We start from the raw sequence: 72,089 nt of genomic DNA, 5'->3' as shown, positions 1-72,089 counted from the left end.
GTGTTAGTAAATAAATAAATAATTAGAAGGAGGTGAGAGAGTAGAATTTTCGAAAATAAAATAAAATAAAATAGAAATATTTTTGTTTTTAAATTAAAATTAAGGTTAGAATTCGAAAATTTTAAAAAGAAAAATGAAATTAAATTAAAATTTAAATCAATTAGTTAATTAAAAAGGAATTTTGAAAAAGAGGAAGGTGATTTTCGAAAATTAGAGAGAGAATTAGTTAGGTAATTTTGAAAAAGATATGGTTGAAATAGTAAACTTTTAAAATCAAACAAAAAGTCAAGCAGTTAATTGAAAAAGATTTGAAAATTAATTTTTGAAAAGATAAGAAGTTAGAAAAGATTTTAAAATTAAGTTTTGAAAAAGATATGATTGAAAGATATGATTGAAAGATATGATTGAAAATTTAATTTGAAACAGATTTAAAAAAGGAAATTAAAAAGATTTGATTTTTGAAATTAAAGTTGATTACTTGACTAACAAGAAACTTAAAAGATATGATTTTAAAATTTAAAGATTGAACCTTTCTTAATAGGCAAGTAACAAACTTAAAATTTTTGAATCAATCACATTAATTATTAGCAAAGATTTTGAAATAATAAAATAAAATAAGAAAAAGATTTTTGAAAATCAATTTTAAAAATTTCGAAATTATGAAAGAAAAATTGAAAAAGATTTAATTTTTGAAAAAGATTTGAAAAAGATAGAATTTTTAAATTGAAAATTTGACTTGACTTATAAGAAACAATTAAAATTTAAAAACTTTTTGACTAAATCAAACCAAATTTTCGAAAATTTATGAGAGAAAAAGGGAAAGATATTTTTTTATTTTTGAATTTCTAATGAAGAAAGAGAAAAACAACAAAAAGATTCAAAACATGAAAATTATGAATCAAAATACACAATGCATGCAAGAACACTTTGAATGTCAAGACGAACACCAAGAACACTTTGAATGTTAAGATGAACACTAAGAACTTATTTTTGAAAATTTTTAAGAAAAGAAAAACATGCAAGACACCAAACTTAAAAATTTTTAATGTTGAGACACTAACAAATTGAAAATGCATATGAAAAACAAGAAAAGACATAAAACAAGAAAATGCAAAGATCAAACAAGGAAATTCATCAAGAACAACTTGAAGATCATGAAGAACATATGATGAATTTTCGAAAATTTAAAGAAAAGTTAAAGAGATGCAATTGACACCAAACTTACAATTTGACACTAGACTCAAACAAGAAACATAAAATATTTTTGGTTTTATGATTTTATTAAATTTTTTTGAATTTTTCGAAAATTAATTTGAAAAAGAAAAATAAGGATTTCAAAATTTCTAATGAGAATTTCAGGAATCATGTAATGTTAGTCTAAAACTCCAGTTCAGGAATTAGACATGGCTTGCTAGCCAGCGAAGCTTTCAGTGAAAGCTCCGGTCCAAAACACTAGACATGGCCTATGGCCAGCCAAGTTTCAGCAGAACATTACATACAACAGCTAATTTGCTGAGAAAGACAAAGAAGCTCTTCTCAAGATAGTTGAAACCTCGGTCCAAAAAAAAAATTAGACATGGTTTAACAGCCAGCCATGATTCAACATATCTCATGAAACTCTAGAATTCATTCTTAAAAATTCTGAAGAACATAGAATGACTTTTTTTTTTTGAAAATTTTTCGAAAATAAAAAGCTTTAAAAATAAAAACTTAAAATTAAAATAAAATTACCTAATCTGAGCAACAAGATGAACCGTCAATTGTCCAAACTCGAAAAATCCCCGGCAACGGTGCCAAAAACTTGGTGCACAAAATTGTGATAATCAACAATGGCGCCAAAGACTTGGTGCTCTCAAACGTGAATCACACTTTGTCACAACTTCGCACAACTAACCAGCAAGTGCACTAGGTCGTCCAAGTAATAAACCTTACGTGAGTAAGGGTCGATCCCACGGAGATTGTCGGCCTGAAGCAAGCTATGGTCACCTTGTAAATCTCAGTCAGGCGAATTCAAATGGTTTTAGAGATTTGATAATTAAAAGATAAATAAAACGTAAAATAAAGATAGAGATACTTATGTAATTCATTGGTGAGAATTTCAGATAAGCGTATAGAGATGCTTTTGTTCCTCCTGAACCTCTACTTTCCTACTGTCTTCATCCAATCCTTCATACTCCTTTCCATGGCAAGCTATATGTTGGGTATCACCGTTGTCAATGGCTACATCCCGTCCTCTCAGTGAAAATGGTCCAATGCGCTGTCACTACATGGCTAATCATCTGTCGGTTCTCAATCATACTGGAATAGAATTCAGTGATCCTTTTACGTCTGTCACTATGCCCAGCACTCGTGAGTTTGAAGCTCGTCACAGCCATCCCTTCCCAGATCCTACTCGGAATACCACAGACAAGGTTTAAACTTTCCGGATCTCAGGAATGGCCGTCCATGGATTCTAACTTATACCACGAAGATTCTAATATCTCAGACTCGGTCCCCTGTATTAGATACCTAAGAGATACTCATTCTATCTCATCTTCATGTAGAACGGAAGTGGTTGTCAGGCACGTGTTCATAGGTGAGAATGGTGATGAGCGTCACATAATCATCACATTCATCATGTTCTTGGGTGTGAATGAATATCTTAGAATAGGAATAAGCTTGAATTGAATAGAAAAACAATAGTACTTTGCATTAATTCATGAGGAACAGCAGAGCTCCACACCTTAATCTATGGTGTGTAGAAACTCTACCGTTGAAAATACATAAGTGATAATGGTCCAGGCATGGCCGAATGGCCAGCCCCCATAAAGGTCTAAGATAGCATAAAACTGATCAAAGATGTAAATACAATAGTAAAAAGTCCTATTTATAATAAACTAGTTACTAGGGTTTACAGAAATGAGTAAATGATGCAGAAATCTACTTCCGGAGCCCACTTGGTGTGTGCTTGGGCTGAGCATTGAAGCTTTCACGGGTAGAGGTCTTCCTTGGAGTTGAACGCCAGTTTGTAACCTGTTTCTGGCGTTTAACTCAGCTTTGCAACCTGTTTCTGGTGTTTAACTTCAGAATAGGGCAGAGAGTTGGCGTTGAATGCCAGTTTGCGTCGTCTAAACTCGGGCAAAGTATGGACTATTATATATTTTTGGAAATCTTTGGATGTCTACTTTCCAATGCAATTGAGAGGGCGCCATTTGGACTTCTGTAGCTCCAGAAAATCCACTTTGAGTGCAGGGAGGTCAGAATCCAACAGCATTTGCAGTCCTTCTTCAACCTCTGAATCTGATTTTTGCTCAAGTCCCTCAATTTCAGCCAAAAAATACCTGAAATTATAGAAAAACACACAAACTCATAGTAAATTCCAGAAATGTGATTTTAATTTAAAAACTTATAAAATTATACTAAAAACTAACTAAATCATACTAAAAACTATGTAAAAATAATGCCAAAAAGCATATAAATTATCTGCTCATCAGCGCCATTCCTATCCCATTTCCATACCTTACAAGGAAGTCCAGAAAGCAGATGGAACTTGATCCCAAAATGGTAGAAATCTTCAAAAAGGTTAAGGTAATTATTCCCCTTTTTGATGTTATTCAACAAGTACCTAAATATGCAAAGTTTCTAAAGGATTTATGCATACATAAAGATAAAATTAATGAATTAGAAACTATTCCTTTAGGTAGTTCTATATCTGCTTTAATGGGGGATATACCTGAAAAATATAGTGATCCAGGTCCATGCATGGTTAACAGTACCATTGGGGGTGTAATATTTTCTGACTGCATGTGTGATTTAGGAGCGTGTGTTAGTATAATGCCATTGTGTATATATGATGCTTTGAGGCTCCCTCCCTTGAAGAGGTCGACAACTCGTTTTGTGTTAGCAGATAAAAGCATTATTACAGTAGTTGGAATTACTGAAGACGTGCTAGTGAGCATTAAGGGGCTCACATTTTCCATTGACTTCTATATCTTGGAAATGCCCCCTAATGACTTAGAAAGACCATCATCAATCCTTCTTGGAAGACCATTCCTGAAGACTTCAAAGTTCAAGCTGGATGCATTCTCAGGAACTTACTCGTTTGAGATATATGGCAGAGCAGTGAGTTTCAGTTTAAATGAAGCTTTGAAGAACCCTCCGAAAGATCATTCTATCTTCCTGTGCGATATCATTGATGAAACTGTAGCTGAAGTTCACCAAGAAGAAGTAGAAGAGAAGTACATGGAGTAAGGTCCAAGTGTGGGGACACCCTCTGAACACAATGAGGACACTTTGCCATTGTCACTAGCTCCAGATGATCCAGAGCCTAGCCATGAGCAGAAATTGGACTTGAAGCCCCTTCCTCCCCACCTCAAGTATGCTTACCTTGAGGATAATCAGCATCTCCCAGTTATCATTGCAAGGGAACTCACTTCCCAACAGAAGGAGCAGCTACTTAACGTGCTAAGAAAACATAAGAAAGCAATTGGGTAGAGCTTGGCAGATATAGCAGGCATCAGCCCTCAAGTTTGTGAGCATAGAATATTCTTAGAAGAGGGAGCAATGCCTGTTCGTCAACCCCAAAGAAGATTGAATCCCACCATCTTAGAAGTTGTCAAGAAAGAAGTCACCAGGCTACTTGAAGCAGATATCATCTACCCCATTTCAGATAGCGAATGGGTCAGTCCAGTACAAGTGGTGCCCAAGAAGTCTGGAGTCACAATAGTAAAGAATGTGCATAGAGAGCTCCTGACAACTAGAGTGCAGAATTCATGGAGAGTTTGCATTGATTACAGGCGTCTCAACCAAGCCACTCGCAAGGATCACTACCCCTTGCCATTTATTGATCAGATGCTTGATCGCCTGTCAGGTAAATTCCATTACTACTTTTTAGATGGTTATACAGGCTATTTTCAAATTCATATAGCTCCTGAAGATCAGGAAAAGACTACTTTCACATGTCCCTTTGGAACATATGCATATAAGAGGATGCCTTTTGGCTTATGTAATGCACCGGCTACTTTCCAAAGATGCATGATGAGTATCTTTTCAGATCTTATTGAGAACTGTATGGAAGTTTTTATGGATGATTTTAGCGTATATGGTGATTCCTTTAACCTTTGCTTGGATAGTTTGGCTAGAATATTAGACAGGTGTGTTAGTTCAAACCTTGTATTGAATTTTGAAAAATGTCATTTTATGGTAAAACAAGGGATTGTTCTAGGACATGTTGTCTCTAATACTGGTATTTTTGTAGATCCAGCAAAGGTAGATGTCATTTCTAGTTTACCTTACCCTTCTTCTGAGAGAAAAGTCCGTTCGTTCCTTGGCCATGCAGGTTTCTACAGGAGATTTATCAAGGACTTCAGTAAGGTAGCATTGCCTTTATCCAGACTGCTGCAGAAAGATGTTGAGTTTGAGCTGAGTGTGGATTGCATGCAAGCATTTTATAAGCTGAAGATCGCCCTGACTCAAGCTCCAATCTTGAGAGGACCAGACTGGAACCAGCCTTTTGAGATTATGTGTGATGCCTCCAACCATGCAGTAGGAGCGGTGCTGGCTCAGCGCAAAGGTAAATATCCTTTCGTAATTGCTTATGCGTCTAAGACCTTAGACACTGCTCAGTCTAATTACACCACCACTGAAAAAGAGCTTTTGGCTATTGTTTTTGCTCTGGATAAATTTCGAGCCTACTTACTTGGTACTACGGTGGTAGTGTACTCAGACCATGCAGCTCTAAAGTATTTATTAGCTAAAAAAGAGTCCAAACCAAGGCTAATACGTTGGATACTATTGCTGCAAGAATTTGGTTTAGAAATTAAGGATATGAGTGGTAACCAGAATTTAGTGGCAGACCACTTGAGTCGTCTTGAGCACATTAAGGATGATTCCACTCCTATCAATGATGCTTTTCCATTTGATAGCTTGCATGCCGTATCTGAAGTAGTTTCTTGGTATGCACCTGTAGCTAATTATCTAGTTAGCCATACTTTTCCTCCCAATTTCACTAAGCATCAAAGAGACAAGCTGAAAAGCGAGTTCAAATATTATATATGGGATGACCCATATTTATGGAGGTGTGGTGCTGACCAAGTAATTAAAAGGTGTGTGCCCCAATCAGAATTCCATTCCATTTTAGAGGCCTGCCACTCTTCTGAGAGTGGAGGACATTTTAGCCCTCAAAGAACAGCTAGGAAAATTTTAGACTGTGGATTCTGGTGGCCTACTCTTTTTAAAGATGTTGCTGCCTTTTGTACATCTTGTTCCCCATGCCAAAGGTTTGGTAATATATCCAAGAGGGATGATATGCCCCAACAGATTATGCTATTCTGTGAAATTTTTTATGTTTGGGGCATTGACTTCATGGGTCCATTTACAAACTCTAATGGTCACCTTTATATACTGTTAGCCGTAGATTATGTTTCTAAATGGGTGGAAGCAATTCCTACCCGTATTGATGATGCTAACACCGTTGTTTCCTGTGTTAGAAACCATATTATATGTCGCTTTGGGTCACCACAAGCAATCGTGAGTGATCAAGGCACTCACTTTTGTAACAGGAGACTAGCAGGAATACTAAAGAATCATGGGATAGTTCACAAAGTAGCAACAGCTTATCATCCTCAGACCAATGGACAAGCAGAAGTGTCTAACAGAGAAATAAAGCGTATTCTGGAGAAGATAGTAAAGCCTCATAGAAAGGACTGGAGCACCAGACTTGTTAATGCGCTCTGGGCATATCGGACAGCGTACAAGACACCCATTGGGATGAGCCCCTTCCGCTTAGTGTACGAAAAGGCTTGCCACCTTCCAGTAGAGGTGGAACACAAGGCTTTATGGGCTGTGAGGGAGTGCAACATGGGATTTGAGAAAGCTGGTGCTGAAAGGAAGCTGCAACTGGCAGAATTGGAGACCCTTCGACTCGAAGCTTATGACAACGCCAAATTATACAAAGAGAGGGTGAAGGCTGTGCATGACAAGCATATTAAGAGAAGAGAGTTCAGACCTGGAGATCTGGTTCTCCTTTACAACTCCAGGCTGAGACTCATGCCAGGAAAGCTGAGATCCAGATGGGAAGGACCCTACAAAGTAGAGAAGGCAGCGCCATATGGAGTCTTCCACCTGAGTCATCCTTCAAGTCCCAAATTCATCAAGGTCAATGGACATCGCCTAAAGCTTTATCATGGTGAGAAGATGAAGGAACACAAAGAGCTAGAGGTCTTCCTCTTGGAAGACCCACCAACAGAAGCAGAATTGCCTGAAGACCGTCCAACTTAAGGACGTAAAAGCAAAGTGCTAGGTAGGAGACAACCCACTAAGGTATGATCGTTCCGTTTGAGTCTTAGTTTTATTTTATTTTATTCTACTTTATCTTTCTTAGTGACTCTTCCCATAATCTCTGTATATAGTCTGCATTTGCATTTGCATTTTGCATAAAAAAAAAGCACACAACGTCCAAGCGTCGCTGACGCGTACGCGTCATATGTGCATTCGAAACAAAGAAGAAAAAAATAGAGAGTTACGCGGGAGCATGGCTGGAGGCATGCTTTAGGCACAAACACGCCCACGCGTGCGCGTCCCTGACACGTACACGTCGCTTGCGAAATCAGCCCTCCACACGTGCGCGTCACCCACGCGCACGCGTGACCCTGCAAAATCGACGTAAAGGGGTGTATGGCCAGAGAGTTATGATGGTGCCGGGCAGGAATTGTGCTGGAAGCACAAGCCTATCACGCGTACGCGTCCGCGTCACTTTTCCAAATAAAGCCATTCACGCGTGCGCGACCTTCACGCACACGCGTCACCCTAAAAATTGGCAATGTGCGTATTGAAACAGAGAGTTGTGCGTGCTTAAGGCTGATCTCGTGCCAATAGCACAATTCAGGTCACGCGTATGCGTCCCCCACGCATACGCGTCACTTGAAAATAGCGCAAACCGCGCGTCCGCGTACTCCACGCGCACGCATCGCATATGACGCACAGTTTTACTAGTTATACGCCAGAATTCTTATCTTTTCTCCCCCAATCCTAATTCTTTCTTCTCCTTCTTAATTCTTTCTTCCTCCTTCTTTCTTCTTTATTCCTTCTTACTTTTTACTTTCTTCTTCCCCTTTTTCCTCTTCTTCGTCAAGGTTCTTTTCTTCTTCCCTTTTTACTTTTCCATTATTACTTTTATTAATGTTTTCCCCTTCTTTTTCTTTTTACCTTCATTATCTATGTTTTATTTTTCTTTCTTTTTATTTTTGCATTATTTTAATTGGTGTTTGAAGATTATTTGATTGATTGTTTTCTTCCATAATTACTTGTGGATTATTAAAGGAATTGTTTGACAACTAATATTAAGGGTTGCTTGCATGTTCCAATTTAATACTTTCAATAACATGTTTACTATGCATGCTAAGTGTTTGTGAAAAAGCCCGTATGGCGTTGTGCATTCTTTTTAAATTATTCTATCTTACTACTCTAACGCTTGTTTTTCACAAAATCCCTTTCAATATTTTATTGATTGAATATAATTGTCAATACAATCAGATTGTTAGTTTGAAACATTTGGTAATCAAATTGGACAATTAATGCTTGATCTATGCTACTCATGCCTTTGCCAGCATGCCAATAAACATCTTGCATCTAACTGCCATAACATGCACTTGCTATATTTCCAGTGATGAACTGATCACATGTAGTCGCGACCATGTGTTAACGTCATCCTACTTTACGTTGGCATTGATTATCACTTGTACCATCCTCTTCCTTGCTCAAACCCTCAGCTTTACATGTTACTTTCTTCTTCCCTTTTTACGATGGCCACTAAGAAGGGTAAAGAGAAAGCTACTCCTAAACCACCGGCAAGGAAAGGAACAAAAAGAGCACTAGCTGTGGAACCTTCCACAACAGCAATAAAGCCCTCAACAAAGAGAGTCAAGAGGATTATTAAGGTCAATGAAACAGAGAAAGCCTTTCCAGCAAGGGACACTGCACGGTTCGGTAACCGCTACTGTGAGCATATGTTTCCCATCCTGGCTGAGCGGAACTATAACAATGAGCATCTTCTCATCCTTCCGACACACATTGTTGATTTTGTAAAGCCCCGAATTGAACACAGACAATGGAGATTCTTACGGAGACAGCTACGGCAGGTCAATCTCTCATGGATAGTTGAATTCTACTCCAATTTTCACATGCCAACCCTGCAGTCTGTCTATGTCCGTCAGAAGCAAGTCCCCATAACTGAAGAGGCTATTCAGCAAGCTTTAGATCTTCCCCCTGCTCCAGAAGGATTGGACGCATTCCAAGAAGCCTCATTCAAGCGCCAGACATACCAATTTGACTGGGACACCATCCTCAGAGTTATAACACAACCTGACAGCAGATGGATCTATGGATACCATCAATCCCGACCTAAGGGCATATTGGCTTCAGCACTTACTTTGGAGGCTCGAGTATGGACACAGATTATGTCCCATTACGTCTTTCCGAGCACTCACGAGTCCTCCTTCACTGCAGATATGGTTGTTCTCCTCTGGTGTATCCTTACAGACCAGCCCCTCAATTTACCAAGACACCTTCGGCATGCCATGGGACATGTACAGATCGCGGGCAACCAACCCTTTCCCGCCTTGGTTTCAGATCTAGTCTCAGCAGTCGTAGTCTCCTACAGAGCTGGGGACACCAAGGCCATGATTCCACAGGATGATTAGTACGTCCCTAACGGGAAGTACATCAAACCCCCATCAGCCACTACTAGCCAGCCTATAGAACCGGCCGGAGATATTCCTTCTCCTTTCACATCACAAGCACCTTCAACAAATCAACTGCTCCATCAGATACTTGAGAGGTTAGACCGGCTTGACCGGCAAGGAAAGCCAAGAGAGCGCCGTAACAAGTGCCGATTTACATACCTCAAGGAGCTACTTGTTGGTAACCACCCAACTGAAGAAGACCCAGACACCCCGGACTCCACTTCATTTACCAGCACAGGGAGCCATGACGGTCCCGATTGTGGAGATACTGCTACCAGCCCCCCTTTGTTCCTAACTGATGGCACCAAGGACGGTGTCAAGCTTTAAGTATGGGGAGGTCGGTCAGTATCTGACTTCCGGAGGTAATTTCTCTTTCTTAACACCAATAAGTTAATTTTCTTTTATTAGAATAGGATAAATTGCATAGTAATAGGTATTTGCATGCATGTTCTAATTGGTTGAAAATAATAAGTTTCTTTTTAAGACCCTAATTTTGAAAATTTCACTAATTTGAATTAAAATTTTTGTTAAACTTGTTGGAAGTTGTATTTGGAACATTGGTTATAGCTAAGAACACACAACCCAGTAAGATTTTTGAGCCAAATTATATGGTTACACTATTTAACCATAATATTTTATTCTTGTGTGTTTTCTTCTCTATGATTGTAATCTATATTTTGTTTCATCCTATATGTCCAATGTTTAATGTGTTTATATGCATGCATATAATTGAGGCCATTGTTTGATTATCAGCTCACTTATCCCAAATAGCCTACCCTTTCAATTACATTTGTTAGCTACTTTGAGCCCTTTTATCCCCATTTGTTCTATATTTTACTACATCACTAGCCTTAAGCGAAAAAACAAATTAATTACCCCAAATTGGATCTTTGGTTAGCTTAAGTTAGAGATTGTGTATCAATTAAGTGTGGAAAAACTGTAGGAACTTGGGTTAATAAAAAGTGTACAGTGCTTAAATGATAAAATATTGGGAATTTGGGTACCTACTCATGTAAGACCAAAAAAATTAAAAAAATCCATGTGCATTGATAAGTTATGTTTATTTTTCTATTATTTAAAAAAAACAAAAATATTCAATAAATGAATAAATAAATAAGGGGACAAAATTACCCTAATGTTAAGTAAATGAAAAGATCAATGCATATGTGATACAAATTAAAATGAATGTTGATGCATGAGTATGTGAAATATGCAAAAGTGGGAATTTTGGGTAGCTAGGCATAATTTTAAAAGTATATAGAGTGTGTGTATAGGTGAGAGCTTAGGTTAGTCAAGGATTCAATTTATAGCTCACTTAGCCATATATATACCCTCACCGTTACCTTAGCCCCATTACAACCTTGAAAATACCTCATGATGTTTGCATTGGTGCATTAAATATGTGTTGATTGGTTAGGTGAAGAACAAGGTTTAGAAAGCATGACTAGAGAAGAGTAGAGTGATTACCCTATACACTTGAGTGATTAGAGTGCACATATACTATTAGTGAGGGTTCAATGCTTAATTCTATGTTCCCTACTTTCATGAGCTGTCTTCTTACAAGTTTACTTGTCTTTACTTTATGATTTTAATTAGTGATATCTGATTTATTTTTGTCTTGAAGAACTTATTTACTTTTAACCAAGTAGGCAGAATCATCTTAGCATATAGTTGCATTCATACATAGGTTGCATTGCATTGCATGAGTCTTACTTTTCCCTACTCATTTATTTTATCTTCTTAAGCTAAGCATGAGGACATGCTAATGTTTAAGTGTAAGGAGGTTGATAAACCACTATTTTATGGTTTATCCTGTGTTCAATTGAGTGGTTTTTGTCAAGTCTTTACCCACTTATTCATATGATTTGCATGATTTTACAAATTCCTTCCTAGTTTTGTTCTATGGTTGAAAACTTGCTTCCTAGAAAGCTTTAAATTGTGTATTTTAATTCTCCTTTATACCATTCGTTGCCGTGATCCATGTGTTAAGTGTTTCAGGCTTATAGGGCAGGAATGGCTTAGAGAATGGAGAGGAAGCTTGCAAAAATGGAAGGAACACAAGAAACTAAGGAGATAACCAGCGAGTATCGACGCGCACGCATGGCTCACGCGTGCGCACGATATGGAGAAATTTGCAGCGACGCGTGCGCATGCCTGACGCGTACGCGTGGGTTGGAGTTTGCACAAAGACGCGTGCGCGTGGATGACGCGTACGCGTGACATGCGCGATCTGCAGAAATAACAGAAAATGCTGGGGCAATTTCGGGCCGAGTTTTGATCCAGTTTCCAGCCCAGAAACACAGACTAGAGTCAAGGAACGTGCAGAGACTCAAGACACATTCTCATTAGCATAGTTTTTAGTTTTTTAGATTTGAATCTAGAGAGAAATTACTCTTCCTCTAGGTTTTTTTTAAATTCATAGTTTATTAGTTTTATGCTTTCGCTTCTGGATATTGAAGAGTCATCACCTCCGTTGAAGTTACTATTCTAGTTTGTTTTCTGACTCCCTATTTATTATTCCATATTCTTAATTCTTGTTTAGAGTTACAATTGGATTGTTTTTAGATTTATTAATACAAAGAATTACTTTTACCTTTAATTAATTTTCAATCCTTATTTTATTTAGATTATCATGTCTCTTTTCTATTCCAAACTCCCAACAACAAAGATGGTATCCATGTTGATGGAGTAGACTCCCAACTTGACATGGAGGTTGATTAAGAGGAGACACCTGAGTTGGAATGCTCAAGTGAATAGTTAAATTGGAAGTTGTTGGCTAATTCTGTATTTACTAATGCTAGACCTTTCCAAGGGAGAGGACTAGGATTTTTGAATAAAAGTTAGCTCAATCACTTGACTTTCCTTTATTTAGTAAAGGTTAACTAAGTGAAAATAACAACCTCTTTATACTATACTTGAGAAAATTTCAACAGGGATAGAACTTCCAATTAATCATTCCCCCAGTCAAGGCTTTTTATTTCTGAATCTATAAATCCCATTTAATTTTTATTTCTTTAATTTACAATTATTTATTTTTCTGTCATTCAACTCTCAAAATTTCTTGGAAACTTCTGATTAATAAATTAGCACCCTTTTTAGCAACTCGTTGGGAGACGACCTGGGACTCATACTCCCAGTATTTTTATTCTAATTTTGTGACAACCTTTCTAAATTCATGAGCGGATTTTAGCTGGTTAAGAACTATATTCACAACGCTGTTCCTATATTATAATTTCTTAATTGGCCGACTTTCGCGCAACATCATATAGACAATGGTGGGAATCAAAAGTGGAATAATAACCACCAACAAAACCAGTATCATGCTCACCATCCATGGACTTCTTCTTTCGCGCCACCATAACATCCTCAACATTTGCGTTGCTGTTACTCTGCGCCGCCTTCCTCTTTGGCGCTCATCCCCGTCACCGCCTTCCTCCTTGTCATCACCGTTACTTTGCGCCGCTGCGTCATCCCCAGCATCGTTCGTCCTCGTCACTGTTCCTCTGTGCCACCGTCATCTCCATCACTCATCCTCCGCGCCGCCTTCCTTCTCGGCGCTCATTCCTCAGCTTCGCTTCGTCCTAATACTACTCGTCATCGTCGTTCGTTCGCATCAGCGTCGCCAATCCTTCCGCACCGAAAACGTACCTCAGGTATTTGAATGTGTCTATATTCATATAGTTTTTCTTTATGCATTCCTTGGCACCAATACTTTTCCTATTATTTTGTACAATATTCTATTTTTTATTAAAAATGGAATAAAATTGCCTGAAAAGGTTTCCATATATATTGTAATGTTAATTTATTTTTGCATGTGCAAATTCTATGTTTTAAATGTGTTTATGTTGTTAATTGAATTTTGGATGTGTTTATGAAATAATAATAGCATTCTAGTTTGTGTACCTAATCTATTTAGGTAATCATTGAGATACTGATGCTTGTTTATTATTGTTCTAATATAAGAGTTTCAAACCTATGGCTTAAAAAAATGTGGAAATTTACTATGACAAAAAATCAGCATGTCTATTTAGTTTGTAATAGTAATATAATTTGGATGTGCTAAACTCTAATGTTGTATGTGTTTGTATTGTCTAATTAATTGTAGATGTGTTTGTGTATTTGTATAAATTTGAAAGTAATATACTTGTTATTTGTTATTTTAGATGTGTCTTGAGCCCATTTACGACTTGACATTAAATATCTAATTTGTTTATGTATCTTTCAGTGGTTTTGATGCTCTTTTATTTAGTTTCTTGAGTGTAAAAAACTAGACTGAAGTAATGTCACTAAACAAAATGAATTCAGCAACAACATAATGCTATTCTTGCCCTTTTTTTTAAATGAAATGATGCATGACACAATTTTACACAAAATTGAGTATTTATATGAATTCACTATTGTTTGTAGGGGAATATTATGTGACTTTTAGTACTGCCTGGTTGTTCTATTGTCATATTTGTGTTGAGGATTTGTTCGTTTTCTTTGTTGATTTTTGCTGACTATCAGTTTATTTGGTGTGCAAAATTTGTGATTTGGGTTATGTAAACGTATAATTTTGGATGTGTAATTTTATAAATTTGGATTTGTAATCTTATCATAGGTATATGCATTTCGGATGTATTGATGAAATAATTAGCATGGATTATTATCATTTGGGATGTGTTTATGTTGTTCCCTCAATTTTAGAAGTATTTCTGGACAAAACTTTATGTTTAACCTTATGATGTGAACACTGAACTTTGTCTTTTTTACATGACTTTTGGATGTGTTGATGAAATACTTAGAAATTCTTTTTAATAATTTTGGATGTGTATTTGAGTATAGTTTTTGTCTTGTATCGAATGTGCAGTCTAGAATCACAATGCCAATTAAAAAACATACTTCAGCTGGTCCAAAGAAAGAAAAATCAACAGCTAGTAAGGCTTCTGTTGACAAACTTGATGAATTTAATGATAACAATAACAAAAAGAAAGTTGGAAGGCCGAAAAAATCAGAAGGTACTAAAAAGGTAATTTTTTTCACACTTTAAGAATTTTCAGAGTTAGCAAGTGACATACACAATTTAACATAAACTAATTAGTGTGTCAATTTTTTAGAAAATACTTAATACCCGCTGCCCTCTAACTGCCATCGCGAATATGATGGAGCATCTAAAAAACAAATATCTGATCAAATACCAAGAGGTTGAGAAAATAGGTTTTGGATGTCTGAGACACATCCCAAGGTGGTCGATGAACCAAAATTTGATAGTTGCCCTAACGCGGTCATATAACAAGGATCGAATGCATATGGAGGTTAAGACTGGACACATACCAATTAATGCACTTTTGATAAGTCAAGCATTGGGACTCCCTGTAAAAGGTAATACGTAAAATATATAATTAATATAAAATGCATATATGTTTTCTTCTACTGTGTCTAGTAAATCTATTGCTAGTTAGTGTTTTTTAGATGTATTGATACTTTTCTCAACCCTGTGCTTTCATTTAACAGGTGATAGATTCTTTAAATTAGATCCGAAAAAGCATCATTAACTCATAGACACCTTTGATGGTAGAACCCAAAAAGAAGTTAAGAACCATGTAACATGCTCCGTTACAACCGAGCTAGAAAAGGAGGAGTTCCGGTGTTACTTTATAATGTTTGTCATGGAAGCCTTTCTATTTGCTATTATTGATATAGAATTATATTAATAGTAATAATATTTTTTAATATAGTTATAATTTATTGATATAGAATTATATATTATGTTCCTATTATTTGAGCCAACTCATGAGCTCGAAGCTAGTTCATGAACTTTCGTTGAGTCGAGTTTGAGCATACGAAATAGGCTCAATTGTTAATGAGTCGAGTTTTGAGTCAAGCTTAATTTTTGTGAGCCAAGCTTGAACTTAGTCTAATTCGACTCACTTCCAACCCTAATCGCCGGCGACGTTGGCGGCGTGTAGATCGGCGACAACTCCTCCCTCCAATAGCGGTGATAGGACACGAACGGCTTCCTTCTCGACGGCACAATGGCGGCGACACTGGCAAGGCAGACTGGACGGCGGCAGCAGCATGGCTCCTCACACACGGGAGTTTGATGGCAGATCTATGGGACGGCGACGATGGCTGGGCAGCGGCAACAGTGCAGTACCTTCCCTTTTCTTCTTCCTCCTTCCCTTCTACTCTCCTCGTTCTCTCTTCTCCCTATCTTTTTTTTTTTTTCGTTTTCATGTGTATGGGTGCAAGAGAAGAGTGACGACTGTAAGGGTTTGTGAAGGTGGAAAGTATGTATTAGCATTAGTGTTAGGTTAGGATAAAATTAGGGTTAGGGTAGTTTAATAATTTTAATAAAATTAGGAGTAATAGAGTAATTAAAAACCAAATTTAATCAACCAATAACTATATATAAAAATATCATTTATTCATCAACTTGTAATTTATTTTCAAATAGTATTCTAATTCAATAACTAGAGATAATCAAATTAATTTCCTTTAACTTATAAAATAACATTAAAAATCTAATTATTCAAATTAAAGCATATAAAATTCTCATTATTTTAAATCACTAAAGTTTTAAATCAATAATAAAAAAGTACTCAGTTAATATAAAAATATCTGAAAATATATTCTCGAATAAATAAAATAAATCATAAAAAATTTATTATTTAATTTCTAGAAATTTGGGATCTTACAAGAGTCGTTCTTTGTCAGTGGCCTCCACTCCTCCGCGTTGGCGACTTCCTCTGCCTCTGCTTCTGTCACCAGCCCTGCTGAATTCCAGAAAGTTGTCAACTTGAGGGAGGGGGTATAGAAGCTAACACAAGAGTTTTACTAACAAGCGGAGCAGTCTGAGAAGAGGTATCAAGACCTTGTACGCGTTGCCGTCAACTCGGACCTGACAGAAAAGCTGGAGCAACTTGATCGGTTGCGACAGCAAATGGAGGAGTACAGCCAATAGATGGGCATTGGAGGCAATGACGCAGCTGGTTCCAGCGGCGGTGCAGCTGGTTCCAGCGACAACGCTGTTGGTGGGGCACTGACGGCAACACATACTCCGCCGCCTCAGCATGGGACCACCACGCCGCCGCCGACGACGACGAAGATTAACGGGACCTGTAGGGGTTAGGATTTTATGCATTTTTATTTGTCTACTTCATTATATTCTACATATGTGATATTTTATTGTATTGAAACTATTTATTTTTTAATAAAATAATTTGTTGATTTCTGCTAACTTTAAATTTCTGCCAATAATTTTGTTAACAAGAGTTTACTAATTATGGTTTAACTGTGCCAAAAAAATAGAAAATATTATCGTCAGATAAATCTAATGGTAACTTGGCGCCTAAACACATGAAATGGCGCCAAAGTAACCGTCCGATATATCCGACGATAACTATCAACACAATCTCATCAAATTCATTAAAAAAAAAACCGATAAAAAATTCGCCGGTAATTAGCATCGAACGAAAAAAATTCACTGCAAATAGTTTCCAGCGACATTTATAACATCAACTCAAGGACGACGATAAATCTGATAGTAACTTTTCTACCAGTAGATTTATTTAATGAATCTAACGATACTTAATCTTATAATGTGAACAAAATAAATTTTCAAAAAGTTTCAAATATTAACTCACTTAATTGTTTTGTATGTATATTAATTGTGGGTAAAAAGATATATATTTATATTTTGCATGACCCAAATAAAAGCATCAAGTCACGTTCCATATATAACGGTGAGATTTGAATTTCTAAATTTTAAATTTTATTTTAGAGGATAAAGTGTGATCTTTTATTATTTATTTTATAAATAAAAAAATATGAAAGAGAAACCATTCAAGAGTAAAATATGATTTTTTACTATTTATTTTATATATTATTTAAAATTTTATATTACTCTCTAAAATAAAAATTTAAAATTTAAAATTTAAAGGATCTAAATTTAAAATGGCGTGACTTTTCTCAATGTTTCAAGTTTCAACAGGTACAAACAAACGGTGAATTTTATGATGTAGAAAGAAAGATTCTTCTACATGTGTATGTTTGTGTTGTCAAAAGGGTAGTGTGACAAGTGTTTAAAAAGAAAGTAATTGAAGAGACAAGATTTAACATGTTGCAAGTAAAATGTAGTGTATTTTGTCTTAAGTAACACGTAAATAATGTATTGATTAAATAGACTAATTATATTTATGTTAATTAATTATCTACTTAATATACTAAAACTGGGTTTTCCCCTGACTACTAAAGGTGACGTGTCGATCTCTCATGCCTCCGTTTTCCCTCCAAAACGAATAAATTTTTTTTTCTATTCTAAATTATTTTATTGTAATTATATTATAATTAATACTAAATGAATAATATATAATTATACTAATTTAGCAACATATCTTCATTATAATTAATACTAAATGCACTATTAAACTACTTATCAATTATCAATTAAAAATACTTTTAATAATTTTAATGATAATAATAATATCAATAATAGTAATAATAATAATAAATCTTTGTTACCCGATTCACGTATATCAAATAATTTTTTTAAATTATTTTATAAAAAATATCTTTAATATAATTATATTGTAATTAATATTTAATGAATAATATATAATTATACTAATTTAGAAACATATCTTCATTATAATTGTATCAAATCAAAATTTAATGCATTATTAAAAATTTACCTTAATAATAGGTAATTTACATATTTATTTTTGTTTTACTAAAGTCTATATATAGTGTTTTCCTGTGATACATGAATCTAAATTTGAGAACATATATTTTATTAGTGGCAAGTTGTTAACCCATTTATATTGATAATAATAATAACTTTATTAGAATAAATATCAAATTTTATTCCTAATATAAAAATATAAAATTTAATTCCTTCCATCTTCATTTTACCACTATAAAAAACCATGTATACTAGAAGAAAATATCATTCGTTACCAATAAATCTTTCATTTGATAGCTTTTACAACAATTCTTTTTTTTTTTCGAGACGTCGTTGCAAGAAGGCAACTATCATGGACACAAACTACCACACTCTCCAACTTTCGTGCTCATCATTCGGAGCTATATAAGATATGTTATCTATGAAGTATTTATAGACCATGGTGTTATCATGTATGCATAAATAAAAAATATTTTGTATTTAAATTTAAGTCATTTACCTGTTTGTAGTATATTGTAGTGTGAAATTACTTTCAATATGTGTTGTGTAACGATATTATTATGTTCTAATTTAAACTTTTACTTTAGAATTGTATTATGATTTTATCTCATCATTTTTTCTTAGATATCAAGTTGACGTATTTTTATTTATTATTATTATCGAAACGGATGTGATATGAAATGTACCAAAAAAAAACTCTCACATTCAATTTATTTTATTGTAGTCTTCTATTTATTCTATTTATTTTTATTTTCTTCTTATTCATTTTATTTTCTTTTTAAATATTATATAATTTATTATAATTTATACCAATCTATCTACTTAATATACTAAAACTGAATTTTTTTCCAACTTATGATGGTGAGGTGTCATTTTCTCGTGAATCCATTTTTCCTCCAAAATGATTGCACTATTTTTCTCTTTCAAATTTATTTTTAAAAATTATCTTTAATTGATATAATTGTATTATAATTAATATTTAATCAATGATACATAATTATACTAATTTAAGATAATCTCTTTATTATAATTATACTAATCTCTTTTAAATTTATTTCAGAAAATTATCTTAATTATAATTATATAACAATATTATACTTAGTATTTAATGAATAATTCATAATTATACTAATTTAGAAAAATATCTCTACTATAATTATATAAAATTAATAATTAATGCATTATTAACCTAATTATCAATCAGAAATATTTTTAACTATTTTAATTATATTGATATAATTCTATTTTTTATTCATTATCCTAAAATTTTATTAGTGACAAGTTATTATCTTAATGGTGACCTATATAATAATAATAATAATAATAATAATAATAATAATAATAATAATAATAATAAAAAAGATAGAAAATAATATTTTAGAAAAATATAAATTGGTTATTAATAATGATAATTATATGATTAATTTTTAGTAATCATTAAATATATTTAATATAAATAACTAAGTTTAATTAGTTAACAAATAAAAAGAAATATTATTGCACGATTGTAGAAGTAACAATATATATATATATATAACCAATTTAATATTAATAACGATAATTATCGTTATTATTCAATAATAATAATAATCTTTTCTTTAATTAAAACACTCATCTAATTGAATTAATATAAATATTTAATGAAAATAAAGGATAAATTTTTTAGTTTGAAGGATAATACAATCGAATATTCTTGAAGATTTTAAAGTTGTGAGTATATATTCTTTCTATATTAATATACGCATGCATATTACCTCCTTTTTTCCATAAATGGAAAATAACATTTACCCGTTAAATTTGTTAGTTACTCAATCGATTCATCTTATTTATTGTGATTGAGATTGATATATAAACAAAGATTTTTTTTCTTCCATTAATTTTAGTAAAGAAATCCATGACGTAAAATAAAATAAAATAAAGTCAGTATCTACTTTTTTTCTCAATATTTTTTATATTTACGGTAAATATTAAATATAGAAAAGAAAAAAAATAATATTAATTATTATTACTTTTATTTATTTACATTCATAATTAAATTTAATATAATTATAGTAAGTCTCTATGATTATAACAATTTATATCTGTTACATATATAGCAAGTATATTATATATAATTATATATCTCCATCCTCTTTTATATATACGTAGCAAGTATTTCTATTTATATAATCTACTTAATATATTAAAATTAGGTTTTTTCTCAACTAATGAGAGTGAGATATGAATTTCTCGTGAATTCATTTTTCCTCCAAAATGAATGCATTTAATGAATAATGCATAATTATACTAATTTAGGAAAATATCCTTATTATAATTATATAAAATCTATATTTAATACATTATTAAACTACTTATCAATTATCAATCGAAAATATAATAATAATAATAATATACTTCTACTTAATATACTAAAATTGTATTCATATTTCTATAACATATATAAGAATGTATATTTTTATTATATAAAAATTGAATTTTTGTACTTCATGATGGGCGTGGGATACTTCTTAGCGTGTTTCTTAATTTATTTTTTATAACTCATTGAATACAATTTATTACAGTAAATTAATTATATCAACTAATTGATTTGATTAGGTATTTAAATATCACACGATTTATTATAATTTATATCAATCAAATAATTGTAATTTATTATATCAATTATTTTAATTCATTAATTTATAAGGTACATAATAACATAAATGATTTGTTACTTATACTGATTAAATACAATAAATACATATTAATTTAGTTAAAAAAATCATTTTCTCCTATGTTTTCTATTTATTTTTTTTAATTCATTAAATCCAATCAATTATAATAAATTAATTATATCAACTAATTAATTCAATCAATTATTTTTTAATTTATTTTTTTGAATTCAATAAATCAAATAAAATTAATTATACTAATTATTTGTATCGACTAATTGATTTGGTTAATTCTTAAAAATATTTTTATTTAATTTATTTTATTTATTTAAATATAGCTAATTAGTTATTTAATTTTATTAGGATAAATATCAAATTCTATTTCTAATATAAAAATACAAAATTTTATTCCTTCTGTTTTTATTTTACCACTATAAAAATACTAGAAGAAAATATTATTCATTTACCAATTACTCTTTCGTTGGGTAGCTTTTACAACAATTATTTTTCTTCCTATGAGGCGTCGTCACAAGGCAACTATCATGGACACAAATCAGCACACACTCTTCAACTCATGTGCTCATCATTCAGAGCAATATATGATATGTTATCCATTAAGCATTTATAGACTATGGTGTTATCATGTATACGTAAATAAAAAAAAATCCGTAATTAAGCTTAAGTTATTTACCTATTTGTGTAGTATATTGTAGTGTGAAATTACTTTTAATTTGTGTTGTGCAGTGATATTATGGTTTAATTTAAGCTTTTATTTTAGAATTGTGTTATGATTTTATCTCATCATTTTCTCTTAGATATTAAGTTGATGTATTTTTATTTATTATTATTGAAGCGGATGTGATATAAAATTTGTAAAAAGAAAAAAAAAACTCACATTCAATTTATTTTATTGTAGTCTTCTATTCTTCTATTTCTTTTTTATTTTTTGTATTCATTTTATTTTTTTAATATCATATAATTTATTATAATTTATACCAATTAATTAATTATAATTCATTATATCAGTTAGTTTAATTAATTAATTTATAATATAAATGATAAAATAGATCATTTGTTACTTATACGTTTATTTTTCTAAAATCTAAATCTGAATAATTATATTTTCAGTTTTTGTTATGAACAAAATATTATTAATAATGAATAATAATTAACCACTCATACTTTTGATTAAAGTATTTGGATAATTTTTATATTTATTAATATTAATTATTGATTATTTTTTCATAAATAAATTATATTATAATTTTATGTTAAAGTCATTCTTCTATTTGCTTTTACTAATTTATTATCTAACTATTATATAAAATTAAAACCGTATTAATGAATTTAATATTAAAATTAACTTGGCTTTTTATTATTTAGAGTGTTTTTCAATCAATAATTTTATACTCTTTATTTTTTTTTTCAGTTTCATTTTGAATTTTAATTTAGTACACAAAGATAGTGAAATTTCGTTGATACTGAAATAAAGTTTCAAAAGGGTCCATAGGGTAGAATAAGTAAAATAATGTGATACCCACATTACAACATCTAAATAAAACAACTTAGAATCTAAAATGTTTATCTTTCTCTTTCTCGCCGTCTATTATATTATCTATTCTATCTATTCTATTATATAAAAATCGAATTTTTACCTTTAATGATAGAATCAACATAGCATGCTTCCACTACAAGAATTTCACAAATTAGCGACGAATTTTTGCGAGAAATATTTTTTGTCACTAATCTGTCACTAACTTGCGAGGAATTAGTGACGTACTAACGACAAAATTAATGAGCGGTCACAAAATACCCGAACTTGAGAAAAACGACTGATTAGCGAGAGATTCACGAGTAAGTTTGTTTCTCGCAGATTGACTTTTGTAGCTAAATAAAGAGCGAGGAAAATTTCCTTGCTAATTTCTTACAAATTAATTAGCGAGTGACAATGTTCTAGCAAATCAGTCACTTAGGGGTTCAATCGAATAAAAGTAAAGTAGCGAGAGATATTATTGTCAGTCCCAAATTTCTACTTTATTTTGTTTAACTCATTAAAGACAATTCATTATGATGAATTAATTATATCAACTAATTGATTTGAATAGATATTTAAGTATCACACAATTTAAAATTAGGTATATTAATTATTTGATTTAATTTTTATGATATGTAAATTTAAGAAATAAATTAAAATAAGATAATTTATTACTTATTTAAATTGAATACAATAAATATAAATTAATTTAGTTAAAAATTTACTATTTTCTAATCTTCTATACATAAAAATGACAAAACAAAATTATAAAAATAATATTTTTATCACTTTTGCTATTTTAATTTTTTTTTGCTTTTTTTATGTATAATTTTATTTTATATTAACTTTGTTTATTTAATAATAAAATATACTCATATTAATTCTATCATATAATAATATATTTTTCTCCTATATTAATCAAAGAATTTTAATAGTTATCAACTACATCTAATAGAATAACTAAGAAGTGAGAACTACGAGAAGTTAAACCTAGGTTCAAAATGTTGAAACAAAGAAAAGAAAACGATGGATATATGATTAGAGAAAAATGTATAATAATGACAAAATATACTAAAACTGGATTTTTTCTCCAACTAATAAAAGTGAGGTGTTAATTTCTCATGAATTCATTTTTTTCTCTAAAATGAAATCATTATTTTCTTTTCTAAATTTATTTTAGAAAAATATATTTATTATAATTATATTACAATTAACATTTAACGAATAATGCATGATTATACTAATTTAGAGAAATATTTTTATTATAATTATATAAAATCAATATTTAATACATTATCAACTAATAAAAGTGAGGTACAATTCCTCATGAATTCATTTTTCCTCCAAAATGAAAGCACTATTCTCTCTTCTAAATTATTTTAGAAAAATATCTTTATTATAATTTTATTACAATATTATAATTAGCATTTAATGAATAATACATAATTATAATAATTTAAAAAAATAAAGTCCAGTAATTTATCTTCCGACTGCACACGTGTGTAGAATAACTTTTAAGAAGGAGTCATGTATAGTAAATACGGTCGATGATTGTAAAACTGTATGCTAATATTGATATAATATTATTTTAAGTATATGTTTTACAGGCATCAAAGAAAAGTGTTGAGTTGTTTTTTAGTAGATTTAAATTATTTATTGTTTATTAGAGAATTTTGTGCATTAGAATTCTCTAATAATTTATTATTTATTTTGAGTTAATTTTGATATGTTCTTACTTGACAGTAAAATAACATATAAAAATTTGTTGGTGGGTCTAAGTATTATTAAGTTATTTATGGTCACATTGAGTATATATGTTTGATTTATTGACGAAGGTAGATTACTAAAACCAATTAATAACTATTTTAGGATTAATATATTTAACACTAGATTAATAAAAAACAAATAAATCATAACATTATATTTTTATTAATCAAATTATTATAATTTAAATTAATCTTAACAAAATAATTTAAAATTATAATTTTAATCTTATCACGTGCATGGCACGGGTTAATACAAGTTTAAATAACAACTTTAATCTTATCACGTGCATGGCATGGTACGGGTTAATTGTTCTTCATTTTGAGCTGATTTTGATATTTTCTTACTTCACAGTAAACCAACATATAAAACTTTGTTGGTAGATTTAAGTATTACTAGATGATCATATTGAGTATATATGCCTGATTTATTGAAAAAAGTAGATTAAATAACTATTTTATAGTTAATACAATTAACACTATATTAAGAAAAGAAAAACAACGCATACAAGTTATTCTTTTATTAATTAAATTATTATAATTAAAATGAAATTTAACATAACAATTTAAAATTATAATTTCAATCTTATCACGTGCATGGCACGGGTGATTAAACTTGTTAAAGATAATATTGGATCTTGTATGATTTTTTTATTTTTGGACTTTTTGAATGTACACTCTTTCTCTCCAAAAATATTAATTTTACACACAAAAATTTATTAATATTTATTTATTTTAATATATACCTTTTTTCTTTTTTGATGACTTAAATATATTCAGTTTCACAAATATAAAAATGTATTTACATATTTTAACCAACAAAAAACTATATAACTTTACGTATTTACATACATTTAAACTAACGATAATATTTATATATATCTAATTTAAATATTATATCAATATATCTGTCAATATTACTCTGGATACATATAGATATTTATAAAAAAATATTATTCAAACACCACATATTTTTGACATCTTATAAAAATAGTGTTATTAATTATTTATATATTTAAATTTTTTTAATTAATAAAACCAAAAAAATTATATTTAATTGTTTAAAAAATATTGATGTCAAAATAGCATTTATAATACTGTCATTTTTATGGTGCAGAAAGAGAGAATATATATTTTGGGAGAGTTAATTTTTTTTAAGAATGAAAATTGTAATAAGAAATTTTGCTTTTTGTTATAAAGGGTAAAAATAAATTTAATTTTAATATAGTGTTAGTATAAAATAATTTTATATTTATATCTAATGACGTAACACTATATTAACAAAAATAATTACTGTTTATAGACAGTATTTATTGTCATCCAAAAGACCAAATATAATTACACGACTGTGTAAAATACATTTTACACGGTCAATACATCAAAATTAAATTCACTAAAAATATGTGCACCCAAAATTTGTATAACACCAGACATATTTTTTTTGTGACTCATAACACCATACATATAGGAAAACATGGTAGACACCAAAAAAAATATAAGAAAACATAGTTATTTTTCGGTATTATGTAGACAATATCTTGTTATTTTGTTTGCATTAAAATATCTATTTACAGTTGTTTATAAAAAATAATTAAAAAAAAATTTAAAATACTAAAAAAAGAAAAATCTTTTAATAATTAATATTTCAAAAAAAAAATTGTCTAAAAAAATTAAATACTTCAAGTTATTATTGGAATATTTTAGATGCAATCTATTATTTATAATTAAATTATTAATTTTTTTACAATGAATAAACTATGTTATTGAGTGAATATTTAATATTTATTATTTTATTAAACGAAAAAATATGTCGTCTGAACAGATTTAACAAAACTATATGATTAGTTTCTCTTTGAGGGCATAGAAATGTGTTGAAGAAAGATGATAATTTTTCTAATATATATTATACATTCATTAATTTAATTTAAAATAAATATTAATACATTTTTATGTGTAAAAATTAATTTTTCAGATGATATTTATTATGTAAATAAAAATAATTAATTGAATTTTCTTTTTCAAGGTAACATGAGTTGGAAGAAAAATTATAAACTTAGATGAAAAATTAATGAAAAAAAAAATTAATATTAATTTATCAAATTTATAAATATCCTTTAGTTAATGCATTTTGTAAACATCTTTTAAAAAGAAATTGGATTTACGTGCATATGAAAAGTTTACTCGCCTAAATAGATACCAATATTTTTACACACTGCATCTTATACGACTGTTATTTATTTATAACTTTTTCACTTTTTTTTATCTTGAGATTCAGTAGGTGTTTAATCTAAATGTGTAAATACCAAATTTGAAATAAGAGTAAATCAATATAAAAGAGTGTTTGTGGATTCTCTTAATTGTGCTGCTTCTTGTGAATTCGAAGTGTTACACTTGTACTCATCTAAGAGGCTAAGAAATATTTTTCTAAAAAATTGTGTATGAATACTTCACCTTGAAGGATTTAGTGCATATGTTATTAGAGGATGCACCTTTTTAAATTGGTGAGAACTCAACAGTCAATACGCCTCTTACTAGTGCCGACCTTTACCTAGCTTGATCATTGTTAATGACCGCAAGGAAAGTAATGACTACACAACATATTATCTATATAGTTCTGGTAGGCATGGCTTACTCCGTTACACAAGACAGTGGACTGATCAAACAGTAAAAATCTTTCTCACTTTCTTCATGTTCCTACGACAAACAGGGCAAGTACCAGCAGCCTCGGCGATCCTGCATAGAAACATTGGAGTAACATGTATTAACACATGCAAAAGAAATAATAAGAATAATGTATCTCTGGAACTATATAATCTTCAGAGAAATTAAAGATTGTTAATGCATGGGCTTGCAAATAGAATCCGACCCATCTTTGATATTCATGTCAAAAACTATTTTTCATAACTGGAAACCACTTTTAACTAGCACATGCCCATGAAATTCCCTCTTTAAGAAAACATACTTGTTCCATCTTTCTTCTAAAAGGGGAAGTCTTGGAAATATGAGAGGAGTATATATTTCAAGGTGATTGCCTAACTTACTAAAAGTGTTGCCCAACTTACTAAAGTGTGTTAAAAATAAATATTTAACTTTAAAAGTATAAAAATAAATAATATTTAAATATTTAAAATTTATCAAAAAAAAAAAAAAATAAGTTAAGGAAAAGTTAAACACTAACCATAGAATTCACCATATTTCAATAGTTCCCTTCACTTCCATACTCGCATGTGATACCATAAAAAAAAAAAAAAAAGAGGTATGCTGACTAGGAGCATGGATCTTGAAAATGGCAGTGATCTAGAACTATTTTTGAACAAAATTGTCATCAACGATTGTTTTATGTTAGCAGTGATAACAATGGTTACCTAGTTCCACATTCAAAACAAGCTGCAGAGTGCCCACAAGGAAGAAAGAAACAATCCCTCGGAGCATCAAAGCAAATGGCACAGAGACGCCGAGTATTGTTACTAATTTCTCCATCACCTAGAGACTTCCCCTCCGCGGAACCTCCGGCCTGAGAGTCAAGATCTTCGTCATCTTGTGACAGTGAATCATATGATGAACCCCAGCTGGAAAGGTCATCATCTTTTCGAGAGCGCAAAGGGCCTCTATCAGGTGCCGTCCCATTGTTCATAACTCCTGATCTTTCTTCACGGGCAAACTGGAGATTGTTCAAGAGGTTGAATGCCCAAAACATAAGCAAAGTCAATCCACCTGTGCGGAGACGTAACGGAAATTGCAATAAATTAAACTATTCATGACCAATAAGTGAGTATGAAGCGAAGAATATGAATTGTACCTATGCCTACAATATATGTGATCCATCTAGGTCCATAGGTCACTTTGACGTACCATTCATCATCTGATGCATTCTGAACCAAAGGAAAAAAAACATAAATAAGGGATATCTCCATATCCTCAATTAAGGGATATAAACAATGTTTATGCCACCAGGGTTCTGTGGATTTTATTTTGAGAATGTATGGTATATTTAAGATTCAAATTTCTGATATAAATCAGCATGACAAATTACTAAAAATTTACAAAAATATTATGCGCACACAAAAAATCAATTACCATCTATTTGTATATAAATAAATGTGTTATTTAACTCATTTTCAATGTATATTTTGTATTTTAACATATATTTTATATGAATGACTAATTTGGTGGCTAAATTTTTGTATACGAATAGCATTTTTGTATAGCAATAGCATAGTTGGAAATTTTATGTCCAATTTTAGATTTATATGGATGGCCATTGGAGAATCGCATATGAGAATAAATCTTGCCTTTTGTGGACCAGGAGTAGTCAAGATAGCTGCGTTTCCTTGTGGAAAGAAAATGCTCAAACTGCACGAACTTCTACTTGCCAAGGCATATTTGTAGTAAGCATTCTTTGTATTGTGCAAGTAGGCCCTAACTGTGAGGTTTAGTTCCACCTATTTGATAAGAAAAGAACTATTATCACTAATCTTTGAACTTGTTAACATGATAATACAGAAGAAGGGAAAGGAGAATGATGCTCATTTATTTATAATGTACTTAAAATCTGATCGTAACACCAAAATGTCACTTTTCCCACAACAAGAAGTCAAGAACACAGGTATAGGACTATCACTATTATTTCAATTGAATGCATGGCCATTTGGGAAACAGTAACATTAAATTTACCATTTTCAGTTATATAATATGCCAGATCCATCAGAATGTGAGGTTCGATTCATATTTTAATCCCTGCTCAAGTTATGATACTTGAACAAGGGATCCACTGAATAATCTCAATTCTAACTATTTTAAGGGATGAACTTTCACAGAACTCGTTCTCTGTAGATCTTGAAAATAACATGTCATGACCTTATTAGCTAATAAAACTGCTTCTTACAAATTACAATCTAGAGTTCAAATTAATTAAGCCAACAGGAATAGCTAGGAGGGTGGATTACAAAAATACCTGCACCACCTCATCCAAATTTCCCAACGCTACATAATAGCTCGACGACCTGTGTATTTTCTGTGTAATCATACCAGCTCCTGTGAAAAAATAAATGAGCATCAAACATAGGTTTAATATGAGTATAAAATTTATCTTTACCTTTGTCATACCATGGATCATGTTCCATGAGAGAGTTGAATTACGGTATGTAGGGTATTCAATCCACTGAGCGAGGCTTTCAGCCCCTGCAAGTAAGGGTGACAAGTAACATGTTTATTAGAATACTATAGTTTGTGAGTTAAGGTAATAACAATTAGTAAATTAAATAGTATGGCGATGTCATCAGTACAACGGGCCTAATTCTAACTCAAACCACAAAGTGCATTGCATAGTTACTTTTAGAAATTGTGTCAATCTAAATGTAATGGTTATCATAGATATTTATGTCTCAATTTATATTCCAAGGATCAACTCAAACTTCATGTCTCCACTTTTCTGCGCTGTCACCTTTCACGCTTGTTGAAACATTATCTTTACACATGTGTTATTGGACTTGTGTGTGTATGAAATTGTTAGGGACTTGGGTATTATGGGTGCTCAAAGTCCCACATCGAGTAGTATGGGATGCTTGATGTTGTATATAAGGAGAGTGGTTATTCCCCCTTAACAGCTAGCTTTTAAGGTGTGGTTTCCCACTTTCCTTAAATACTTAACAGAAATATTTTCATTTTCTTCCATGAATAAGCGATTTGTTTTTCACAAACTGTGTGGAATATACGAAAGTATGCAGTAAAGCCTTATTTAATTTTATAAGTATATAAAGAGCCTTATTTAGTTAAGAGGCTGTCACAGACTCACAGCTTACACATTGGTACATAAGAATATTCCAAAAGTAAAGCAGCCGGGTTGTGAATTTGTAACTAAAAGGATTTGTTATAGGAAAACTGAAAGACAGATAAATAGCAATAATTGATGCATGAATGGTTCCATGAGACAGAAATTCTCAGAAAAATGAAAAAAGAAATCACAAAAATCTCTTCTAGAAAGCATACCATCTGCAATTATAAGGAGAACGGACGAGCTCACAGGGCTCAAATGATATGAAATATTCACTTCTGAACCTGTATTCAGATAATAAATCCATTCCTGCGAAGACAAACAAGGTATTAGTTTAGTTCAACTAAACAAGTTAGAATTATGTAACCCGGTGATGTTAATTGCACATAGGTACTACTGAAAAGTTATGATAATCAGGCGAGTCATGTGAACAACTCAGTTACCAAACATCAGGTACAAGTATGAGTACGCAGCATAATTTGTTATTCTTTGTGATAAAATTATGAGTATTCTTTTAGAGAGATTTCGGTATTCACAACATAGTACATGGAATGGGGAATTTGGTACGCATTATGCTGGCAAATGAGAGGATCAAGGTAACTATAGGAACAACTAATTCAATAGGTAACAGTTTTTTGAGAATATAAATTTGGTACTTCAGATTAGTATCATGTGATAGTAAAAAGCGAAGGGATAAAGTACATATACTTGCCTGATGTGTGTCAGAGGGAATAGTTACATGCAGAGTTTGTTCCCAAGTGGTAATAACATCAAGATCTGGATATTGGTAAGTACCATACACGACAGGACCTGGCTTTTCTTCTAAGTTTTCTACCTAATGCAAACAAACCCGAATTGCAAGACAAAAATCAGTAACAGCAAACAGAATGGACAAAAGAAATTGCAATAACAGAAACTGACCCTGAGATATTGCACGAACAGAGGGCTAGGTTGGAACACAATCGATGTTTCTGGACCAAGCAAGAGATTCATGGACCCATAAACCCCAAGTATTATAGTCACCGACACTAATATTGAAAAGTGATGTCAAAATTCCACTAAAAAAGATTTAGCTTGAATCACACATGACAAGTTTTGAGATAGCTTTCTAAACAAGAACATAATGATTCTTGGAGAAGGAGATGGTGAGTTGAAACTTGTATATTGAAATGAATTGAAAATGAGACTTAATCTTCTAATTCGCTGTTAGTGCCTTTTTATACTTAAAGCACATATCACCACCAGAATAACAGAATTCACACTAAACTAGAAACTGCATAACCGAATATAACTACCACCTAACAAACTTAGTAACTTCTACAACCATTCTCATTCTTCTTCTTCAACTGTACCGTCCTTAACAACATATTCAAACAACCATCTCCTCTGTGCTCTTGAAATTGGAAATATGAGTTGAAGTTCCAGTACAATTCAAAGCAAAATTATTGAAATTGAGTCAATTAATTTACAATGTAAGTTAACCACACCTTAACTTGAACCAAATCGGAGTAATTTAGCTATTTTAGGCACGATTTTAATTTAAGAACCAAATTATGAACATCATACATTTTCTTCATCAGACAAATAATCCATCAATAGCTAACTGATTTAACTAATTTATACAATCACAATTTTCACCATCCTAATCAAAAGTTTAAGTCTAGTAAAGTGAGTAAAGGAATCAATTTAAGTTTGAGTAATTTAACGTACAATACCAACTAAATAATTATAAAACTACATTCTCGGTCTCACATTACTTTCTAACGCAAAAACACCAAGGGTTCACAGATAAGTTTCTCCAATCACAATTGCAATTCAAAGCCCTGAATTCAAATATCAAAATTATGAACTGCAAATTAACCAGATATAGCAAAAACAAGTAGCACCAAACGAAATTGTTTAACGTAAATGACAATTAAACAAAATTAAGGACAAAATCACGAAGTGATATAGATTCTCATACCGAAAAACCAAAACATGAATACAACAGCAAAGCATGACCATGCATCTTCCCTAACAGACGACGACTCGTCCCCGATTCCCCAGCCAATGACTCTGCCAGCATGGCCAACGATCGGTTCAATTTCAGGCGACCGGAATCGAGCCTGAGATCGGTCAGCGGCGTTCTGATCGTTGCGACGGCCTCGGGAAGTCGACGGTGAAGCTCCAGAAGATTCATTGTTACCCGCGGAAGTAGACGGAGGAGGAGTTAGAGTTGAATTTGAAGTGGAATGAAGTTCGGCCATTGCAGGAGAGAGAAGAAGAAGAAGAAGAAGAAGAAGAAGGGAAGATGTGAGAGTATAGTGTGGTGCGAAGTGAAGGAGGGAATAGAGTCATAGGCGGTGCTAAGTGCTAACTAGTAACCAGTGGGTCATTCTTGCGTTTCTTGCTTCCTTTCGTTGGAATGGTAGTTGGCTTTCTCTTCACTCCGTGCGAGTGTGACCGTTATTCTCTTCGCATTGGAGGTTTCAGTTGTTTAACTTTCCATATGATGGTCCAGGGTTGCTTTCGTCATTTACTCACATATACCGATATACGTGGCTCTCTCCTTCACTTCTCCCTCGCTTTTTTCTCTTTCTTCTTTTTAAGAAATAAAATTAGGCATAGTTTTATTTAATTTGGTGTAATTGTGCATAATTTTTTTCAAAGAGTAGAATTAAGTTAAAAGTGAATATTTTTTACTAAATTTTTATAAAAAAAGTTCATTCTACAAAAGTTCATTGCACATGATAATATTTTTTCTTTTTTTACTAAAATAAGTAATATAATTTTTATTTTTTTTACTAAAATTTTACTATTTATGGTAGTTTTTTATTTCTTTTACTAAAATTTTACTATTTATGGTAGTATTATTTATTCTAAAAATTATCAACTTAAGTAAAATATATGTTGAAATAAAAAGTACGCATTGAAAATAAATAATATAGCGACTAATTTTTTGTATATACGTAATATTTTTGTTGTTTAAATATGCATTTTATTTTTCATTTTCCAAAATCATGAATGTTGTTAAGAGTCACTAAGGCTACAAATGTTGAGCAACACTGAATTTAGCCAACCAATTGGACACGCTTCAAACTATATTATCAAAGAATAGAAAAAATTTGTTAGTAAAAACTAAATTAAAGAAAACCAGAGAAACTACTACACCATGCAATATAAAAGACAACCACGATGCAGAAATCAAAGTCCAAGGTGCAATTGATTAGAGGGTAATAGGGCATCGACCCTATAATCTTCCTTCTCTTTTCCTTTTTTTTTTTTTTCTTTTTTTTCTTCATTCTTAGAAAAGACTATAATCTAAGAATCGTTCTTGTACTTCGGTTAGATGTATTCAAATTATTATCAAGAAAATGTCTTTTAATAGATGCGGGGCAAGAAAATATGATCAAGATGAAGACTATAAGAACAGATCTAAAATAATTAGATCTGTTCTTAAGGCTGGATGGAAGTTTGTAGGTATGTGGAAGAGATTGTGGTATAGAATCAGAATGAGCAATCTCCACATTTAGTTTCACATTAGTTATGTCAATAATAGATATTTTTATGTTGATATTGCGTTGGCTATAATTTTCAGATTAGCTTTACCATGCTGGATTCAAATCATGTGTTCCATTATACCCGTTCCCACCAATAAAAAAGCGAACGATTTGAACACGTAGAAACTAAAGATTTTACTCGTTAATCTTTATTTCATTAATTTTAGTTTCTCTTTTTTAATCATAAATCATAAATAATTTCCTCTTGTAATCTTCCTTCTTCAACATTGAAAAGATGAAACGAACAGCCGCAGCTTGTCAACGTTCATAGCATAGGCAGCGGCACTGCGGCAGCGGCTTGCCGCCGGCAAAATACATCGGCCATGAACATGGCGGAGCTGGCAACGAAGCTTGTGACAATGACGTCATTCCTTTGACCTCCCTTGATAGAAAGGTTCGTCTAAAGAACCGAGAAGACGCTAAAAGGGAAGAATTGAAGAAGGTGAAGCAGGGTTGACATTTCTGACAGAAGACATTTGGTGTGAATTTTTTTATTAAAAGAGGAAATAAAAGATTAATTAATGGAAATAAGAAAATGATGTCTGCAATTCTTTTCCATGTATCCAGGTTTTAATGGGACACTTTGGCTTAACAAATGTGTAGAGGATAATAGTGTAAGAGTGTAACCACGTAAAACAGATTCTATTAAAATCTGTAAGTTGTTAACAGTAGCTTGTTACTCAAGCTAACTGATTCTTTAGTCTTGTATCTAATTTCCTTAGTATCTGAGTTCTATATATATAAGCCTTGTATCATTTATCTCTAATAATCAATGAGAATACTATTCAGTTTACATCTTCTCTCCAAAATCCTCTCTCAATTCTCTTCTCTTCTCACATTCTGCAACACTAATGTGACTGCATAATTTTATTACTCTCATAAACTCTACAAAATAATCTTCATCTCTTAATGCTGTAGAAAAATAATATTTGTATTAACTATATAATTTGTTTTGTCTGATACTTTTTTTAAAATATTATCATGTAAACAAATGCAAATTTTAATTATAAAATCTTATCTTTTTAAATAAAGAAATTGTACAAATTAACAATATATATATATAAAGCACGCATTTCAGATTTATGTTGCTTTATATTATAACTACTTTAACAGAATTTTGTTTTGCTATTCTACACACTTCCTTTTTCATATATCAACTAAACCCTTTGTGTAATCCAGTTAGTAATACAAATACACTTTCATTCATTCAATAACTATCTCTTCTCTCCTCTCTTCAACTTGGAGTTCTCATTTCTTTCCTAGTCTTCCTTTTCGATACCTTTCAAATTGGACACATATTAGCCCAAGTAGTTTTAGAAGCAGGAGCTTTACAAAGACTAGGCCATTTTTAGAAAGCTCATCAATTCTGCAGACTTAGATCGATGGGTTGGTGCTGGATCTGTCGACCCGACTTATTTGAGGCATGGATCCCGCTACTTGTGATTCAACCTGACTTGTGCAACAAGACAGGCCTTGTCACCCCACTATCTCAGATGCTATCTATAGATCACCATCTACTACAACGTGGGATAATCTCCTTAAAAATCAGGAAAAATCACCCACTATTACAAGTGTTGAGATGCAGAAGTGTTAGCTAAGTCATCACTTTCTCTATAAATACCCCTATCAACTTCAGGTATTTTTCAATCTCAATTCACTTAAACTTGCCTAAAACTCTTGCTAACTTAAGTATCGATATTCCGTACCTCCCACCATCATTCACATGAGGACTTCAGATGATTTCTCCTTTCCAGTGAAAAATTAGAAACTTCAGCCTAAAAAGAGTCCAAACCTCACATCTAGGCCGCATCTCTTTGGTTTCATGTATTCGCTTGAAACATTGATGTCGTAACTGGAGACTTGGAAATTGACTCTCAATCATGGCGGACATACATCCTAAAGATAAGCGTACCACATTTAACTCCGGATCACAAAGTGGAGATAACCACAATGATAATCGAGTACTTTTCATACCTCAACAACTTAAAAGAGGTGAAGGAGGGTAGAAAATGAACTTCCAAATCCATATCCAGAAGGATCAGGAAGAAACGCAGCAGAGATTATAAGCCTTGTCTATGGTCACTAAGAATGACTTAAGCAACTAAAAATCGAGTTGGAAAAATAGAGAGATTTGAGCGGCAATAGCAGAGAGAATTACAACCACAAAAAGTTAGAAAACAAATAAAAGAAGCTAAAGGTCAAATTTAGAAATAAAGAAAGTCAGGAAGAAAAAGACACGACTTCCTCAGGAAGCGATGATTTTTCAGAGAAAATTATTCGTACTAAGGTCCCCAAAAATTTTAAAAGCCTCGATATAGACCTTTACGATAGGTCGACTAATCTCCGACACCACCTTAACAACTTCAAGAATCGTATGTACTTAGCAGATGTGTCTGATGCAACTCTGTACAAGACATTCCTGACTACATTAACCAAATTAAAGCTTTTATAAAATGGTTTGACAACCTACCTCTGATGTCAGTAACATGCTTTGATGATTTGACAAAAAAATTTCTTATCCATTTCTCCATTTAAAAAGACAACATCAAGTATGTCCCGAGTCAACTCGGGGTAAGACAGAAATCAGGAGAGTCCCTCATGGCCTAATTAAAAGGTTCAATAAAGCTGTCCTGAAAATTTAAAACCTACCAACAAAAGCGGCCATAATGGGCTAGTAAATGGTCTCAAAGATAGACCCTTCTCACAGTCAATCTTAAAAAGACATCCAAGATCTCTCTATAAAGTCCAAAAAAGAGAAAAAAAAATACATTAACATGGAAGAACCAGCACAGCTCAAAAAGTCTCACCAAAACAAAGAGGTCAGACCAAGTAGTAGAAAAGAGGAATAGAAAAAAATGAAGACTATACTAGTCGGACAAAGAAGTAACCAATCCTACACTCCTTTAAGAGGGTCCCTAGTCAAAGTTTACATGGATATTTATCAAGTAAAAAATTTACCACCTCCAAGACTTATCCGAAGCAAGAAAGCAGACAATAGGTTAGAATATTACGAAGAATACCATCACATCTATAGTCACCACACCAATGATTGTTACAACCTGAAAAATATCATGAAAAGCTCGCACGAGAAAGCAAGCTTGATAAATATCTAGAAGCTGATAGGGTAGACAAAAAAATACAAGACACCCAGGGAGGATCACAAAAAAAAAAAAGAAAGAGAGAGGTCACATGAGCCCAGAAGAACCCTAGAGCGTCATATCCACATGATCGTAGGGTGGTTCATCGGATGAGGTATATCAAAAAAATTTTGAAATAGGAATTCGATAAACTTGGACTGGACGTAAAAGATATGAGGACATACTTGGACAATCTATTTAGGTTAGGCAAAACAATCATCTATCCTCTTGGATTCATCTGTTTGTATACAAATACAACCTTTGGAAACAGTCCAAGGAACAACACCATAAAAATTGATCACATAATGGTCGATATCCTTTTGGCTTACAATATACTCATTGGAAGGGGCACATTAAATTGGTTGGCAGTAGTGGTCTCTACACCACATTTGTACATAAAGTTTCCAACAAAAGAAGGCATTGCAATAGTTCATAAAGACCAAGTCCTCGATAGACGATGATACAATGAAACCTTAAATTTCAAAGAGGCAAAAGCAAGTGAATTCATTTCCATGCCAAAAGTTGGGAGCCCAAGAGAATGAGAAACGCACCGCCTCATCCAGAAAGAAAACTAGGAGAAGTACAAATTAGAAAGGACATCGAGCAAACCACAATTGTAGGAGCAGAATTACATTAGGAACTCAAGCGGGAGTTGATTCAACTTCTACAAAAGAACTTTGATCTATTTGCTTGAAAAGCATCCGACATGCCTAGTATTTCACCCAAGTTAATGTCGCACATGCTATCCATATATATTGGTTCAAGACCAATCCAACAAAGGAGAAGGAAGCTCAGTGTGGAGAGAGCCCGGATAGTGGAAGAACAAGTAAAGATACTCTTAGAAGCTTAATTTATTAGGGAAGTAGAATATTCCCTTTGGTTGGCCAATGTAGTCTTGATCAAGAAACAAAATAGAAAGTAGAGAATGTGTGTTGACTACACCGACTTGAATAAAGCATTCGCAGTGTCAGGATACAGATTCCTATCATTCATGGATTCTTATTTAAAGTACAACTAAATACCCATGCATGCCTCAAATAAGGAAATGACTTCATTTACCACTCCAAAGACAAATTACTACTACGTAATAATGTCATTTGCATTAAAAAATGTAGAGGCTACTTATCAAAAGCTAATGAACAAGGTCTTTCACGAACATCTCTGGTTCCTAATAGAAGTGTACATGGATGACATGCTTGTCAAGAGCAAGGAGGAAACAACCCTGGTATTCGACCTGCAGAAGGTGTTCCATACGATCAGAAAGCATAACATGAGACTCAACTCAGTCAAATTTGCATTTGCGGTAAGAGCAGAAAAGTTCTTAGGGTTCATACTCACTCAATGAGGAATAGAAACAAATCTGGACAAATGTTCAGCCATTTTAAACATGTCAAGTCCAACTTGTCTCAAAGAAGTACAGCAATTGAATGGGAGGTTGGCGGTTGGCGGCTTTCTTTCGATTTCTTGCAGGATCAACCATCGGGTCGTTACTCCTATTCTCCTTGTTAAAAAAGAACATTGAATTTGTTTGGATCGAGGAGTGTTGGTGCACGAAATTGTGATCTCAGGCAACGGCGCCAAAAACTCTGTGCACACGTCTTAATAAATCGTTTTTCATTCACAACTTCGATACAACTAATCAGCAAGTGCACTGGGTCGTCCAAGTAATAAACCTTACGTGAGTAAGGGTCGATCCCACGGAGATTGTTGGTATGAAGCAAGCTATGGTCATCTTGTAAATCTCAGTCAGGCAGATAATAATTGATTATGGAGTTTTTGAAAATAAATAGACAGAAAATAAAGATAGAAATACTTATGTATATCATCGGTGAGAATTTCAGATAAGTGTATGGAGATGCGTTCGTTCCTCTGAACTTCTGCTTTCCTGCTGTCTTCATCCAATCAATCTCACTCCTTTCCATGGCTGGCTTTATGTAAGGACATCACCATTTTCAATGGCTACTTTTCATCCTCTCTGTGAAAATGGTCCGATGCGCTGTCACTGCATGGCTAATCATCTGGAGGCATCACCGTGGTCAATGGCTGCATCCTATCCTCTTGTGAAAATGGTCCAAATGCTCTGTCACGGCACGGCTAATCATCTGAGGTTCTCGATCATACTGGAATATGATTCACCCTCCTTTTGCGTCTGTCACTACGCCCAGCACTCGCGAGTTTGAAGTTCGTCACAGTCATTCAATCCCAGAATCCTACTCGGAATACCACATACAAGGTTTAGACTTTCCGGATTCTCATGAATGCCGCCATCAATCTAGCTTATACCACGAAGATTCTGATTAAGAGATCCAAGAGATAATCATCCTATCTAAGGTGGAACGAAAGTGGTTGTCTGGCACGTGTTCGTGGGGGAATAATGATGATTGTCACGTTCATCACATTCATGTTGAAGTGCGAATGAATATCTTAGAAGCGGAATAAGTTGAATTGAATAGAAAAACAGTAGTACTTTGCATTAATTCATGAGGAACAGCAGAGCTCCACACCTTAATCTATGGAGTGTAGAAACTCTACCGTTAAAAATACATAAGTGAAAGGTTCGGGCATGGCCGAATGGCCAGCCCCCATGATCTAAGAACCAGACGTCCCAAGATGTCCAATACAATAGTAAAATGTTCTATTTATAATAAACTAGCTACTAGGGTTTACAGAAGTAAGTAATTGATGCATAAATCCACTTCCGGGGCCCACTTGGTGTGTGCTTGGGCTGAGCTTGAATGTTACACGTGTAGAGGCTCTTTCTGGAGTTGAACGCCAGGTTGTAACGTGTTTCTGGCGTTTAACTCCAGACAGCAGCATAGAACTGGCGTTCAACACCCTTTTACATCGTCTAAACTCGGCCAAAGTATGAACTATTATATATTGCTGAAAAGCCCTGGATGTATACTTTCCAACGCAATTGGAAGCGCGCCATTTTGAGTTCTGTAGCTCTAGAAAATCAACTTTGAGTGCAGGGAGGTCAGAATCCAACAGCATCAGCAGTCCTTCTTCAACCTCTGAATCTGATTTTTGCTCAAGTCCCTCAATTTCAGCCAGAAAATACCTGAAATCACAGAAAAACACACAAACTCATAGTAAAGTCCAGAAATGTAAATTTAACATAAAAACTAATAAAAACATCCCTAAAAGTAACTAGATCCTACTAAAAACATACTAAAAACAATGCCAAAAAGCGTATAAATTATCCGCTCATCACAACACCAAACTTAAATTGTTGCTTGTCCCCAAGCAACTGAAAATCAAATAGGATAAAAAGAAGAGAATATACTATAAATTCCAAACTATCAATGAAACATAGCTCCAATCAGATGAGCGGGACTTGTAGCTTTTTGCCTCTTAAATAGTTTTGGCATCTCACTTTATCCATTGAAGTTCAGAATGATTGGCATCTATAGGAACTTAGAGTTCAGATAGTGTTATTGATTCTCCTAGTTCAGTATGTTGATTCTTGAACACAACTACTTTATGAGTCTTGGCCGTGGCCCTAAGCACTTTGTTTTCCAGTATTACCACCGGATACATAAATGCCACAGACACATAACTGGGTGAACCTTTTCAGATTGTGACTCAGCTTTGCTAAAGTCCCCAATCAGAGGTGTCCAGGGTTCTTAAGCACACTCTTCTTTTGCTTTGGACCTTGACTTTAACCGCTCAGTCTCAAGTTTTCACTTGACACCTTCACGCCACAAGCACATGGTTAGGGACAGTTTGGTTTAGCCGCTTAGGCCAGGATTTTATTCCTTTAGGCCCTCCTATCCACTGATGCTCAAAGCCTTGGGATCCTTTTTATTACCCTTGCCTTTTGGTTTTAAGGGTTATTGGCTTTTTGCTCTTGCCTTTTGGTTTTAAGAGCTTTTGGCTTTTTCTGCTTGCTTTTGCTCTCTTTTTTTTCACTATTTTTCTTTCTTTTTTTTTTCTGCAAGCTTTGTTCTTTGATGCTTTTTCTTGCTTCAAGAATCATTTTTATGATTTTTCAGATTATCAAATAACATGTCTCCTTGTCATCATTCTTTCAAGAGCCAACATATTTAACATTCTTAAACAACAATTTCAAAAGACATATGCACTGTGACGAATGGATTTTTGACGGTTTAGAAATTCACAAATGAAATCTCGTTGTAAAGTATAGTTTCTAAACCAAGCAATAATCCTTTCATACAAAAAGTTGTTTGTCACTAGTACAAACCCCTAAAATTTATAAACCGAAGTATTGGACCTCGGGTCGTTCTCCCTAGGAATTACAATAAAGTGTCTTGTTATTGGTTATGAGTTATTTTGGGGTTTTGGATAAGAAGCATGAAAAGTAAATGGCAATGAAAATAAACTAACAACTATAAAAGGCTCTTGGCAAGGTATGAAAATTAGAAGTCCTATCCTAGTTATCCTTCTCAATTGTGATGAGAATTGTTCATTGCTACCACTTAGTTAACCCTTACTAATTAAAGGAAAGTCAAGTGGATGAATTGACTTGAGCCACAAGTCCTAGCCAACTCCCAAGGAAAGACTAGCTTTAGTGCACTCCAAACCAATTAGCAATCTCTCCAATTATCAATCAACAAAGGAATTAGATAACTCAAGTGTCACTAATTACTCTACCTAGGCCAAGAAGAACAAAATCTACACTAAAACTAAAAGAGACATTTCAACAAACACATAGAGTGCAATAGAAGTAAACATTATTAAATGCAAGAATTAAAGGAATCTACAACTACAAAGGCAAGAGATCAACAATAGAAAAGCAAAGAAGAACAATTATTATGAATTACCTCTTATTGAATTGGAAGAAAGTAGAAGGAACAATACTAGATCTACAACAAAATATAAGAACAACATAAAGGAAATTACAATAAAAGAATAGAAGAAGATGAATGTAGCAACAAAGAATTAAGAGGTAGAAGGAGATGAAAGCATGAATTAAAATCTAGATCTAAGATTATTGAACTAAACCTAATCCTAATTCTAGAGAGAAGTGAGAGCTTCTCTCTCTAGAAACTAATTACAAAGCTAAACTAAACTAATTGGTAACTAACATCTCAAGTATGAAAAGTATGTAAAGTATCTAAAAGTGTGAAAGGTCTCTAAAGTATATTCATTCCCCCTTCAATCCTTGGCTTAAATAGTATCAGAAATGAGTTGGATTGGGCCCACAAGGCTTTAGAATTCGCTGGCCACGTTTTGTTTTAAGTGAACCAGGTGGCAGCAACGGCGCGTGCACGTACTATGCGCGTACGCGTCACCATGCGCGGCTCAACCATAGCAAATCTTATATCGTTTCGAAGCCCCGGATGTTAGCTTTCCAACCCAACTGGAACCGCATCATTTGGACCTCTATAGCTCAAGTTATGGCCGATTAAGTGCGAAGAGGTCGGCTTGACAGCTTTCCGGTTCTTCCATTTCTTCATGAGTTCTCCAACTTTTCATGCTTTCTTTCTTCATTCCCTTGATCCAATCTTTGCCTCCTAAACCTTAAATCACTTAACAAACATATCAAGGCATCTAATAGAATCAAGGTGAATTAAATTTAGCTATTTTGAGTCCTAAAAAGCATGTTTTCACTCTTAAGCACAATTAAAGGAGAATATACAAAACCATGCTATTTCATTGAATAAATGTGGGTAAAAGGTGATAAAATCCCCTAAATTCAATACAAGATAAACCGTCAAATTGGGGTTTGTCAACCTCCCCACACTTAAACCAAGCATGTCCTCATGCTTAAGCCAAGAGAGAAACAAAGGGTATGTCATTTATTCAATGGAAACTAACTAAATGCAATCTACCTATATGCAACTATCTAAATGAATGCAAGTGCTGGGTCAAAATAAATCAATTCCCAAGAAACATATATGCTCAAGGGCTAAGGACTAGCAAGCCTAATCCACAATTGAATTGAGTCATTAAATATTTTTACAAACTTGCATGAAAATTATGATCATAAGTGAAAACATGTAATTGAGCATCAAACCCTCACCGGTAGTGTTTGCACTCTATTTACTCAAGTGTTTAGGGTTGATTCTCTCAATTCTCTCCTAATCATGCTTTATAAGATTTGTTTTTCTTCTAACAATCAACAAATATTTCATGCATGCATACACATATCATGAGGTCTTTTCTTTAGGTTGTAATGGGGTTAGGGTCAAGGTAGGATGCATATTTGGTCAAGTGAGCTTAAAATTTGAATCTTTGACAAGCTTAAACTTCCCACCTAGCCTATGAAATCCTATACAATTAAGCTCTAACCTAACTACCCATTTTTTCCTCACTTTTTCACATACTCATGCATTTTCTTTTCATTTCACAACACTTGTGCATTGATCTTTATTGGACTTTACTTTGGGGCGTTTTGTCCCCTTTTTATTTCTTTCTTTTTTTTTTCTTCTTTTTCTTTCTTTTTCTATTTTTTTTCTTTTCCATATTGTTTTTCTTTTTCACTTTTATTTCTTTTTCTTTTGTTTTTCTCATTTTTTTCTTTCTATATACAAGAGCATCAATGCATAAGGTTTTACATTTGATCAATACATGAGTATATACCCAATTCCCAATATTTTCAATAACAATACAAAATACCCTTTTATTCACCCAATGTCCCAAGGTTCCCACACTTGAATGATACTCACACACACTAGCCTAAGCTAATCAAAGATCCAAATTAAGGGACAATTATTGTTTTTCGCTTTAAGGCTTGTAATGTGCTAAAATAAGAATAAGTGGGTTAAGCGTAGGCTCAAATTTGGCTAACAAAGGAAGATAAAAGGTAAGGCTATTTGGGTAAGTGAGCTAATAAAATGATGGCCTCAATCATATAAATGTATGAATACACAAAATAATGGACATAAAGAATCAAACAAATCAAAGATTACAATCATAGAAAGATAATAATGCACACAAGAAGGAAAAATAAGTGGTTGTAAGATGTAACCACACCGTTAGGCTCAAGTCTCACAAGATTGTGTTCTTAGCTCAAAACATGATCCACAATATATATAATTCAAGCAAGTTCTATGAAAAGTTTTCCACTCAAATCAATTGGTGCCCTATAGATAGAAATCTTGAAAATTTTCATTATTTTGACTAAGCTTATTGTGTATACATATGCAAAAAATAAGAAAATGAAAGTAAAAATCTTAAAATCCTAAAATGAAATGCAAAAGTATTGGGATTAGAAATTTGTCACCCAAAATCGCCGACCGGTCGGACGACCTCCCCACACTTAAAAGTTTGCACCGTCCTCGGTGCACTCAAAGATGAGCAAGGGGGTACGGCGACTCTCCGGATTGCTATGTATTCTTTCTTCCGCTTCCATGGTTGCTTGTGGTGCATTTGTTATGAAAAATAAAAATATAACACCATAAGATGAGAAGATATAAAAGCAAGGAAGCATACATTGTTGGAATGAGGTAAATCACTAGAATGAGGTGAGTGAATTAGTGTGACATTAAGAAATATTAAGTGTGTGAATTCTAAATTGCGCGGTTTAGAATACACATTAGCATAAAAGCTATGTCACAAAAGAAGCATGCACTTCACTTATCCTAGTGTGCTTGAGATGCTTTAAGTAAGCTTGTAAGGTAAGACAAGCATTAGAGAAGCATGAAAGCATTCAAGTCAAACATATGGATGGATATAATCATGAACACAATGCATTAAGGTAAATGCACAACATCATCCATCAAGAGGTTGCCTAATCGAGGGAAAAGGATCCAAATCACATGATGGCTAGCTACAACATGCAATTCAAAAGAGTTATAAGCTCGAAGACAATTCTCATCACTTGGTATTTTTCAAAAGGTAAGCATGAAGAACTCAAAACCAAGTAACAAAATATAACCTCAATCATAGAATCCAACAAAGATTATCTAAAAACATTCATGCTAAAATAGCATTTAGGCAATAAGGGATATAGCAATGTATAGTAAACAAAGTCAATACTCCAACACATATAATGAAAAGAGAGAAAATAAAATGAAAGCTAAACGAAAACTAACTAATTAACTAACCAACTAACTAATTAACTAACTAAAATAAATGGTTATCCATGGTGTTTGGAAGTGTTGGATGAGGGGTAGGAGAAAGGAGAAGGAAAGAAATAGAAAGAGGAGAAGAAAAGAAATGTGGTGAAGGAAGGAAATCCGCGCGTACGCGCGCATGCCGCGCGCGCGCGGATGGCTTATTTCGAGAGTGACGCGTACGCGTCATGTGCGCGAGCGCGCAAATAGGTTTGTGCCAAAGGCACAACGTTGGCGCGGCGCAGGCACAACTCTCTGGAAAATGTATGGAGGTTGAAACTTCTCAATCCACGCGTACGCACGCATGGCGCGCGCGCGTGGATGGTCGAAAATGCTGGAAGTGCGCGTACGCGCCATGTACGCGTACGCGTGGATGGTGCTCTGTTTTTCAAAAAAAATTTTTCTATGTTTTTGCACCAATCCAAGCATTCCAAACCTCCAAACAGCTACCAAAACACCATAAAAACCTTATTTAACATACTTAAACTACCAAACATACTCAACTAACTAAACAAAACATGAAATTAAATTAATTCTACCAATATATACAAAAGAGAAAATGAAAGGATTTTACCATGGTGGGTTGTCTCCCACCTAGCACTTTTGTTTATTGTCCTTAAGTTGGACTTATGGGGAGCTCCTCATCAAGGTGGCTTGTGCTTGTATTCATATTGGAACTCCCACCAATGCTTGGTTCTCCATTGTGCCCCAAGTAGATTCTTCCTGGATTGAGCCAAGTCTTGATGGAGTTCTTCACAAGCTTGGGGCTCCCAAAGTTGATCCTCTTCTTGTAATCCGGGATCCCACACTTTATTTTCACGCCCGTCTTGAGGTTGATCATCATTATTAGTCCAACCGGGTGGTGAGTAAGGTGAATTCTCTATATAGTGGCCAACAATCCTCCTAGACCCATCTATTTGAGCACTACTCCAACCTTTATATCTCATGTTTGATGCATCAACCATAATGAGCCTTGATTTGTAACGCCAACCACGAAACATCTTTCGCTTACGCTTCATCCCACAAAGGATCCTAAGTTGACCATCCGTTTCAAGCAAGCCATACTCAAGTGGGACAATAAAGCTAATAGAAATGAATTTTACCCACTCAAGTGAAGGAGTAGATGACAACCTAGGCAAGGATGCTTCCAAAGATCTTGACAAAGCATAACCAACCCTTGTTCTTCTATTTCTAGGGACTTCCACCTCTTCACAAGATCTCTTAATCTCAATCCTTTGTTCAACAATTTTATCTAAACCTTTTCCTTTACTCAAATCGTAGTAGGGAGGGTGAGAGAAATTTACCTCCTCAACGCTTTCAAATCCAACCGGAGAAGGTTCTTCATGCTTAAAGGACTCTTCACCACTAAGACTTGATGCTTGATCTTCATCACCAAGGGGACTCAATTCTTTCTCTATCCCATCCAAGTCTTCATATGGGATATGCCTTGGAAGGTGTGCACTTTCCTCCCTAGCATCAATTTCAATCATCTTGGAGGGGTTTTGTTCCCATGGAGGCTCCGCATCTCCTAAGTCTTCTACCACTTCTTCCTTGTCTTCAACAATTAAAGCTTCCTCCAATTGTTCCAATACAAAGCAACTTCCTTCATTTCCCACCGGAGTTTCCAATCTCTCCTTCATGCTATGTTCTTCATTTGATTCTCCACATGTAGCCATGGGAGTTCCTTGAGTGTTCAAGCATTGGGAGGCTAATTGATTTGTTACCGTATCCAAGGTGGCCATGAAATTTTGCACATCCCTTTTCATCTCTTCTTGCCCTTGAACAAGAACACCAAGGATGTTATCCATTAGAGATTGGGGTGGGTGGAAGGGTTCATTAAATTGGGGGGAATGTTGATAGTAGGAAGGTGGTTCTTCTTGGTAGAGTTGTGGTGGTTCTATGTTTTCCATTCTTTCCACTTGTTGCACAACACACTCCATGGTTGCTTGAAATTGATCCAATGCTTCCTTGAGATGATTCCTTGACTCTTGTTCCTCTTGGATAGTATGATTAGGATCATGTGGCTCTTGGATCAATGGATATGAGTATTCTTCCATGGGAGGTTGTGGTGGAAAGTAGTATTCATCTTGTGGTTGAAAATTTTCATATATTGGAGGTGGTTCATCTTGGTAATAATGTGGAGGAGGTGGCTCTTGAAAATATTGATGTTGGAATGGTGGTGGTTCCATGTATGGTTCATATGGCTCATAAGGTGGTTGGTATGGTGGATAAGAATTAGGGTCATATGGAGGTATTTGGTGAAAATAGGCTTGTGAATGTGGTTGAGGTTCATGTTGAGGATATGACTCATAGGCATATGGTGGTGGTTCTTGAAAGTCACAAGGAGATTCACCATAGCCATTGGATTGATATGCATCATAGAATGGCTCTTCTTCATAGTGCATTGGTGGAGGTTGTTGCCAAGAGGATTGATCATAAGCATATGGCTCCTCCCACCTTTGGTTATCCCATCCTTGACACACATCTTCATTGTAGCTCCCATCACCTACAACATAGTTGTAATCACACTCATAGCCAAAATGAGAATTTATGGTGAAAAGATAAAATAAAAACAAAAGCTAATAGAAAACAAAAGAAACAAAATTCTACAACTAGCAAATAAAGCAAAAAGCAAGATATTCACACTATTCACATATGTACAATAACCAATAACATAACACCATTGCAATTCCCCGGCAACGGTGCCATTTTGACGAATGGATTTTTGACGGTTTAGAAATTCACAAATGAAATCTCGTTGTAAAGTATAGTTTCTAAACCAAGCAATAATCCTTTCATACAAAAAGTTGTTTGTCACTAGTACAAACCCCTAAAATTTATAAACCGAAGTATTGGACCTCGGGTCGTTCTCCCTAGGAATTACAATAAAGTGTCTTGTTATTGGTTATGAGTTATTTTGGGGTTTTGGATAAGAAGCATGAAAAGTAAATGGCAATGAAAATAAACTAATAACTATAAAAGGCTCTTGGCAAGGTATGAAAATTAGAAGTCCTATCCTAGTTATCCTTCTCAATTGTGATGAGAATTGTTCATTGCTACCACTTAGTTAACCCTTACTAATTAAAGGAAAGTCAAGTGGATGAATTGACTTGAGCCACAAGTCCTAGCCAACTCCCAAGGAAAGACTAGCTTTAGTGCACTCCAAACCAATTAGCAATCTCTCCAATTATCAATCAACAAAGGAATTAGATAACTCAAGTGTCACTAATTACTCTACCTAGGCCAAGAAGAATAAAATCTACACTAAAACTAAAAGAGACATTTCAACAAACACATAGAGTGCAATAGAAGTAAACATTATTAAATGCAAGAATTAAAGGAATCTACAACTACAAAGGCAAGAGATCAACAATAAAAAAGCAAAGAAGAACAATTATTATGAATTACCTCTTATTGAATTGGAAGAAAGTAGAAGGAACAATACTAGATCTACAACAAAATATAAGAACAACATAAAGGAAATTACAATAAAAGAATAGAAGAAGATGAATGTAGCAACAAAGAATTAAGAGGTAGAAGGAGATGAAAGCATGAATTAAAATCTAGATCTAAGATTATTGAACTAAACCTAATCCTAATTCTAGAGAGAAGTGAGAGCTTCTCTCTCTAGAAACTAATTACAAAGCTAAACTAAACTAATTGGTAACTAACATCTCAAGTATGAAAAGTATGTAAAGTATCTAAAAGTGTGAAAGGTCTCTAAAGTATATTCATTCCCCCTTCAATCCTTGGCTTAAATAGTATCAGAAATGAGTTGGATTGGGCCCACAAGGCTTTAGAATTCGCTGGCCACGTTTTGTTTTAAGTGAACCAGGTGGCAGCAACGGCGCGTGCACGTACTATGCGCGTACGCGTCACCATGCGCGGCTCAACCATAGCAAATCTTATGTCGTTTCGAAGCCCCGGATGTTAGCTTTCCAACCCAACTGGAACCGCATCATTTGGACCTCTGTAGCTCAAGTTATGGCCGATTAAGTGCGAAGAGGTCGGCTTGACAGCTTTCCGGTTCTTCCATTTCTTCATGAGTTCTCCAACTTTTCATGCTTTCTTTCTTCATTCCCTTGATCCAATCTTTGCCTCCTAAACCTTAAATCACTTAACAAACATATCAAGGCATCTAATAGAATCAAGGTGAATTAAATTTAGCTATTTTGAGTCCTAAAAAGCATGTTTTCACTCTTAAGCACAATTAAAGGAGAATATACAAAACCATGCTATTTCATTGAATAAATGTGGGTAAAAGGTGATAAAATCCCCTAAATTCAATACAAGATAAACCGTCAAATTGGGGTTTGTCACACTGTTCAAGCATTCATTCAGAAAACAAAAAGTATTGTCACCACATCAATATAATTAAACTAAGTTCAAGGATAAATTCGAAACTCATGTACTTCTTGTTCTTTTGAATTAAAACAGTTTTCATTTAAGAGAGGTGATGGATTCATAGGACATTCATAACTTTAAGACAAAGTTACTAAATACTAATGATCATGTAATAAGACACAAACTTAGATAAGCACTTAACATAGAAAATGAAAAACAGAGAATGTAAGAACAAGGAATGAGTCCACCTTAGTGATGGTGGTATTTCCTTCTTGAGGAACCAATGGTGTCCTTGAGCTCTTCTATATCTCTTCGTTGTCTTTGTTGCTCCTCCCTCATTGCTTTTTGATCTTCTCTAATTTCAGAAAGGATGATGGAGTGCTCTTGATGTTCCACCCTTAATTGTCCCATGTTGGAACTTAATTCTCCTAGGGAGGTGTTGATTTGCTCCCAATAGTTTTGTGGAGGAAAATGCATTTGAGGCATCTCCGGGATCTCATGGTGATGAGCTTCATGCGTCTCTTGAGCTCCATGAATGGGCTCTCTTGTTTGCTCCATCCTTTTCTTAGTGATGGGCTTCTCTTCCTCAATGGGAATGTCTCCTTCTATGTCAATCCCAGCCGAATTGCATAGATGGCAAATGAGGTGAGGAAAAGCTAACCTTGCCATAGTGGAGGACTTGTCAGCCACCTTGTAGAGTTCTTGAGGTATAATCTCATGAACCTCCACCTCTTCTCCAATCATGATGCTATGCATCATGATGGCCCGGTCTATAGTAACTTCAGACCGGTTGCTAGTGGGAATGGTTGAGCGTTGAATGAACTCCAACCATCCTCTAGCTACAGGCTTAAGGTCCAGTCTTCACAGTTGAACTGGTTTGCGTTTTGAGTCAATCTTCCATTGAGCTCCTTCCACACATATGTCCTTGAGGACTTGGTCCAACCTTTGATCAAAGTTGACTCTCCTTGTGTAGGGGCGTGTGTTCTCTTCTATTATTGGCAAGTTGAACGCCAACCTTACATTTTCCGGACTAAAATCTAAGTAATTCCCCCGAACCATGGTGAGATAATTCTTTGAGTTTGGGTTCTTACTTTGATCATGGTTCCTTATGATCCATGCATTAGCATAGAACTCTTGGACCATTAGAATTCCGACTTGTTGGATGGGGTTTGTTAGAACTTTCCAACCTCTTCTATGGATCTCATGTCGGATCTTCGGATACTCATTTCTCTTGAGTTTGAAAGGGACCTCAGGGATCACCTTCTTCTTGGCCACAACATCATAGAAGTGGTCTTGATGAGCTTTGGAGATGAATCTTTCCATCTCCCGTGACTCGGAGGTGGAAGCTTTTGTCTTCCCTTTCCCTTTTCTAGGGAATTCTCCGGTCTTGGGTGCCATCAATGGTAATGAAAAAACAAAAATCTTATGCTTTTACCACACTAAAATTAGAATTTTGCTCGCCCTCGAGCAAGAAAAGAAAGAATAGATGAAGAAGAAGAAGAAAATATGGAGGAGAGGAGGGAGAGGTATATTCGGCCAAGAAGAGAAGAGAGGGTTGTGTGGTGTGAAAATGAGGAAGAATGGAGGGCTATATATAGGGAAGAGAGGGGGGTAAGGTTCGGCCATAAGGGTGGGTTTTGGGTGGGAAATTGATTTTAAATTTTGAAGGTAGGTGGAGTTTATGAGGTAGGTTTATGGGGAAGAGTGTTTGATGTGAGTGGTGAAGTGGTGATAGGGAAGAGAGATTGAAGTGATTGGTGAAGAGTTTTGGGGAAGAGTGTTTATTAGGAAGAGAGGATGAACATTGACAAGAGGGAAGAGAGTGAGTGGAGGTAGGTGGGGATCCTGTGGGGTCCACAGATGCTGAGTTGTTTCTGTGGGGTCCACAGATCCTGAGGTGTCAAGAATTTGCATCCCTGCACCCATTAGGCATGTAAAATGCCTTTGCATGCAATTCTGGTGTTTAAACGCCGAATTGGTGCTTGTTCTGGGCGTTCAACGCCCAGATGCAGCATATTTCTGGCGTTGAACGCCAGCCAGATGCTTGTTTCTGGCGTTCAGCGCCAGCTCTTCTTTACTGTGCATTTCTGGCGTCTGAACGCCAGGATACTACTTGTTTCTGGCGTTGAACGCCAGACAGATGCTCCTTACTGGCGTTTAAACGCCAGTGAGATCCTCCTCCAGGGTGTGATTTTTCTTCTGCTGTTTTTGATTCCATTTTCAATTTTTATATTTATTTTGTGACTCCACATGATCATAAACCTAATAAAACATGAAAAACAATGAAAATAAAAATTAGATAAATAAAAATTGGGTTGCCTCCCAACAAGTGCTTCTTTAATGTCAATAGCTTGACAGTGGGCTCTCATGGAGCCTCACAGATGTTCAGAGCATTGTTGAGACTCCCCAACACCAAACTTAGAGTTTGGATATGGGAGTTCAACACCAAACTTAGAGTTTGGTTGTGGCCTCCTAACACCAAACTTAGAGTTTGACTGTGGGGGCTCTGGTTGACTCTGTTTTGAGAGAAGCTTATTGTGCCTCTTTTCCATGTTTACAGAAGGATGACCTTGAGTTTTAAATACAAGGGAGTCCTCATTCAATTGAAGGACTAGTTCGCCTCTGTCAACATCAATCACAGCTCTTGCTGTGGCTAGGAAGGGTCTTCCAAGGATGATGGATTCATCCTCATCCTTCCCAGTATCTAGGACTATGAAATCAGCAGGGATGTAAAGGCCTTCAACCTTTACTAACACGTCCTCTACTTGTCCATAAGCCTATTTTCTTAAATTGTCTGCCATCTCTAATGAGATTTTAGCAGCTTGCACCCCAAAGATTCCCAGTTTCTCTATTACAGAGAGGAGCATGAGGTTTATCCCTGAACCAAGGTCACACAGAGCCTTTTCAAAGATCATGGTGCCTATGGTACAAGGTATTAGGAACTTTCCAGGATCCTGTTTCTTCTGAGGCAATGTCAGTTGATCCAGATCACTCAGTTCATTGGTGAATGATGAGCGGATATTTTATACGCTTTTTGGGGATAATTTCATATAGTTTAGAGTATGTTTTAGTTAGTTTTTAGTCTATTTCTAGTATTTTTTAGGAAAAATTCATATTTCTGGACTTTACTATGAGTTGTGTGTTTTTCTGTAATTTCAGGTATTTTTCTGGCTGAAATTGAAGGGGCTGAGCAAAAATCCGATTCAGGCTGAAAAAGGACTGCTGATGCTATTGGATTCTGACCTCCCTGCACTCAAAGTGGATTTTCTGGAGCTACAGAACTCGAAATGGCATGCTTCTAATTGCATTGGAAAGTAGACATCCAGGCTTTCCAGAAATATATAATAGTCCATACTTTGCACAAGGATAGACGACGTAAACTGGCATTCAACGCCAGTTCTCTGCCCAATTCTGGCGTCCAGCGCCAGAAAAGGATCAAAAACTGGAGTTGAACGCCCAAACTGGCATAAAAACTGGCGTTCAACTCCACAAATGGCCTCTGCACGTGACTCACTTAAATCTCAGCCCCAGCACACACCAAGTGGGCCCCAGAAGTGGATATCTGCATCATCCATCATAGTCCACTCATATTTTGTAACCCTAGGCTACTAGTTTGGTATTTAAACAAATTTTAGAGACTTATTTTGTATCTCATGACATTTCAGATCTAAACTTTGTATTCTCTGACGGCATGAGTCTCTAAACTCCATTGTTGGGGGTGAGGAGCTCTGCTGTGTCTCGATGAATTAATGCAAGTATTTCTGTTTTCCATTCAAACACGCTTGTTCCTATCTAAGATGTTCATTCGCGCTTAACTGTGATGGAGGTGATGATCTGTGATAGTCATCACCTTCCTCAAACCACGAACGTGTGCCTGACAACCACCTCCGTTCTATATCCGATTGAATGAGTGTCTCTTGGATTCCTTAATCAGAATCTCCGTGGTATAAGCTAGAACTGATGGCGGCATTCATGAGAATCCGGAAAGTCTAAACCTTGTCTGTGGTATTCCGAGTAGGATTCAAGGATTGAATGACTGTGACGAGCTTCAAACTCCTGAAGGCTGGGCGTTAGTGACAGATGCAAAAGGATAGTAAATCCTATTCCAACCGGATCGAGAACCAACCGGTGATTAGCCGTGCTGTGACAGAGCGCGTGAGCGTAGTTTTCACTGGAAGGATGGAAGGTAGCCATTGACAACGGTGATCCACCAACACACAGCTTGCCATAGGAGGACGTGCGTGCGTGAATCAGAAGACAGAGGAAAGCAGAGATTCAGAAGACAAAGCATCTCCAAAACTCCAACATATTCTCCATTACTGCACAACAAGTAACCTTTAATTTATGCTCTCTTGGTTATTCACAATTCAACTGATAAACATAATTGACTTCCTGACTAAGATTTACAAGATAACCATAGATTGCTTCAAACCAACAATCTCCGTGTGATTCGACCCTTACTCACGTAAGATATTACTTGGACGACCCAGTGCACTTGCTGGTTAGTGGTACGCGTTGTGAAAAGTGTGATTCACAATTCGTGCACCAAGTTTTTGGCGCCGTTGCCGGGGATTGTTCGTGTTTGAACAACTGACGGATTATTTTGTTGCTTAGATTAGGAAAACAATCTTTCTTTTTGGTTTAGAGTCTTTTATTATTTATCCCTTGTTAAAACACTTTAAATTTATATCTCAGTTAATTAGAACGTGGTGTTTATGTTCATGGTAATTGGCTATCATATTTTTTAAAACCTTTTTCAAAAATAATTTTTCTGTTAAATCCTGTGCCAAATTTTAAGTTTGGTGTTTTCTTGTTGATTTCCCTTTGGTTTTCGAAAATTTTGGTTTGGTTTTCTAAAAAATTTTAAGTTTGGTGTTCTTTCTTCATGTTCTTGTGTTCTTGTGAGTCTTCAAAGTGTTCTTGAGTTTTCCTTGTGTCTTGATCTTAAAATTTTTTTAGTTTGGTGTTACTTGGTGTTTTCCCTCCAAAATTTTCAAAAACAAGGAGCATCAGATCTAAAAATTTTAAATCTTGTACTATTTTATTGTTTTTCTCTCTCCTCACTAAATTCAAAATATCTTTTCTAACTTCCTAACTTCTTATCTTTTCAAAATTTGTTTCAACTAACTAACTAACTTTTTGTTTGTTTCTTAACTTTTTCAAAACTACCTAACTAACTCTCTCCCTCTAATTTTCGAAAATATCTTCCCTCTTTTTCAAAAATTTCTTTTTTTAACTATTTAATTTTTATTCTCTTTTACGAAAAAAAAAATTTTTAATTCCAAAATTCAAATTTTTTTAGTTATTTTATTTTATTTAAGTATTTACTTCTTATAAAATAAAATAAATAAAAAGATAAATCAGTCCAAGTTATATCCATATATCCATCATGGACATAAGTGGAAATGAACAGTCCAGGAGGACTCTGGGGTCATATTCTAACCCCTCTACTGCTTCATATGGAAGTAGTATCTGTATACCTTCCATTGGAGTTAGTAGCTTTGAGTTGAATCCTCAGCTCATTATCATGGTGCAGCAAAGTTGCCAGTATTCCGGTCTTCCACAGGAAGAACCTACAGAGTTTCTGGCACAGTTTCTACAGATTGCTGACACAGTACATGATAAAGAAATAGATCAGGATGTCTACAGACTATTACTGTTTCCATTTGCTGTAAAAGATCAAGCTAAGAGGTGGTTAAATAACCAACCTAAGGCCAGCATAAGAACATGGAAACAACTGACAGAAAAATTCCTGAATCAGTATTTTCCTCCAAAAAGGATGACACAGCTAAAGCTGGACATCCAAGGCTTTAAACAAGGAGATAATGAATCTCTTTATGATGCCTGGGAGAGATACAGAGAGATGCTACGAAAATGCCCCTCTGAAATGTTTTCAGAGTGGGTTCAGTTAGACATCTTCTACTATGGGCTTGCAGAAGGAGCTCAGATGTCTCTAGATTACTCAGCTGGTGGATCTATCCATATGAGAAAGACAATTGAAGAGGCTCAAGAGCTCATTGATACAGTTGCCAGGAATCAGCATCTGTATCTAAGTAGCAACCCTTCCATGAATGAAGAGGTTAAAACAGTAACTGCTGAATTCAGTACTGTAAAACAAGCTGCTGAATTCAATCAGCAATTGGATTTTCTAACAAAACAGCTAGCTGAATTCAAGGACAGGCTACAGGAGACAAGGATAGCTAATATACATATGGACGAACAGTTTAAGCAAACAAAGCAGCAGCTATCAAGGCAAATAGCAGAAGAATGCCAAGCAGTTCAATTAAGGAGTGGGAAAACATTAAATACCCCACCTCAAGGCATCAAAAATTCAAGAAATGAGCAACCCACCAAAGATTCACCTGAGGACAGTAAGAGCCCAGGGAAAAATAATTCTGGCACTAAAACGCCAGAAAATGGGTGGAAGGCTGGCGCTGAACGCCCAGACCATGCCCAAAACTGGCGTTCAGCGCCAGAAACAAGGCAGGATTGGCGTTCAACGCCAGAAATGGGCAAGAATCTGGCGTTGAACGCCCAAATGGGGCAGAGTCCAGCGTTGAACGCCCAACATGGGCACATTTCTGGCGTTCAGGCGCCAGGAACAGACAGTGAGCTGGCGTCTAACGTCACTCCAGCTTCTGACTCTGGCACTCAATTGCCAGTGAGGGATCAGACACACACAAGTGCTGATAACAACCCCTCTAAAAAGGCTTCTTTAACCACTAAGGTTGAGGAATATAAAGCCAAGATACCTTATCCTCAAAAACTCCGGAAAGAGGAGCAGGATAAGCAATTTGCTCGCTTTGCAGATTATCTAAGGACTCTTGAAATAAAGATTCCATTTGCAGAGGCACTTGAGCAAATACCTTCTTATGCCAAGTTCATGAAAGAGATCTTGAGTCATAAAAAGGAGTGGAGAGAAACAGAAAGAGTTCTCCTCACTGAAGAATGCAGTGCAGTCATTCTGAAAAGCTTTCCTGAAAAGCTTAAAGACCCTGGGAGTTTTCTGATACCATGCATATTAGAAGGTGATTGCACCAAGACAGCTTTATGCGATCTTGGGGCAAGCATCAACCTGATACCTGCATCCACTATCAGAAAGCTTGGCTTAACTGAAGAAGTTAAACCAACCCGGATATGTCTCCAACTTGCTGATGGTTCCACTAAATATCCATCAGGCGTGATTGAGGACATGATTGTCAGAGTTGGGCCATTTGCCTTTCCCACTGACTTTGTTGTGCTGGAAATGGAGGAGCACAAGAGTGCTACTCTCATTCTAGGAAGACCCTTCCTAGCAACTGGACGATCCCTCATTGATGTCCAACAGGGGGAAATAACCCTGAGAGTCAATGATGATGAGTTTAAGTTGAACGCTGTCAAAGCCATGCAGCATCCAGACACATCAACAGACTGCATGAAAGTTGATCTCATTGACTCTTTGGTAGAAGAGATCAACATGGCTGAGAGTCTCGAATCAGAGTTGGAAGACATCTTTAAAGATGTTCAGCCTGATTTGGAGGATTCAGAGGACATGGAAGAGCCTCTGAACTTTCTTCTGAAAGAGGAAAAACCTCCTAAACCCGAGCTCAAGCCACTACCACCATCCTTGAAATACGCATTTCTGGGAGAAGGTGACACTTTTCCAGTGATCATAAGCTCTGCTTTAAATTCACAGGAAGAGGAAGCACTTATTCAAGTGCTAAGGACACACAAGACAGCTCTTGGGTGGTCCATAGGTGACCTTAAGGGCATAAGCCCAGCTAGATGCATGCACAAAATCCTATTGGAGGATAATGCCAAACCAGTGGTTCAACCACAGAGGCGGCTAAATCCAGCCATGAAGGAAGTGGTGCAGAAAGAGGTCACCAAATTACTAGAGGCTGGGATTATTTATCCCATTTCTGATAGCCCCTGGGTGAGCCCTGTTCAAGTCGTCCCAAAAAAGGGAGGCATGACAGTGATTCATAATGAAATAAATGAACTGGTTCCTACAAGAACAGTTACAGGGTGGCGCATGTGTATTGACTACAGAAGGCTCAATATAGCCACCAGAAAGGATCATTTTCCTTTACCATTCATAGACCAGATGCTAGAGAGACTAGCAGGTCATGATTATTACTGCTTTTTGGATGGCTATTCAGGCTATAACCAGATTGCAGTGGATCCCCAGGATCAAGAGAAAACAACATTCACATGTCCATCTGGAGTGTTTGCTTATAGAAGGATGCCATTTGGGCTATGTAATGCGCCTGCAACCTTCCAGAGATGCATGCTCTCTATTTTCTCTGACATGGTGGAAAAATTTCTGGAAGTCTTCATGGATGACTTCTCAGTATATGGAGACTCATTCAGCTCCTGTCTTGATCACCTGAAACTTGTTCTGAAAAGATGCCAAGAAACCAACCTAGTGTTAAACTGGGAAAAGTGTCACTTCATGGTGACTGAAGGAATTGTTCTTGGGCATAAAATCTCAAACAAGGGAATAGAGGTGGATCAAGCAAAAATAGAGGTAATTGAAAAATTACCACCACTTGCCAATGTTAAGGCAATCAGAAGCTTTCTGGGGCATGCAGGATTCTATAGGAGGTTTATAAAGGATTTTTCAAAAATCGCAAAACCTCTAAGCAATCTGCTAGCTGCTGACACGCCATTTGTGTTTGACACAGCATGCCTGCAGGCGTTTGAAACGCTGAAAGCTAAGCTGGTCACAGCACCAGTCATTTCTGCACCAGACTGGACATTGCCATTTGAGTTAATGTGTGATGCCAGTAATCATGCCATTGGTGCAGTATTGGGACAGAGGCATGACAAGCTTCTGCATGTCATTTATTATGCCAGTCGCGTTCTAAATGATGCCCAGAAAAATTACACAACCACAGAAAAAGAACTACTTGCAGTGGTTTACGCCATTGACAAGTTCAGATCATACTTAGTAGGATCAAAAGTGATTGTGTATACTGACCATGCTGCTCTTAAATATCTACTCACAAAGCAGGATTCAAAACCCAGGCTCATCAGATGGGTATTGCTTCTGCAAGAGTTTGATATAGAAATAAGAGACAGAAAAGGGACAGAGAACCAAGTGGCTGATCATCTGTCCCGGATAGAGCCAGTGGAAGGGACGTCCCTCCCCTTTCTTGAGATCTCTGAGACGTTCCCTGATGAGCATCTATTTGCCATTCAGGAAGCACCATGGTTTGCCGATATTGCAAACTATAAAGCTGCATGGTTCATACCCAAGGAGTACAATAGAATACAAAAGAAGAAATTAGTTACTGATGCAAAGTACTACTTGTGGGATGAGCCCTATCTCTTTAAGAGATGTGCAGACGGAATCATCCGTAGGTGTGTCCCTAGAGAGGAAGCACAGAGAATCCTATGGCATTGCCATGGATCTCAGTATGGAGGCCATTTCGGAGGTGAGCGAACAGCCACCAAGGTCCTCCAATGTGGCTTCTATTGGCCCACACTCTATAAAGATTCCCGAGAGTTTGTACGTAACTGTGACAGTTGCCAAAGAGCTGGTAATCTGCCTCATGGTTACGCCATGCCTCAACAAGGAATCTTGGAAATAGAGTTGTTTGATGTATGGGGAATTGACTTCATGGGACCTTTCCCACCATCATACTCAAACACTTATATTCTGGTGGCAGTTGACTATGTATCAAAATGGGTTGAGGCTATTGCCACTCCCACTAATGATACTAAAACAGTGCTGAAATTCCTCCAGAAACACATCTTTAGCAGGTTTGGTGTCCCTAGAGTGTTAATCAGTGATGGGGGCACTCACTTCTGCAATAAACAGCTTTACTCTGCCATGGTTCGGTATGGAATTCGCCACAAAGTGGCCACCCCATATCATCCACAAACCAATGGGCAAGCTGAAGTCTCTAACAGAGAATTAAAGAGAATCCTGGAACGGACAGTAAATACCCGTAGAAAGGATTGGGCAAGGAGCCTGGATGATGCTCTGTGGGCTTACAGAACAGCATTCAAGACCCCTATAGGGACCTCTCCATACCAACTCGTGTATGGTAAGGCATGCCACTTGCCCGTGGAACTGGAACATAAGGCCTACTGGGCAACCAGATTCCTAAACTTAGATGCCAAATTAGCAGGAGAAAAACGATTGCTCCAGCTAAATGAGCTAGAGGAATTCAGATTCACAGCTTTCGAAAATGCCAAGCTTTATAAAGAAAAATAAAAAAAATGGCATGACAGAAAGCTGTCATCTAGAATCTTTGAACCAGGACAGAAGGTCCTGTTGTTTAACTCTAGACTCAGGCTATTCCCCGGGAAACTGAAATCCCGGTGGAGGGGACCATACGTGATTACAAGTGTGTCACCATATGGTTACGTGGAGCTTCAAGATATTGATTCTGATAAGAAGTTCATTGTCAATGGACAAAGAATCAAGCATTATCTTGAAGGCAACATTGAGCAAGAATGCTCAAGGCTGAAGCTAGATTAAAAGCTCAGCAAGGTCCAGCTAAAGACAATAAAAAAGCGCTTTCTGGGAGGCAACCCAGCCATGGGGCATTAATCCTCTAAGCATTTTGCCCTATTTTTTCTTTTTTATTTGTTTATATAAAGTTTACTGACACTAAGGTAAAGGATCAATTGCATAAGTTTACAGGGTTACAGAAGGAATTTGCACACAAAACAGAGATTGGAAGCTCAATGGCAAGAAAACGCCAGTAAAGGGGCATTTTGGGCGTTCAGCGCCCAAAATGGGCATCCACTGGGCGCTGAACGCCAGTAATGGCAGAAATTGGGCGTTCAACACCAGAAATGGCCACCCACTGGGCGTTGAACGCCAGGAATGGCAGCAACTGGGCGCTGAACGCCCAGGAGATCAGCATTTGGGCACTGAACGCCCAAAACAGGCAGTGTTTGGGCGTTCAAACGCCAGGAGGACAGGGAGGAGCCAAATCCAGTAATCCCACACGTATTTCCATTTTAATTTCAAATTTTATGCTTCAATGCATGATTTTTACATGAACATATCAAGAACCCTGATTTCTAAAATCCTTAATTTCTAAAAATCCATCTTTCCAAATTCAATCCAACTCTTTTCAAAATCTTTTCTGAAAAACAAATCTATCTTTTTCACTCAAAAATCTTTTCAACTAATCCATATCTTTTTCAAATATCCATATTATCTTTTTCAAAATTCAGAGTTATCTTTTTCAAAAATCTATCATATCTTTTCAAAATTAAACTCTATCTTCTATCTTATCTTTTTCAACCCAATCTTTTTATCTTATCTCTTCCAATTTTTCGAAAACCCACCCCCCACCCCTTTAAATTGGGTTCGGCCCCCCCTCCTTCATCAACAAGTGCTACTCAATCTCCGTCTATCCCTCTCCTTTCTTTTCTTTTGCTTGAGGACAAGCAAACCTCTAAGTTTGGTGTGTTTATCCGAGATCACTACTAAGATTATGGCTCTCAAAGGAAAACAATCCACTCCAAGAGGCAAGAAAGATAGCATTCCAAAATCACTTTGGAATCAAGGGAAGTTCTTATCTAAAGAACATTCAGACCATTATCTTAAAGTAATGGGTCTGAGATCAGTGATCCCGGAAGTGAGATTCGATCTGAAAGAAGATGAATATCCGGAAATCCAGGAGCAAATTCGAACCAGGAACTGGGAAGTCTTAGCTAATCCTGAAACGAAAGTAGGAAGGAACATGGTCCAGGAGTTCTATGCTAATATGTGGCAGACTGACAAGCAAAGATTATCTGGAACAGCCTGCTACGAATTTCGGACCATGGTCAGGGGAAAGATTGTTCATACCACCCCTGACAAGATCAGAGAGATATTAAAGCTACCTCAGCTAAAGGATGATCCAGACTCCTTCAGCAGGAGGATGATGAGAGTAGACATTGGCCTGGATAAGATTCTAGAGGACATATGTATCCCTGGAGCCAGGTGGACCACCAACACAAAGGGCGTCCCAAATCAACTCAAGAGAGAGGATCTCAAACCAGTTGCCAGAGGATGGCTGGACTTCATTGGGCGTTCTCTGTTGCCCACTAGCAACCGTTCTGAAGTCACAGTTAAAAGAGCAGTGATGATTCATTGCATCATGATGGGAAAAGAAGTGGAGGTTCATCAGCTGATTTCAACTGAGCTCTATAAGATTGCTAACAAAAATTCAAAAGAAGCCAGGTTGGCTTATCCAAGCGTGATTTCTCTGCTCTGCAAGGACGCTGGAGTCAAGATGGGAATAACTGAATATATCCTAATTGAAAAGTCAATCACCAAAGCATCAATGGAGAGACAACAGGCACAGGAGGATCCCATCAAGAAGAGAGCACAGGAATTACTTCCAGAGATACCTCAAGCTGAATACTGGGAATATCTGGAGACATCCATCACCAAGATGCAGGAAGCTATGGAGCAGATAATAAAACAACAGAAGGAACACAGTCAAATGCTGACCCATATGCTTAAAGAACAAGAGGAGCAGGGACGTGACTTAAGGGAACTGAAGCGCCAAAAGTCTTCTGTAATACCAAGCCTCCCAAGGATCAGAGGAACCCCCATACCCCCAGAATAAAGGTTGTTAATTTCCAATTTCTGCCTTAACTCTGTGACAGTGTCCTTATAAAAAGTTTACCTTAGAAGTCATATAATAGTAATTAGTATTTATTTGATTTTATCTCCAGTTAAGCTATAGTTTATTTTTCTCATCATCATTAAACATGAATAAAGTAGTAGATCTTTTGAATAAGAGGCAATAAAATTTCGAGTTTTAATAAGAGAAATTCTAATTAGTTAAATGTGGTGGCAATGCTTTCTGTCTTCTGAATGAATGCTTGAACAGTGCATATGTCTTTTGAATTTGTTGTTTAAGACTGTTAAATATGTTGGCTCTTGAAAGAATGATGAACATGAGACATGTTATTGATGATCTGAAAAATCATAAAAATGATTCTTGAAGTAAGAAAAAGCAGCAAAGAACAAAGCTTGCAAAATATATATATATATATATATATATATAGAAAAAAAAGCAAGAAGAAAAAGCCAATAACCCTTAAAACCAAAAGGCAAGGGCAAATAAAAAGGATCCCAAGGCTTTGAGCATCAGTGGATAGGAGGGCCTAAAGGAATAAAATCCTGGTCTAAGCGGCTAAACCAAGCTGTCCCTAACCATGTGCTTGTGGCGTGTAGGTGTCAAGTGAAAACTTGAGACTGAGCGGTTAAAGTCAAGGTCCAAAGCAAAAGAAGAGTGTGCTTAAGAACCCTGGACACCTCTAATTGGGGACTTTAGCAAAGCTGAGTCACAATCTGAAAAGGTTCACCCAGTTATGTGTCTGTGGCATTTATGTATCCGGTAGTAATACTGGAAAACAAAGTGCTTAGGGCCACGGCCAAGACTCATAAAGAAGCTGTGTTCAAGAATCATCCCACTGAACTAAGAGAATCAATAACACTATCTGAATTCTGAGTTCCTATAGATGCCAATCACTCTGAGCTTCAATGGATAAAGTGAGATGCCAAAACTGTTCAGAAGCAAAAAGCTACTAGTCCCGCTCATCTAATTAGAATCTGAGCTTCACTCAAAAACTCTGAGATATTATTGCTTCTCAACTTATTAGTCTTCTACTTTATTTGTCTAAGTTGCTTGAGGACAAGCAACAGTTTAAGTTTGGTGTTGTGATGAGCGGATATTTTATACGCTTTTTAGGGATAATTTAATATAGTTTAGAGTATGTTTTAGTTAGTTTTTAGTCTATTTCTAGTAGTTTTTAGGAAAAATTCATATTTCTGGACTTTACTATGAGTTGTGTATTTTTCTGTAATTTCAGGTATTTTTCTGGCTAAAATTGAAGGGGCTGAGCAAAAATCTGATTCAGGCTGAAAAAGGACTGCTGATGCTGTTGGATTCTGACCTCCCTGCACTCAAAGTGGATTTTCTGGAGCTACAGAACTCGAAATGGCATGCTTCCAATTGCATTGGAAAGTAGATATCCAGGGCTTTCCAGAAATATATAATAGTTTATACTTTGCACAAGGATAGACGACGTAAACTGGCATTCAACGCCAGTTCTCTGCCCAATTCTGGCGTCCAGCGCCAGAAAAGGATCAAAAACTGGAGTTGAACACCCAAACTGGCATAAAAACTGGCGTTCAACTCCACAAATGGCCTCTGCACGTGACTCACTTAAATCTCAGCCCCAGCACACACCAAGTGGGCCCCAGAAGTGGATATCTGCATCATCCATCATAGTCCACTCATATTTTGTAACCCTAGGCTACTAGTTTGGTATTTAAACAACTTTTAGAGACTTATTTTGTATCTCATGACATTTCAGATCTAAACTTTGTATTCTCTGACGGCATGAGTCTCTAAACTCCATTGTTGGGGGTGAGGAGCTCTGCTGTGTCTCGATGAATTAATGCAAGTATTTCTGTTTTCCATTCAAACACGCTTGTTCCTATCTAAGATTTTCATTCGCGCTTAACTGTGATGGAGGTGATGATCTGTGACAGTCATCACCTTCCTCAAACCACGAACGTGTGCCTGACAACCACCTCCGTTCTATATCCGATTGAATGAGTGTCTCTTGGATTCCTTAATCAGAATCTCCGTGGTATAAGCTAGAACTGATGGCGGCATTCATGAGAATCCGGAAAGTCTAAACCTTGTCTGTGGTATTCCGAGTAGGATTCAAGGATTTAATGACTGTGACGAGCTTCAAACTCCTGAAGGCTGGTCGTTAGTGACAGATGCAAAAGGATAGTAAATCCTATTCCAACCGGATCGAGAACCAACCGGTGATTAGCCGTGCTGTGACAGAGCGCGTGAGCGTAGTTTTCACTGGAAGGATGGAAGGTAGCCATTGACAACGGTGATCCACCAACACATAGCTTGCCAAAGGAGGACGTGCGTGCGTGAATCAGAAGACAGAGGAAAGCAGAGATTCAGAAGACAAAGCATCTCCAAAACTCCAACATATTCTCCATTACTGCACAACAAGTAACCTTTAATTTATGCTCTCTTGGTTATTCACAATTCAACTGATAAACATAATTGACTTCCTGACTAAGATTTACAAGATAACCATAGATTGCTTCAAACCAACAATCTCCGTGGGATTCGACCCTTACTCACGTAAGGTATTACTTGGACGACCCAGTGCACTTGCTGGTTAGTGGTACGCGTTGTGAAAATTGTGATTCACAATTCGTGCACCAGTGAACAAGGGAGGTTCATCTTCCCAAGTCTCAATACCAAATAATTTGGCATTCAGCTTCATGATTGCACCAAGGTACTTGGTAACTTGCTCCTTAGTAACATCCTCATTCTCTTCAAAAGAGGAATACTCATCAGAGCTCATGAATGGCATAAGAAGGTTTAATGGAATCTCTATGGTCTCTAGTTGAGCCTCAGATTCCTTTGGTTCCTCAAAGGGAAACTCCTTATTGATCACTGGACGTCCCAGGAGGTCTTCCTCCTTGGGATTCACGTCCTCCTCCTCTTTTGTGGTTTCGACCATGATGGTCATTTCAATGGCCTTGCACTCTCCTTTTGGATTTTCTTCTGTATTGCTTGGGAGAGTACTAGGAGGGATTTCAGTGACTCTTTTACTCAGCTGGTCCACTTGTGCCTCCAAATTTCTAATGGAGGACCTTGTTTCATTCATGAAACTTACAGTGGCCTTAGATAGATCAGAGACTAAGTTTGCTAAATTAGAGGTATTTTGTTCAGAGTTCTCTGTCTGTTGCTGAGTGGATGATGGAAAAGGTTTACTATTGTTAAACCTATTTCTTCCACCATTATTAAAGCCTTGTTGAGGCTTTTGTTGATCCTTCCATGAGAGATTTGGGTGATTTCTCCATGAGGGATTATAGGTGTTTCCATATGGTTCACCCATGTAATTCACCTCTGCTATTGTAGGGTTCTCAGGATCATAAGCTTCTTCTTCAGAAGATGCCTCTTGAGTACTATTGGATGCAGCTTGCATTCCATTCAGACTCTGAGAAATCATATTGACTTGCTGAGTCAATATTTTATTCTGAGCCAATATGGCATTCAGAGTATCAATTTCAAGAACTCCCTTCTTCATAGGCGTCCCATTACTCACAGGATTCCTCTCAGAAGTGTACATGAACTGGTTATTAGCAACCATGTCAATGAGTTCTTGAGCTTCTGCAGGTGTTTTCTTTAGGTGAATGGATCCACCTGCATAAGTATCCAATGACATCTTAGCTAATTCAGATAGACCATCATAGAATATATCCAGGATGGTCCATTCTGAAAGCATGTCAGAAGGACACTTTTTGGTCAGTTGCTTGTATCTCTCCCAAGCTTCATAGAGGGATTCACCTTCTTTCTGTTTGAAGGTTTGAACGTCCACTCTAAGCTTACTCAGCTTTTGAGGAGGAAAGAACTTGGCTAAGAAAGCCTTGACCAGCTTATCCCAAGAGTTCAGGCTATCCTTAGGTTGAGAGTCCAACCATATTCTAGCTCTGTCTCTTACAGCAAACGGGAAAAGCATGAGCCTGTAGACTTCAGGATCTACTCCATTAGTCTTAACAATATCACAGATCTGCAAGAATTCAGTTAAGAACTGAAAAGGATCTTCAGATGGAAGTCCATGAAACTTGCAGTTTTGCTGCATCAGAGAAACTAATTGAGGTTTCAGCTCAAAATTGTTTGCTCCAATGGTAGGGATGGAGATGCTTCTTCCATGTAAATTGGAATTAGGTGCAGTAAAGTCACCAAGCATCCTCCTTGCATTATTATTATTTTCGGCTGCCATCTCCTCTTCCTGTTCGACAATTTCTGACAGGTGCTTGCTGGATTGTTGTAATTTAGCTTCTCTTAGTTTCCTCTTCAGAGTCCTTTCAGGTTCAGGGCCTACTTCAACAAGAATATTCTTGTCCTTGCTCCTGCTCATATGAAAGAGAAGGGAACAGAAAAATAATAATAGGGATCCTTTTTACCACAGGTATAGAGGTTTTCCTGTGTGAGTAGAAGAAGAAAAGAATGTAATGTAAAGAAAGAAACACAAGGGTGAGGAGAGCAGAGATGTGGGATGAAGAGAAGTGTTAGTAGATGAATAAATAAATAGAAGGAGATGAGAGAGAAAGAAAATTTTCGAAAAATATTTTTTGAAAAATGGTTAGTGATTTTCGAAAATTAAAAGAAGAATTAAATTAAAATTGAATTTTGAAACAATTAGTTAATTAAAAAGAATTTTTGAAAAAGAGGGAGATATTTTTGAAAATTAGAGAGAGAGAGTTAGTTAGGTAGTTTTGAAAAAGATAAGAAACAAACAAAAAGTTAGTTAGTTAGTTGAAACAAATTTGAAAATCAATTTTGAAAAGATAAGAAGATAAGAAGTTAGAAAAAATATTTTAAAATCAAATTTTTGAAAAAGATATGATTTTGAAAAAGATAAGATAAAAAGATATTTTTGAAAAGATATGATTGAAATTAGTTTTGAAAAAGATTTTATTTTTAAAATCACAATTAATGACTTGATTCACAAGAAATCACAAGATATGATTCTCGAACTTAAAGTTTGAATCTTTCTTAACAAGCAAGTAACAAGCTCGAAATTTTTGAATCAAAACATTAATTGATGATGTTATTTTCGAAAATTAGGAGATAAAGATAAGAAAAATATTTTTGAAAAATATTTTAAAAATTTTCGAAAATAAATAAGAAAAGTGAAAAAGATATGATTTTTGAAAAAGATTTTGAAAAAGATAAAATTTAAAAATTTGATTTGACTCATAGAAAACAACTGGATTTTAAAATTGTTTGAAAAAGTCAACTCAAATTTTTGAATTTTTATGAGAGGAAAAAGGGAAAAATATTTTTTTGATTTTTTTGAATTTTTATGATGAGAGAGAAAAACATGAAAATGATGCAATGCATGAAAATTTTTAGATCAAAACAATGAATGCATGCAAGAATGCTATGAATGTCAAGATGAACACCAAGAACACTTTGAAGATCATGATGAACATCAAGAACATTTTTTTGAAAAATTTTTGATGCAAAGAAAACATGCAAGACACCAAACTTAGAAATCTTTGATGCTTAGACTCTATGGATGCAAAAATGCACATGAGAAACAAGAAAATACACAAAACAAGAAAACATCAAGATCAAACAAGAAGATTTACCAAGAACAACTTGAAGATCATGAAGAACACTATGAATGCATGAATTTTTCGAAAAATGCAAGATGAACATGCAATTGACACCAAACTTAAAAATTGACTCAAGACTCAAACAAAAAAACACAAAATATTTTTTTTATTTTTGAATTTTTATTTTTATTTTATATTTTTCGAAAATTAGTGTGAAAAAGAAAAATAAGGATTCCAAAATTTTTAATATGAATTCCAGGAATCTTGCACTCTTATTCTAAAACTCCAATATGAGGGTTAGACATGGCTTAATAGCCAGTCAAGTTTTAGCATGTAAATCTTTTGGATCTGGAACAGCAGCAGGTGGATTAGCAACAACTAGCGTGCTCTGGATAATGTTGGTTGGAAGCCCCAGTCCAAATGAATTTAGACGTGGCTTTACAGCCAGTCAGGCTTCAACATGCTTCATGAAACACTAGAATTCATTCTTAAAAATTCTGAAGAACATAATAAAAATTTTTGAAAAGAATTTTTTTTTTTCGAAAACAGATGAGAAATTTTTGAAAATAAAACAAAAAGAAAATTACCTAATCTGAGCAACAAGATGAACCGTCAGTTGTCCAAACTCGAACAATCCCCGGCAACGGGCCAAAAACTTGGTGCACGAAATTGTGATCTCAGGCAACGGCGCCAAAAACTCTGTGCGCACAACTTAATAAATCGTTTTTCATTCACAACTTCGATACAACTAACCAGCAAGTGCACTGGGTCGTCCAAGTAATAAACCTTACGTGAGTAAGGGTCGATCCCACGTAGATTGTTGGTATGAAGCAAGCTATGGTCATCTTGTAAATCTCAGTTAGGCGGATAATAATTGATTATGGAGTTTTCGAAAATAAATAGACAGGAAATAAAGATAGAAATACTTATGTATATCATCGGTGAGAATTTCAGATAAGTGTATGGAGATGCGTTCGTTCCTCTGAACTTCTGCTTTCCTGCGGTGTTCATCCAATCAATCTCACTCCTTTCCATGGCTGGCTTTATGTAAGGACATCACCATTGTCAATGGCTACTTTTCATCCTCTCTGTGAAAATGGTCCGATGCGCTGTCACTGCATGGCTAATCATCTGGAGGCATCACCGTGGTCAATGGCTGCATCCTATCCTCTTGCGAAAATGGTCCAAATGCTCTGTCACGGCACGGCTAATCATCTGAGGTTTTCGATCATACTAGAATAGGATTCACCCTCCTTTTGCGTCTGTCACTACGCCCAGCACTCGCGAGTTTGAAGTTCGTCACAGTCATTCAATCCCAGAATCCTACTCGGAATACCACAGACAAGGTTTAGACTTTCCGGATTCTCATGAATGCCGCCATCAATCTAGCTTATACCACGAAGATTCTGATTAAGAGATCCAAGAGATAATCATCCAATCTAAGGTGGAACGAAAGTGGTTGTCAGGCACGCGTTCGTGGGGGAATGATGATGATTGTCACGTTCATCACATTCATGTTGAAGTGCGAATGAATATCTTAGAAGCGGAATAAGTTGAATTGAATAGAAAAACAGTAGTACTTTGCATTAATTCAAGAGGAACAGTAGAGCTCCACACCTTAATCTATGGAGTGTAGAAACTCTACCGTTAAAAATACATAAGTGAAAAGTTCGGGCATGGCCAAATGGCCAGCCCCCATGATTTAAGAACCAGACGTCCCAAGATGTCCAATACAATAGTAAAAAGTTCTATTTATAATAAACTAGCTACTAGGGTTTACAGAAGTAAGTAATTGATGCATAAATCCACTTCCGGGGCCCACTTGGTGTGTGCTTGGGCTGAGCTTGAATGTTACACGTGTAGAGGCTCTTTCTGGAGTTGAACGCCAGGTTGTAACGTATTTCTGGCGTTCAACTCTGGTTTGTGACGTGTTTCTGGCGTTTAACTCCAGACAGCAGCGTAGAACTGGCGTTCAACGCCCTTTTACGTCATCTAAACTCGGCCAAAGTATGGACTATTATATATTGCTGAAAAGCCCTGGATGTCTAATTTCCAACGCAATTGGAAGCGCGCCATTTTGAGTTCTGTAGCTCCAGAAAATTTACTTTGAGTGCAGGGAGGTCAGAGTCCAACAGCATCAACAGTCCTTCTTCAACCTCTGAATCTGATTTTTGCTCAAGTCCCTCAATTTCAGCCAGAAAATACCTAAAATCACAGAAAAACACACAAACTCATAGTAAAGTCCAGAAATGTGAATTTAACATAAAAACTAATAAAAACATCCCTAAAAGTAACTAGATCCTACTAAAAACATACTAAAAACAATGCCAAAAAGCGTATAAATTATCCGCTCATCAAGTGTGAAAGGACATTTCAAGAATTCAAAGCATATCTAACTCAACCTTTAATATTAACAACCCCAAAGTCAGGGATGAGCTGGTAATTTATCTAGTTGTAGTCGCCAAAGCTGTAGCAACAATCCTTATCTAAGAGGAAGAAAGAGAGCAACAACATATATACTTCACAAGTAAAGTACTACAAAGAGTTGAACTCAATTATTATAAGATTGAAAAGATATTTTTGCGCTTGTATTGGCATGAATGGCATCTAGAATATTATGACCATACTTTCAAGGCTACACAATTACGGGATAGATTAATTTGAGTGTTTCCATTTTCATTTTCGATGAAAATGAAAATAAGACATGAAATATAATTGATTAAACATTTTAAAAATATTTTTAACAAAAATATTTTCAAAAAAAAGAACAAAGTTAAAAACATTTTTTTTTATTTTTAGTATTTTCAGTTTTAACTTTGAAAACATTTTCAACACACAAATGTATTCTGGTTTAACTACTCAGTGCAACGTAGCCTACATTCAGTCTTCATTACAATAATGATGAAATTTCACTATCTTTTCAACAAATTACAATCACAAATTCTCCATAGGATTCTATCCAATCCTATATGGGACAAGTCTAATTTCTAACCCAAACTAGACTTGACTAGAAACTCACCCTAGCTTTTTAATAACAAAGTGCTACCCCAACTTGTAAGGAAATTCCCTCAGAATCATGACACAAAACAAAAATAAATACAAATAATTTCTGAAATAATTTAGGCTTTTTCTCCAAGTCTAACTCTTTGTCTTTTACCACTCAATGGCTTTTACTTACAAACCTCACCAATTTTCCTTTTACCATTGAAACACAGAAAGACTAAATTGAGAAAAAGAAATATTCAATGAAAAATATGAAGGAGAAGAATAAACAACTCAATGAAATATGGGAACCCAAATATTTGTGCTCTTCACTCCATACTTGACGTGGCAGAAATTGGCTGATTAAGAAATTAATATAAGGGATACGTTGCAAGTACAGTTCTTAACCAGCAAAAATCCGCTTATCACTTTAGAAGGGTTGTCACAAAATTAGAATAAAAATACTAGGAGTATGAATCCCAGGTCGTCTCCCAACGAGTTGACAAAAGAGTGATATCTTATTAGTCAGAAAGTTTTCGAGAATTTTTAAGAGTTGAAGAACAGAAAAATAAATGATTGAGAATTTGTATAATCAAATAAAAGCCTTGACCGAGGGTATGATTAATCGGAAGTTATATCCTTGTTGGATTTTCTCAATTGTAGTATCAAGAGGTTGTTGTTTTCACTTAGTTAACCCTTACTAAATAAAGGAAAGTCAAGTGATTGAGCTAACTCTCATTCGCAAGTCCTAATCCTCTCCATTGGGAAGAACTAGCGTTAGTAAATAGAGAATTAGCCAACAACTTCCAATTTAACTAATCACTTGAGCATTCCAACTCAAGGGTCTCCTCTTAATTAACCCCCAAGTCAAGTTGGGAGTCTACCTATCAACATGAATACCATCTTCGTTGTTTTATAAGAGAAGTAAAAAGGGAACATAGTAATTAAAATCAATTGGAAGCAATTAAACAATAATAAAATATAATTGAAAAAATACTTCATGCATTAATAAATTCTAAAAACAATCCAATTGTAACATTGAACAGAAATTAAGGATATGGAAGAGTAAGGGAATAAGGAAACAAACTAGAATAGCAACTTCAACGGAGGTAATGACTCTTCTCAATATCCCAAGCAAAAGCATAAACTAGAAATTTATGAATGTAAAAGAAAACCTAGAGGAAGAAGTGATTTCTCTCTCTAAGATTCAAAACTAAAACTAAAAACTATGCTAATGAGAATGTGTGTTGAGTCTCTGCTTGTTCCCTGGATCTAGTCTGTGTTTCTGGGCCAAAAACTGGGTCTAAACTCGGCCCAAAATCGCCCCAGTGTTTCTGCGATTTCTGCAGGTCACGCGTGTCACGCGTACGTGTCAGGCACGTGCACGCATCTCCGTGCAAACTCCAATCCACGCGTATGCGTCAGGTACGCGCACGCGTCACTATGAATTTCTCCAAATCGCGCACACGCGTGAGCCATGCGAGCGCGTCGATGCTTGCTGGTTGTCTCCTTGGTTTCTTGTGTTCCTTCCATTTTTGCAAGCTTCCTCTCCATCCTCTAAGCTATTCATGCCCTATAAAGCTTGAAACACTTAACACACGGATTACGGCATCGAATGGTACAAAGGAGAATTAAAACATACAAATTAAAGGTTTAGGAAGCAAGTTTTCAATCATAGAACAAAACTAGGAAGGAATTGTAAAATCATGCAAATCATATGAATAAGTGAGTAGATAATTAATAAAAACCACTCAAATTAGCACAGGATAAACCATAAAATATTGGTTTATCAAACTCTCCACACTTAAACATTAGCATGTCCTCATGCTAAGTTCAAGGAGACAAAAAG

The 72,089-nt window shown here is 35.3% G+C and overlaps 1 protein-coding gene, 1 long non-coding RNA gene and 1 other non-coding gene across 4 annotated transcripts; 2 read left to right on the top strand and 1 right to left on the bottom strand.

Annotated features, from left to right (window-relative positions):
* Nucleotides 1-26,669: 26,669 nt before the first annotated feature.
* LOC112743648 (E3 ubiquitin-protein ligase APD2-like) lies at nt 26,670-32,521 on the bottom strand. Of its 2 annotated transcripts, XM_025792936.3 has the most exons (10): nt 32,066-32,521; nt 31,024-31,130; nt 30,815-30,937; nt 30,318-30,411; nt 29,436-29,510; nt 29,284-29,363; nt 28,622-28,771; nt 28,129-28,201; nt 27,695-28,043; nt 26,670-27,062 (listed from the first exon to the last, which is right to left on the bottom strand). In XM_025792936.3, exons 1-10 carry the CDS (start codon nt 32,346-32,348, stop codon nt 26,987-26,989), a joined length of 1,410 nt encoding a protein of 469 aa, XP_025648721.1. In that variant the 5' UTR covers nt 32,349-32,521; the 3' UTR covers nt 26,670-26,986. The 2 variants fall into 2 exon arrangements, with proteins under 2 accessions (XP_025648721.1, XP_025648720.1); XM_025792935.3 differs by having other exon boundaries at nt 29,284-29,510; nt 32,066-32,479.
* Nucleotides 32,522-33,205: 684 nt separating this feature from the next.
* Nucleotides 33,206-34,434, top strand: LOC112743647 (uncharacterized). The gene is made up of 2 exons (XR_011871843.1): nt 33,206-33,561; nt 33,680-34,434. It is a non-coding gene; the product is annotated as an uncharacterized lncRNA (long non-coding RNA).
* Nucleotides 34,435-65,412: 30,978 nt separating this feature from the next.
* Nucleotides 65,413-65,520, top strand: LOC112745265 (small nucleolar RNA R71). Its single transcript, XR_003173202.1, has one exon. It is a non-coding gene; the product is annotated as a small nucleolar RNA R71 (small nucleolar RNA).
* The last annotated feature ends 6,569 nt before the right edge of the window (nt 65,521-72,089 follow it).

The sequence above is a fragment of the Arachis hypogaea genome, chromosome 14, assembly GCF_003086295.3.
Source record: "Arachis hypogaea cultivar Tifrunner chromosome 14, arahy.Tifrunner.gnm2.J5K5, whole genome shotgun sequence".
In the NCBI taxonomy this organism is placed as follows: Eukaryota; Viridiplantae; Streptophyta; class Magnoliopsida; order Fabales; family Fabaceae; genus Arachis; species Arachis hypogaea.
The sequence above is the reverse complement of the archived record's forward strand: the minus strand, read 5'-3'. Positions and strand labels throughout refer to the sequence as shown.

Coding starts and splice junctions, on each gene's coding strand:
- LOC112743648 (XM_025792935.3), bottom strand. CDS start 32,348: ATGGCCGAACTTCATTCCACTTCAAATTCAACTCTAACTCCTCCTCCG. Junction 31,131..32,065: donor ATTCATGTTTTGGTTTTTCG/GTATGAGAATCT, acceptor TTTCAATATTAG/TGTCGGTGACTATAATACTT. Junction 28,202..28,621: donor CTACTCCTGGTCCACAAAAG/GCAAGATTTATT, acceptor CCTTTGGTTCAG/AATGCATCAGATGATGAATG.